Genomic DNA, 62,749 nt, shown 5'->3' with positions numbered 1-62,749 from the left:
ATTTTAATATAAAATATTTTTATTTTCATCTTAACTTTAAAAAAAATATTTTTTAAATAGAAAATATATATTTTATTTTTATCTTAATTTTAAAATATTATAAGAATAAAATATAAATATTTAAGTTAATGTAATAATAAATTATATTTTTAAGTTAATATATGACTAAAATATATTTTTTGTTAAGAATTAATTATATTTAATGAGTTTTTTTTAATAATTTGGGATAAGTATAAGGTAATATATGTCCGTAGATAACTCTCCAACTATTTGACATTAAACGCTCACACCCTTGGCATTTCTAGTGCTCGAACCTGGGAACTTAAAATGTTATCTAATTTGGTTACAATTTAATATTCTATAAACGTATCGAATCTTTTTATATAAGTTGCGTTATCTAAAATATTATATTTTTTTATGATATAAGTAACAGTTTAAGTTCTAATCTAAATAGCCTCAATGTTAAGTTGAAACCAATTTAGAAATTTAAATAACATTTTAAGTTGTAATTATAAATTTCACTAATTTTTTATCGACGTGAATAACATCTTACGTTAATAACCGGTAATAAAAATACTTAAATTATCAATTAAAAATAATGTAAATTTGATAATTTTTTCGATGGTACCAATTTAAAAAAAGTTAATAATGTTTTCGGTTGGTTGTAAATTAAAGTGGCTGCATCTTAGACTGGCCCTTAAAAAAAAACTAATTTAAATGTTAAACAGTCGCACCTAAAAAGAAATGTCAATACTCAACACTTAAAAAGCTCGCTTTCAAACGCGTAAAGCCACCGCCATGGACGTGTAATGAAAAGAGGTTTGGTTTACTCTAATGGGAGAGTTCAAATAACGGGTGGGATTAACATGATTGATAATCGGTGCAACAGCAGCCGTTGGATTTATGATACGAGTAAAAAGGCACTGCCAATGTCACCGCCATAATGGACGGAGTCAGACTGCTCACATCGTGAATCCTACTTTCCTTATCGCCGCATCAAAACTGGGTATTTTGATTTGGTACAGAGATGAAAATAATATATATATATATATATAATGAAATTTGTATTAAAATGTCTTAATTTTAATAATTAACTCTTAGGAGGGTTAAATATGTAATTTTATTTATAATACGTATTTAGTGATCATTAAGGTTGTGCATATCCAAGATTTTTGAAATTCAAAAATCCAGATCAATAAAGTTCTAATTCATATTCGATCCCAAAAAATTAATATTAAATTTTTCGATCTAATATTCAGATATACGGATGTCAACATCAAATTTTACTTGACAAATTTTTCATATTTATTTATAATTTTGTGATTTTATGCAACATTTATATTTCTAATATATATATATATATATATATTCACCATCTTAATGTTTATTCGATTGAGTTTAATGATTATTCACTTATCAAAATTTTGAATAATTCAAAATTAAACGATTATCAAAATTATTAATAATTTTTAAAATATCTTATTCAAATTATCTTAAGATCAAAAAATAAATTAAACATCTAAGTTTTCAGATTTAAGGGTAAATTACGTGTATAATGCCCAAATTATCAATTTTAATATGTTATAGTACCTAAATTTTCAAAAAAATCAAAATCATATCTAAAATTTAGTTTTTTTTCATTTTAGTACACTCCGCTGTTAAAAATTTTAGTTTTTGTTTTATTCTAGTATCTTTTCAAAAACTTAATGTTAAGTTTTGGAATAAAAAATGAAAATTTAGGTACTTAAATAGATCAAAATTGATAATTTAAGTACTAAACGCGTAAAGTTTTCAATGACGGGATACTAAAATAAAATGAAATCTAAATATTACGTATGATTTTGAAAATAAAAATAAAAATTTAAGTACTATAACGGATCAAAATTGATAATTTAAGTACTAAATGCATAGTTTACCCTAGATTTAATCTTCCCTAGTGATCCCAGTAGTCGTTTTTTCCATGCCTCAATTATCAATTATAAGCTTCCTAGTAGGCGAGACTACAGACCAACATATTAATTTACCGATGGTTTCACATAATTTAACAGAAAACTGATTAACATTTTAGCAATTCTCAATTATAAGCTTACTACAAATCAAACAGTAGAGGTATACATATCGTCATCATAAACGAACTTTTCGTTGTTTTATCATTAGCTTTATGAAATTCATAGGCCAATCCTCCATGGCTAGTCACATCGATTCTGGCCATCTCCTTGTCAGCCAATATCCTCAAAAGCCCCAGCTTATGCAGTACCAAAAACAATGCCCCCATGGTGGCGCTCACCCACCTCACCACCACCAAAATCTGGATCAATTGCCCCTCCAACAACCGTGCTCCGCCTCCCATGAACAGTCCATGCGGTTACATTCCAATGACCAGTGAGCAAACCTTTGCCGAAGAGTGTTGTCAAAGCGAACAAACATCCCGCAATCATCATCGTTACGGAGGTTCTTCCGGTGACGCTCCATTGTCCATAGAAATAACCGGTTTGTGCGCAAGTTTTGAAGATGGTGATGAATGAACCTGGATTGAAACCATACCAGCTGAACCATAGCAAAAATGTTCCTAGTACGACCAATGTACAACTATGTCCACCTAAACACACAGGCTTGCCATCGCTGTTGAATCGACCCATGCGAGGACCTTCAATCCATGCACCCCATAAGCCGGCAAAGCTGCTGACCATGTGAACAACTCTGGAACCGACAAAATCGATCACCCCAGACATTGGGAAGCATGACATTCATGGTGTTCTTAGCACGTACAGAACAGGCACACAGCATGGCAAAATCGAACTGCATGGAGAACACAAGATATGCTGAGTAAAGAAGGTAGGTGTATCAATGGCATACGTTTCGGCAACAACTTGTTTGAAACAGCATCGAAGCCATTGCAAATGTATTCAGCAGCAGCGGTGGCGTTGGCGGTAGTGCCGGAAAAAGGACAAAGATCGGCGGCAGAGCAGGTAAAACTAGTCATGACTCATATAGAGCCTAGAGTCTCCCCATTCCTTCAGACTCGAAGATTCGAAAGAGATTGAGAGACAAAAATAACAAAATTTTGTTAGTTTCCTTATATGTAGGATGTTTGATAATAACATCGAATTTTAAATATTTAAGAGAAAATTCCTAAATTCTATGAAAATCTGAAATTTCAGACATTGTTCATGGTTTTGTTTTACATTTGCTTCTTGTTATTTTCATAAAAGGAAATAAACCTCATTTTTTTCAGAAGACAAATACAGAGGAAATTTAGTAAAATTGTTGAAAATTGGGTAACGAAAAACGACCCATTTCTGTACAATTGCACACCATAAAAGCTTCTATTATAATGCAGTCACCATATCAATCCTATAAAACAACTACCATCTCTAATTCTCTCTTCTGTTTTGTAGACCGCGGAATGAGTACCAGCTTTACTTCTCTAGAATGCACAAGCTACGCTAATCAGTTATGCACGAGTTAGACGATCCCAAGATGTTTTGGATGTCGACATCAAAAAAAATCATACCAGTATCATAAGACATATGATTGGCAGAAAGTGAGGAGAGTTCTGCAAGAGACTCTTCAGGAAAGGACTGGTCATTGAAAAGGAAGCTCTCCAGCTCGTTGAAAACTGATTTATCTCCTTCATTTACCTCCTCGGATGCTTCTTTCTCGTTTGTGAAGCTTTGAATCTGTGAACAACCAACGGAAGGTTGCTGGTTGCATTCACCGGTGTTGTTGACCCAGTTCAAGTCGTAATCAGAAACATGATTCATTGCCTGTTGATTTTGATTCTGAAGGTGATTGGTATCTTGGTTCAAGCTTGACTGAGGAACAGGCTGACCGAACGCCGAGGACCGGGAGGATGCTGAATTGTTAGTGACACTGCCCATACCAGGCTTCTGGTGAGTATTTGCCCCTAAAGTTGAACCAGAACAAAGATTTGGCCAGCAAATTGGGTTTGGGTTCCTTTCACTTGATACTGTAAGCAAAGAGGGATTCTGTTGATGCTGTAAAGCAATACTAGAAGTAATGTTTTCTGATGGAACATATGCAGTGCGGTTCATTGTTGACACAGCTTCCATCCTTTTAGACAGTGTGTTGGAAGAGACAAATTGGGGGCCCAAGTTACGAATCCTGGTACCTCGATCCCTTCGAATTACGGTATTATGCACCCCATGTAACTGATGTGAAACTGGATGTGGATGCATTGTCCTATTTAAAACACGTTGACTACCCACACTAGGGTTGTATGGAACCCTACATCTGGAAGATGAACGAGCACGAATTAATGATGGCTGTTGGATGTGAGTTTGAGGCATCTGGTTCCGAGCAGCTTGAGTCAAAATTAGCCTAGAAACTTGATTCTGCAGTGTGAACTGTGTATCGTCGCATGGAGCTTGGTTAAGTCGGGGAATTGCAGTAGAGTGAGAAATGACAGGAGCTTTTGTAACTGGTATGGGAAATTTTCGGGCATGCCTGGAAGTCTTTCGCATATTCTTCCACCTCTCCTCTTTATCCGTGGCATGACAATGATCAGTGGTACGGGTACCTGAGCCCCAATAACTACATGGTGCTTTTAAGTCGCAAACAAAGCAATGACACTGCAATTTCAAATGGGCATTCAATGTTTTCATTAGAAATGCATGCTAAATTCAAGAGCATCAATCTTTGAAACAGTGCAGCAATCGACCATCACAAATGAATAAAATTTCAAGTCACTTTTCAAAAAATTAAGATATTTACCAATTCACAATATTGTTCATGTGAGGTTGAACTGAAAGGAAACCTAGCACAATCATGCCGTGGATGGGGGTAATCTCTGCATGCAATCTGCAACAATATCAAAGAGAAATGAGAGAGCTATCGTGAATACAGTGCCTATGAGACGGGAGATAACAGTCTTCAATGCATAAAGCAAAAGGTAACGGAGCACGTTAAACATTAATAATATTTAGCATGTTACCCTAAGATCACCTCAGCTCCCAGATGGCCCATGATAGAAAATTCTGAGCCTATTGTCTACTTTCAATCTTTTGACATTTCAGCAGCAAGATAGGACCATTTTGTCCACACTGCTACAACAAAATTATCAACCAAACAGATAACATCACCCTGTTAAGATCAGATGAGAACAAAGATACGTCTTTCTGGTTCTCAAACCGGGCATTTCCCCTACAGCAACTCAACCCTGTAACATTCACTTCCAGGAAAATGACCAACCTTTACGACTCGTTTTCCCCCATAGATTAGTGATCTAAGCTCATTTTAACAGCACCAGATGATAACGCCTCACTTCTGCATTCCGGTTGGCATATACAGCACAACATACTGATTAACCCATAAAGGTGTTTAGGATGTTAAAACTTGAAAAGAGTAAATAAATGCATAACAAATCTCCACACTACATGAACAAGCAAAGTTGCTGGAGCTAGAACACAAACTACAAAAATGTAGAACCGCAACGGAAAACTCGAAAAAATCAAGAAATATAACAACAAAAAAACAACAATTTTAATCAACTTAACATGCAATGCTACCCGGAAATCTAAATAACAATTCATAAACCAACCCTAAACTCAAGACCAAGTCACCAAACAAAGCCTTTCTTCTCACTGAAAGCACATAAAGATATCAGCATCGTTAAATCTATAAATTAGTAAGAGAATCAATAATTTCGGTTTATTCATCCCTTGGAAGAAAAACAATAAAAAATTTAACTAGTAACAGCTGGAACGAGCATAGAAACCACTAGTCTATTTTCAGCAGCAAACACCGAAAAAAATAACAATCAGCATACTCAGGCAGAAGCAGAAGCACTACAAATTAAAGAGATAGATATTTACCTGCCCTTTTTGGCCGACAATAAGACACTCATCGGAATCTTCATGGAGATCATTAACATCCGACAAGGCCTTATCTGGGTCACCTTCCAAAACGACACAATCACCATCGTCCTCATCAGCGACCTTCCTGGCCACTGAATTCGGTGATTTTGATTTCTTGGTGGGGTTGACTTCCCCGACCACCAACACTTCATCGGGATCGTCGAACACCTTATCAACGGTTTCCAGAACTTCCGATAACCAGTTGTAATCGTCCCACTTCGGCTCCTTCCAAACCGATATCGTCTCATCGTAGTCAGAGCTTAAGTCAAAACTAATAGGAGACGCCTCCATCATAACAAAGAGTAAAAATTTAGGTTCTTATTTTGTCAAAAGAAATAAAGCAAGAACAACCTTCTTCTATTCACAGGAATTGCTGGACTTCTTGCAATCTGAATAAAAAAGAAAGACAGGTGAAATCAAAAGGAAAAGAAGCACTTGAAAACATGAAGAATTCAGAATGATTTGCGATTCCTTTTTTTATATATATATAAAATGAAACTAAAATGAGACAAGGGCAGAGGAACGTAGGGTTTAGGAATTGAACTTAAGAACTTTTAGGTAATTAATGTAGAGAAAATAGGGTTTCTTTAAGTATTGATAAAATTTTCTTGCCATTTCCATTTTAGGGTGAAATTTTGGGCGAAATTGAAATTGAAATTGATATTGAAGCAGGGAAGAAGGTGAACTGAAAAGTTCAGTAAATTGGACGTGGATTTATATGGGATACCCTAATGCGGAAAAAGAAAATAAAGTTAGGGGTATAGTTGAGATTTCAATGCCATAACGTTCATATGACGACCGACAGCGACAACCACATCCTGTTCGTCAGTTATAGGTGCCATCGCGCGATATAATGTCTTATTTCACTAGTGTCATTCGGTCTTGAATTTATTTATTTATTTTAAAATTTTGTGTACTCTCTTACCAAAAACAATTTTATAATATTACAAGTACTAAAAGTTTGAAAGGATGTTTGTTTACTTCAGAATAATTAAGTGTTGAATGATTTAAATTTGTGTACTCTCTTACCAAAAACAATTTCATAATATTACATGTACTAAAAGTTTGAAAGGATGTTTGTTTACTTCAGAATGATTAAACGTTGAATGATTTAAATGTTGAATGATTCAGAAGCTCTGTATGAATTAACTCTGAATATGACATGTTGTTTGATAATGGCTCTGAATCATTCAGAATGTACTATAATGAATCATTCAGTACTGTTTTGCTGAATCAGTCAGCACTGAATTATTCAGAGGTGCAAAACAAACGCGCTGAATACTGAACGGTTCAACATTCAACGCTGAATAATTCTATTCAGAGCCAAACAAACAACACCTAAGTTTAAAAATGGATAAAAATTTAAAACTTAATTTAAAAAATTCAAATTTAAAAAACTATTTTTTCGTGAAGAAAAGTGATCTTGATAGGTTCATACTAAAAATTATATTTAAACTCTCATTTTGAGTTCGGACCAAGTGATTTTCGTGGTAAAATAATTGTTATTATTCTTGAGGATCTGAGTTCAAACATCATAGATGTCAAGGGTGTGAATGTTCAATGTTAAAAGTAGGGATGAACATAGCTCGGGTCGGATTTTCAATCCACCCGACCTGACCTGAAATAATGTATTTATTAAAAAAATTATTTTTATTCAATAAAAATATAATTTAATTGAATATATATATGGGTATTATTGTAATTATCCCTAAATATATAAAGTAAAATTATAATTTTTTTTGTTCGGGTCGGGTATTTTTCACCCTAAACTCAAACCCGACCCGACCTAACTCGAACTCAATTTTTTTTAAAAAAATCATCAGGTCGAGTCAGAACCAGACGGGTTTAGGTCCCTTACCCATCCCTTATTGAAAGATCTTTGAACATAAATTATCTTGTACTTATCACAAATTAATAAATAATTAAAAAACTCTCGTTTTTACCCTTACTACTATCGGATGAATTATCAGGGGAGGACACACCTAATCCTTAAGGGGAGGGGTGAAGTACATTTCTATTATTCAGGAAAAAAATATGAAATTTAATTGAATATCTTAAAAATTAAAAAATAAAATATTAAAATTTTGAATTTATTCTTAATTTTTTTGAATTTTTCACTGAGAATAAAACGCTTCAACAAAATAGATTAAAAGTGTGTAAGAAAAAAATAGATTAAGTGGTGGTAAAATAAAAGTTTAAAGATTATTTTTCATAAATAAAATTAAAAGTGAAAATGGAAATTAAAGTATAATTTTATTGTTTAAATGTAAAATTAATATGAAATGGATGGGCCATGAACTATTTGGGGAAACTGTAGAGTTTGGGGTAGTTCTGCGGTGCGGCGTCTAAAAAATAGCTAATATATGGCGTGACCGGTTAAACAATTGACCGGTTAAAATTTATACCGGTTATGTTATATTATTTAACCGGAAATATTATAAAGTACAATAACATACTAGGTAGCACTTATATAATGTAATAGGTAGCGCTTATATTTACCTATTTTATAAGTAAACCGGTATATTTATACCGATAGTATTGCAAATTTACCTATTACATTATATTATATTGAAAGTGTTCATACTTTTTATAAAAAGGATCGATACTTCTTTTAAAGTTATGTAATTTATGTTTCAATTTTTTTAATAGTGTTTCATGTTTTCCACCTATAATATTAATTTAATAATTTCATTTGCACAAAAAATTATTTGATTTTTTGATATTTTATAAAATATTATTTAGAATTTTTAATTTAATAATAATATATATCGTAACGTAAAAATAAATCATTAGACGCCTATAATTACTAAATTAATATCTTAAAACTCACTCAAAAGATAACCTTAAATTAATGTTTTCCACAGTAAAAAAAGTATGGACACTTTTATAAAAAGGATAGACACTTTACAATATAACCACTACCTATTACATTATATAAACGATACCTATTACATTATATAAGCGCTACCTATTACATCATATTTTTACCTATTATATTGAAAGTGTCCATACTTTTTATAAAAATGATCGATACTTCTTTTAAAAGTTATGTAATTTATGTTTCAATTTTTTTAACAGTGTTTCATGTTTTCCACCTACAATATTAATTTAATAATTTCATTTACACAAAAAATTATTTGATTGTTTTGATATTTTATAAAATATTATTTAGAATTTTTAATTTAATAATAATATATATCGTAACGTAAAAAATAAATCATTAGACGCCTATAATTACTAAATTAATATCTTAAAACTCACTCAAAAGATAACCTTAAATTAATGTTTTCCACAGTGAAAAAAGTATGGACACTTTTATAAAAATGATAGACACTTTACAATATAACCACTACCTATTACATTATATAAACGATACCTATTACATTATATAAGCGCTACCTATTACATCATATGTTTACCTATTATATTGAAAGTGTCCATACTTTTTATAAAAAGGATCGATACTTTTTATAAAAAGGATCGATACTTTTTTTAAAAGTTATGTAATTTATGTTTCAATTTTTTTAACAGTGTTTCACGTTTTCCACCTACAATATTAATTTAATAATTTCATTTACACAAAAAATTATTTGATTGTTTTGATATTTTATAAAATAATATTTATAATTTAAATTTAACAACATTAACCAAAGATAATAATAAATATGTAATATATATGTTTATTGTTTTTAATTTAATATTAATATATATCGTAACATAAAAAATAAATCATTAGACGCCTATAATTACTAAATTAATATCTTAAAACTCACTCAAAAGATGTATATACCTAAATATGTAGTTAACAAACATACCTAAATATGTAGTTATTGTACATACCTAAATTTAATGATAATATATACTTGTAGTTATTGTACATACCTAAATATGTACTGCGAATTTAATGTTGTACCCACCCTTTAACTACCACTACCAATGCCACATCCTATTGAAAGCAGCATGACTGAAACATGTTCAAAATGAACCTTTGCTTACATCTCCATCAACTCCTGGAGCACTGAACTTGCACAACAAAATTTTTTCCATGGATAATACTGATGTAGATAATGTTAAGCCAACCGAGGAATGCCATGAAGTACATAATGTTGATGAATCTGACAGATTGGTTGGTCAGCTCTTCTGTTCACGTGATCAAGCTTGGAACTTTTACAAGGGATTCGCACGGGAACATGGGTTTAGTGCACGTAAGGGAACAACACGGCTTGACGTGGAAGGGAATGTGAAGACACAAGAATTTTGTTGTTCCAAAGAAGGGTTTCAAGTATCAAAAGTCAATACTGTTGATCGTCAACGTGCTCATACGCTAGTCACAAGAACAGGATGTAAGGCTAGAGTCGTAGTTACAGCAACAAATACAAACGATCAGTGGGTTATAAGTAAGTCTGATCAGAAACATAATCATGCATTGTGCACATCTACTATGACACCATTTATGCGTTCTAATAGAGCTGTAAGTAAGGCTGATATCGATGAGGCAACAACATTGAAAGAGGTCGGTGTTGGCACGTCACAAGTAATGAACTATTTAACGCAGCAGGCAGGGGGCTATCATAATGTTGGATTTACACATAAAGACCTCTACAATGCACTTCAAAGAGGTAAAGCAAAGGAAATCGTCGATGGGGATGTGAATGCGCTTATTGCCTACTTTGATTATAAGAAACATGATGATCCCGGGTTTTTTATGACATACTCGGAAGACGAATCGGGGGCATTGTATAATCTTATTTGGTCGGATTCTACATCGAGATCGGATTACACATGCTTCGGTGATGTAATTGCGTTCGACACAACGTACAAAGATAATTTGTATGGTCGACCAATTATGCCTATTGTTGGTGTCAATCATCACCATAACACAATTGTGTTTGCCACTGCCATAATCGCTGACGAGACGTCTCAATCTTTCGAGTGGGTGCTACAGAATTTTTTAGAAGCCATGATGAATAAATCACCTATTTCCGTTGTAACCGATGGGGATAGGGCAATGCAGAGGGCTATCAAATCTGTTATCCCTTATGCTAAGCACAAATTATGTTCTTGGCATCTTTCTCGCAATGCACAAGCTAACATTGGTGACCCAAAGTTTACAGCAGCATTCTCAAAATGCATGGCTTCCTGGTGGACAACCAAGGAATTTGATATTCAATGGCGTTCGATTGTTTCAGAATTCAACGTCCAAAAGCATCCATGGGTGATTGAGAAGGGAAATACACGACACTTATGGGCACAAGCATATCTAACCGGTCATTTCTTTGCCAATATTCGCTCAACACAAAGGTGCGAGTCTATGAATGCTTCACTAGCTATTGCACTGAAACACAAGAAGACATATTTAGATGTTGTTCGTGCAATTGAAGATGGAATTAGTAGAATGCGTATGAACGAGTTGAAAGCGGATTACTTAAGTTCCCATACGAAGACCTTCCAGATCACAAAACTGGTCGACCTTGAAAGGCATGCCGCTGCGATTTTTACCCGCGAATCTTTTCGTGTGTTCCAAGATGAACTTATACGGGAGACATTGTACAAAATAGGTGATTTATTCATCATGGCTTCTAAAAAATTCTGTAGCACCCACTCGAAAGATTGATACAAAATATATAAGAACTATAACATTATAGATTGATATGTATGTATGTATGAAAGGACATTATGTAAATTATAATGCATAATTTTTTTGGTGCATAACTTCTTCTATTTTAATGCAGATTAAAATATTAGATTCTTATAATAAGAAACGCATTTGGGTTGAGTCATGTGGATCTCTAGGAGAGTATCCCTTGAAAAATTTCAAATTTGTGGAGCATAAGAAGAATAAGCAATTGAATGGGTATGAGATGTTATCACAAATAGAAAGCTTAATTTATGCAGTATTCATCATAATTGACATGTGTGGTTTTCAAATTTTGTAACAGATATGATTGCGGCATGTATGTGATGATGTGGATGGAATCGATCGGTTCTACAGGGGCAACTGGTGATTTTGTAAGTGGATAGAAAAAATCGTTTGTGGTAAAATTGTTAAAAGTCGTAGATTGAATGTTGTAGTTGACAATACTTAACGTTCTGACAATTTGAATATAGGTTGTTGGAGACTGGGATCGATCGCGAATATTAAACGATCTCGTAAGCCACAATCAAAATGAACGAAGACAGGAGATAACAAAAGCTGCAATATTACATAAGAATAACAAAAGGATGCAATGATGTAAATGTAGGGTTAATTTTGTATAAGATTTATAATTTTGTATACGATTTATATTTTTGTATGTGAATATAATTATGAATGAGATGAGAAAAGTTAGCAGTATGTTGTTGTACATGTTTCTTATACACATTAAGGGTCATGTTGATACTTTGAAGTAAAAGGTAAATTTACAATATGGCCAACAGGGTGCACCCATAAAGTGTCGATCCATATATAAAAAGTATCAATCCCAAAAACATCGAAAACCAAAAGTATAATGTAATATGTAATTTTTCAATCTAACCGGTACAAGTCTACCGGTTTTATGAGAGAATATGTCTAAATAATGTGTCGACACTAATATAGTTTGTGTCGATATTTTTTGTCCATAATGAATGTAAAACAGGGTGCACCCATAAAGTGTCGATCCATATATAAAAAATGTCGATCCCAAAATCATCGAACCCAAAAGTATAATGTAATATGTAATTTTTCAATCTAACCGGTACAATTATACCGGTTTTATGAGAGAATATGTCTAAATAATGTGTCGACACTAATATAGTTTGTGTCGATATTTTTTTTCCAGAATGAATGGAAAACAGGGTGCACCCATAAAGTGTCGATCCATATATAAAAAGTGTCGATCCCAAAATCATCGAACCCAAAAGTATAATGTAATATGTAATTTTTCAATCTAACCGGTACAATTATACCGGTTTTATGAGAGAATATGTCTAAATAATGTGTCGACACTAATATAGTTTGTGTCGATATTTTTTTCCAGAATGAATGGAAAACAGAGTGCACTCATAAAATGTCGATCCATATATGTTGCATCTTGTCGACACTTCCTACATTTTTTAACAATATATAATGTTATAGTTCTTATATATTTTGTATCAACGTATTTACAAGTTTAATGAATACCTTATTTTCATGTGCTTTCCTCCGTTCTTTGTATTCTTTACTATCATTCCTTGACTGTGTGATGTAAGGTTCCTTTTCAGCATCACTCATTGAATTCCATTTGGACCTCACATCTTTTTTCACCTAATATTAAACATAAACGTTTCTTATTCAATACATTAACACTAAATACTAATACTACTCAATGTCAATTTCATTTTACATACCGAACCGCTCTGTGTGCCATCTCCCTTCATCCTTTTGCATTCGGCCATACTGTTAACATTTAAAATTTGTAATCAATTTAAAGTTTATCGATACTTTAATCCAATTACCATTTCAACAATAATAACAAAAGGACATTGATACTTACTAGAAGTACATATATCCACCCTTTGGTTGCTTTCGAGTCTCGGCCTCAATTTCAAAGTCATCTGCTCCACCAACAATTTTCCAACCCATTGACTCCATTTTTCCTTCATATATCAGTTTACGCAAATCAAATTATTTTGTTACACACTTTATTCAATATACAAATATAGATAACTACTCTTGTGGTAAAAACGGTTTTCTTCAAAAGAATTTGAATGGCCACACCAAAATGTGTCGGCACATTTATACAACCTATAATATCATTTTCTACCTATAATTGAATAAAAGTATCGACATTTATATTTTTCCTTGAATATCTATTTCTACCTGCAATCGGTCCCAAATGCTTCCTTACTCCAAAACCCCAAACAACACATAAAAAACCCTATCGCGATTACTGTAATAATAAAAAATTAGGGTTTCGACAACATACTTTTCGATTCGACTGCAGCAACAAATAAAACAAACTTCGCTTTAGAAACGCCTTCTGAAATGCAGCAACAATTACGCTTCGATTTCAAAAACTCGTCCGTTCTATCTTTTTCAGAGGATATTTAGCTATGGCCTTTATATTTCATCGGATATGTTATTTATATTTAATCGATACAAATACAAAAGTGTCGATACTTTTATGTCAGGTGTCGATACTTTCGAAAGGATAATTACCTATTTCTTTGAAAGTGTCGATAATTTATTACACGTACTTACGAAAGTATCGACACTTTCAATATATCCGGTATCATTTTACCGGTTTTATCATTTTGATACCGGTTTTATCATTTTACCTGTTATATCGTTGTGGATCGATATTTTTTTTAAAGTATCGACACATTATAGGCGCTATAACTGCTTCTCTTTTAAATTCACAAAGTGTCGATCCTTATATAAAGTATCGACACTTTTAAATTTATCGGTTTATCATTTTGTTACGGTTTTATCATATTTTTACCTGGTATATCGTTTTGGATCGATACATTTTTTAAAAGTATCGACACTTTATAGGATTTAAAACTGCTTTTAAAGTTATGTAATTTATGTTTTAATTTATTTAATAGTGTTTCATGTTTTCCACCTACAATATTAATTTAATAATTTAATTTACACAAAATATTATTTGATTTTTTTGATATTTTATAAAATATTATTTAGAATTTAAATTTAACAATATTAACCAAATATAATAATAAATATGTTTTCAACAGTGAAATAAGTATGGACACTTTTATAAAAATGATATATATTTTTTTGAAAGTTATGTAATTTATGTTTCAATTTTTTTAATAGTGTTTCATGTTTTTCACCTACAATATTAATTTAATAATTTCATTTACACAAAAAATTATTTGATTGTTTTGATATTTTATAAAATATTATTTAGATTTTAAATTTAACAATATTAACTAAAGATAATAATAAATATATTTTCACAGTGAAATAAGTATGGACACTTTTATAAAAAGGATAGATAATTTACAATATAACAAGTAAAAATATGACAAAACCAGATTCATTATGACAAAACCGGTAAAATTTACTTGATATGTTAAAAGTATGGACACTTTTATAAAAAGGATAGATACTTACCGATAACCAAAGTTTACCGGTTACCAAATTTTTTAATAGTTTTTCATATTTTCTACCTAAAACATTATTAGTTGTCAACATAATAGGTACCGCTAAACCGAATTTATTAAATACATTTTAATATATCTGATAATGATGTATATTAACTGTATATTAACCCGCCTTTCCTGAGACATTCCCAGAGTTTGGCGGTGGACCCAAACATTAAAATTGTAATAATAAAATGAGTGGTAGTTATGGTTTATGAAGGGGCAAATATTCGCAAGAATAAAACTTCTTTAATTTGGAATCACTGAAAATGACTTGATGTCAGTGCCCACTCTTATTGCTAACATCAGCATCGCCAATTCTCCGTGGATAATTCTAAGGTTTCGTGATTAATTTAGATTAACTCGAGTTGTATATCTGATTATGATATACGAGTTTAAAAAATATTTTTATATATATAATTACTCGAATTTAATATTTATTTGAATGATGTCAAGTAATTTATCGTTCGAATTAGTTTTCGTTTTTAATAAAATATATATACAATCTTAGTGAACTTGTTGAAAATATTCCAAATAACCTAACTTTATTTCCCATCTATGTTTTGCCAAAAAGAAAGACGGGTTTTAGTCGAGGAGGTTTGGCTTCATTAGCGTAGTTGCTACTACAACATTAGAAAATTATCAAATCGAGTAAAGGATAGGCATAATATTTTATATTACAAGATGAATTTGTACAATTTTAAGGGAGAATAAATTTATAAATTTTAGGAGAGCGAAAACATATTTTTATTTAAAATACAAAGAAAATATCTCAAATATATAAGAATTTAAAACTTTGAAGAGAGTGATTGCTCCCACACGCTCCCCCATCGATCTATGATTGGAACGAATATATTTAAAGGCTTATTGTTTAATAACATAAAAGACATCGATTGAGAAAGTCATACGTGTAGACATTAATTTTTTCATAAATATAATAATAATTATTATTAATATAATATATATTACTATTATTATTTATTATTAAATAAATATATATTACAAATTACATCAGAGGCCCAATAATCCCGAAGCCCAACAATGGAACCTTAAACTAGATTAGGGTTTGTGCCTCATTCCAACAGCCGCCATTGATCACAGCCGTCCAGATCCAACGGCCCAAAAGGGTTTGTATCATTCATGCTAGGGTTTCTAACCCCTAACGCCATCGCCGCTCTAAGAGCTTCCAGAACGACCACGCTGCCGCCTCTGATGCCAGCTGTTCCAACCAGCCATTGCCGACACTCAACCACCTTCCACCGCCTCGCCAGAATACTCCAAAAACGCCACGACGCCTTCCACACGTCAAAGCTATAGGGTGAGTCACCACATAGTTCGATGACTCACCGAACTTTACCTTTGTGACCGGTCCAAGGTGAGCCTCGGGGATGGCTATAAAGCTATTGAACCTACAAGAATGAGAGAGGAGAGGGACGACAGAGAGCCACGACAACCACGGAAAGGGACAGAGAGCAGAATGAACCAACAACCAACCAAATAATACCAATAGCAAATCGAAAGCAAAGAAAAAAGAGAGAAGAAGACTTACCACCGAGGAAGAACAACCGCTGGATCTTCCACACGTCTCCAAAACCTTCGAAATATCGAAGGTATTATTGTAGATCTACTCTAAGTAGGAGTGTTTTAAGAAAAACTAAGGCTGGATTCGGCCTGTGGAGGATTAGAGCTTCATTTTGAGTGCATTTGTAATTTTCCAACCACCTTGAGCGGTGGCGATCGACGCCGGAAACGGTGGCCGGCCGGACCTTGGGCTCCCTCCGGACGGAGGTTGTTAGAGAGAGATGAGAGAATTTTTTTCTCTCTTTCCGATAGAGAGAGAATGAAAATAGAGAAATGAAAGAGAGTTGGCTTGGGAGGCCGGTTTTAGGGTATTTATACCCTCATCAAAACGACGTCGTTTTGATGAGGGGCCTGGGCGTAATTTCATTAATTGTCAAACCATACACGCAATACCCACAGTTTTGTAATTATTAATTTTAGTCACTAAATCAAGTTTCTGGACATTATGATTTAGTCTTCGAATTTTATTTTATTTTAGTCATTTCCAGTACAATTATATATCTTTAGGGTAAATAACATATTTAGTCCCTTAGATTTTAATAATTTATATTTTAATCACTGGTTAATTAATTAGGGTTAATTACACTATTAATAATTATTTTTTATGATGCTTCAAATAAGGGCCACTAATTTATATATTTTATATTTTAATCCCTAACAGTTGGATATTTTTCATTTAATATATTTTGCATTTTAATATTATTACTTTTAATTTCTTTCATTTTGATTATTATTATTTTATTTTGTTATTATATATGTTTAAATTATTATTTTCATTATTATTATTATCTTAAGTCATATAAATATGTATACATAATATTTATTTATTTATTCTATTTGTTTGTTTTCTATTAAAATTCTATTTATAAATTTAATTTTATAAATTAATTTTATCATATTTAATATATATTTATTTTTCAATATTAAGAAAGGCCAGCCTTAAAGCAACTAGATATTCATTTTCTGATATTTTTAAATAAATATTTTATTTTTATAAATTATATATATTAATCTATTTTTAGATAAATGTTTTATCAATATATATTTATTTTTTAAATATTAGGAAAGGGTAGTCTTAAAGCAACTGGATGTCAATTTTCTGATATTTTTTTAATAAATATTTTACTTTTATAAATTATAATATTAATCAAATTTTTTATTAGATAAATGTTTTATTAATATTTATTTTTTAATATTAAGAAATGAGCTGTCTTAAAGTACCTAGAATCCCTTTTCTGATATTTCTAAATAAATAAATATCTTATTTAAAAATATAATTTATTTTCTTAAAATTATAAATTTGAAATAACAGGATTATGAATTAAATATATTTTTGAATTTTAAATTTCTAATAATAGAGACAATTTATAATTAATAAGTACCAATTTTGGGCGTTGTGGGGGTGCTAATCCTTCCCTAAACGTAATCGATCACGAATCCTTTTTTATTATTAAAAAGAATGAATTTTTGGTTAAAACGCAGACCAGTTTAACGCAGACCAGTTTATCTTTTAACTGATGTTTTCTTAAAAACTTTTTAAAAAGATAATTTTTAGGTATTCGACCTACTTAACCCAAAAGGCCGATGGCGACTCCCAAATTTTTTTAAAACCATTTATTCACATTATTTTCTCACCAAGTAAATAATTTTGTGCCCGGGCGAAAACCGGTTACGACAATACGATTAAGAGTTGTTATCTAAATGGATAAGGTTCTATGAATGAGATTCATTGTAGAAAAGAAACCTCGATATAGTATCGTGGTTGGATTATTTTTGAGAGATTATCGAATTAACAAAAATTAAGAAATTTTGATACATCATAGCATTAATTTACAAGTTTCATTATTTATCTTAAATTTGATTATCTACTTTGTTTTACGTGTTAAATATCATTTACTGACACGAACCAAATTATCTTAGTGGTTAGAAGAATTATTGTTATCACTAAAGGTTTCGAGTTCGAACACCAGCAACTGCAACAGAGATAATTGAACATTGTCTCGAGCATGCATCGAAATAATGCTTATTAAACAAAAAATAATTTGATTTCCACAAGAAATGTGATTGTCTCAAGCATACATCAAAATAAGGGTTATTGAACAACAATGAAACGAGAAAAGTCGATGCTTATAATATTTATAATTTAAACGTTTACTTGATCTCAAATAACGTCTTATCTAATAATATTTACTCTAACGCTATAAAATCATCACGAATTTTCTTTTAAAATAACGTTATGTTGTTTTTAAATAAAAATAAACATCACAAAATTTATTTTTAATATAATATCAAAAGATGCTCCTAAACATATAATTAAATAGCTATTTTAATCATTTTTGGAAGTATTTTTTATGCATGCATCGAGGCTCATGATCGAGATAGATTGTTAATCACAAGTGCAAAGTCATGGTAATTCAAGTTTCAACTAAATAAAATCGTATAAGATTTTGCAAGCAAGGGTCTTCAAGCCTTCTTAAAGAATTAAGAATTTCGGCAACACAATCATATATTTTAAGAATGAAGCCCAAAAATTATCAATTCGAGACAAGAAGTTAACGTTGTGTTGTAAAAATAGAAAATGAATAGATTTACGACGACTTTTTGAATGAGATCTAGATGTTTTTGGTCAACATGTCTTTTAGAAATATAATCGACTGTCTCTTAGTTTTTCAACGTTTTTTAAAAACGCACCAAACAATGTTAGGAACTCAATATATGCTCATTTCAACGAAGACATCACGTGCAAGAAATTAAGAAGGATTAATAGTCAAAATATGACCACCCAAATCTTTGTCTTTCTTAGATTAAGTAATTAGGATTAGACTACACTAGGACTTGATCATACCTTACCTATATAGGGATCTCGTCCGCCCCTTTGTCTTGAATTGTTCTTGAATTCATCTTTCTATCATCTGTACATATTATTTATTTGGCTGTTTTTCTAATATTTTCCTTTTTTTTGGTATAAATAAAAAGTATTTTCATCCTATTCAAGTGTTTAGAGTCTTGTAGGGAGATTATACTTGACGAATCGATCTTTTGCAATGGTCATATCAACTTCAGTTCTTAACGTTTCATTTTAAGATAAAAAGTGTTTGATATTTTATAAATAGTTATTTTAGCTTCTTTTTAATATATATTTTGGCCCTTAATGTTTTATTTTAGGATAAAAAACCTCTCTATTTTAGAGTGTTGATCGTTTGCTGACTAATGATTTTCATCCACAAAAAATCTTTTTACCCAGAAATGATACATAGAGAATTAAATTACGAGTGAAAAAATATTTTTAACTTTTACATCAATACTTATGAGCACCACATTAGGGGTGTTAACAAATCAATGGTTAATGATAAAAAAATAATGTAAAACTTTTAATATTAAAATGAAAATATCTTAAAATTTAATAATGGATTGATACCTAAATGAAATTATAGTGACTAATGAAAGCATTTAGCCTTAAGTTTATTTAACAATGTTGCCATATAACTCAGTAAGTTGTAGCTTTTCGGAATCTTTCTCGTTGAAACTAAAAATCAACGGATGAATAAAAACACAGTTGTCGAGTAAAATGGACGGCTATGGCCTATGAGCATGTGCCACATCTGATGGTTTTCATGTTTCACCGCTTCAATCACGCTCCTAAAAACACAACGAGAGGCGCTGCATTCTTTTTCATTAATCAAATATGATTATAAAGATTCTTAATTATTTAATAACGAATACTTGTATAAATATAAACTCAAAACTTCCGTACACAATTATTGTGAGTGTTTTACTATTTCATTGGTGACTTATACATGAATGCCCATCATTCAAACTTAATATTAGAAATTGATTTGAGTAGAGTTGGCTTAATCTCCTCTAATGTGTAACCTCTCCTTTCTCTTTTTATGTATAAACTTAACTCCCTTCTATCTTTAGCATTCCCCTTCCCCTCTTGAAGGAACTAAAACTTTGCTAATCAGACAACCGAAATCATAGTAATAATAATAAAACAGGTAAGGCAGACATCTCTCCTGTTTCTCTCCCAACATGTTTGATGTTATATTGCTTATTTATTTCATGTTTCATTTGCATTAACTGGGTTTCAATCCAATCAACTTTTCCCTTGCAAAAAATGTTCTGTTTTGATTCTCATTTCATTTGAAGAACTTGTATATGTTGGGCACTTTTAACTGATTGGTTTGTTCCAAGTATTTGTAATTAAAATTGTATACTATATGAAAGAAAGATGCAACTCTATTTTATTGGATTTTTGAAGCATATAGATGGAAGGTTTCATGGTCTGGGTAGTTAGAGAATCTGAGGAGTGAGGATTAATAGCTAATGAAAAGGCGCACCCGTTTCATATCTTTTGTGTCATGTATAAAAAGCTTTGCTTTAAGAGGGTTGTATCTTGCAGATTCTGCAGAATTAATGAAAAAGTTCGAATCTTTTAGTGGTAACGGTTGACAAATTAATGGTTTGGGTTTGATTGGTGAAACGAGCAATGTAAGATGAGATAAAAAAAAAAGGAAGTTTTTACAAAATGCAAACCAAGAAAGAAGCTGAAGGACATGAAGAGCGGTCAAGATCCTCCATTTGGGAAATAGTCCCTGGTTTTGAGCATGAGGTTGTGAATGAGGATAGGGAAACACAGAATCGAGCGCAGTCGAAAAGCACCGGTCCATCATGGCTGCCACCATCAGGGCATAGGCGCACTCGGAGTGAATTTCCGACCGTAGGAATCTTGCGTGACAATAGTTTCCAGTGCTTGAAAACTCAGATACAGAAGGCTTGGCGATGGGGTGGCAATTCAAGGGACGAGAGGTACCAGCCAAGCTTCAATCCTGAGGTTTTGGCAAATCAGAAACGCCAGTGGTACCAACTCCACTCCAAATCTTTGGTATTTAAACCAACTCTTGTCTTATTTCCAGATTTTAGGTGACCAGTCATTTTGTGTATTCTTTTTACTGTTATTTTGTGGTACCAACTCTTGTTCTTTTTACTTCCTTTCTTTGTTTGCTTAGTATACTTGTACAGGAAATCATAACACTATAGGAAATCATGATTATGATTAGGTATCCTGGTCAACGTATGGGAAATCATAACAAATAGCTTATGTTTGAGATTCTTTTGGCCTTACTATCAGGTCAAGCTTCATCATTTATTGCTAATAGTTTTTAGTTGGATATTCTGTAACTATATATAGCTAATGTCTTAAATTCTATTGCCTTTTTTCAAGAAGGTTGTTGACCTTTACTTTTTGCTCTTTCTTTGCTCAAAGTGCTATTTTTAATTTCACATAAATTTAAGATTGTTGTATGATTGAAAATAGACTACTGAGATTAATAGTAAGAAATGATAAATATTTACTGAAAAAACAAATAGTTAATCTCACCCTTCTATTTTCACTCATCCAACAATCATAAATCTATGTAAAACTAAAAAAAAATTACACCGTGTAAGTAGATCATGAACCTATATATATTATATATATATTCCTTTTGGAATTCAGAATTGTAATCTTGAGTATGTTGTTTCAGGATCATATTAAATACAAGCACCCCAAATCAATATTTGAGCACTTCATTATTGTTGGGATTAATCCAAATGCTAATTTTGGGGTCATAGAGGAAGACCTTGTTAAAAGGAAGAAGTGGGAGATGGAAATGAAAAAATCTGGAACCGTAGATCTCAAGGTGATTCAGCATCAGGGAACTCCACCTCCAACATTTGAGCCTCAGGTTTACTATTTAAATACACCTTTTATATTTTCAACACTATGTTACCCTGCTCCGTAGTTTTCTTCAAGTTTGCATGACAAACTGTGCAATTTAACAATTAGTGTTTCTCCTTGCAAATAAAGGCAGTGCCATTACAGAAGAAAGAACTTAGTTTGTCTCTGTGTTGTCTTTTCTTAAGTTTCTACATGGACCCTTTTCAGAGAATGTATTTGCTTCACTTGATTCTGTTAATAAAATGTTATCAAAAGAAAACCATTTTAGAGTAAATGCGTTTGGATCAATGGTAATATACTTCTTTCTTTCTGTTTTCCCTGAATAACAGATGCTTTTTAAATACCCACCCGGGAAGAGGTTATCTATGCGTATGAAGGACTTAACCAATTTTTGTTTTCCTGGAGGTGTTAAGGTTTGATCTGTTACTTTTCTTTGATTTATAGTAAGCATAATTCAAACTTTATTGCTTTCTTTTGGTTCATATAGTGCAATTACTAAGTTTATCATTCAATTGTTCGGTATTTTCCTCTCTTTGTTTCATTAGTGCCTTCCTCTTCAATTTGCCTGTTTTAAGGGGAAAATGGTTATTATAGGTACACGTTTGACCTTTTGATGACATTTTAATTTGTAGTTTATGATTAATTAGTTTTGACCATTTTGTTCCATATTCTTTTTTTGGGAGCATTTCAGCCCCCAATGTTTCAATTTTTGATCGAAATACCCCTGTTGGAAGGAAACTGTTAGTTAACTAATGGTCAACACATGTTTTGATGATATTTTACATTTACTTAATTACTGACGTGACACATGCCACTTATATTTCAGAGGCCTTTCGAGCAGTTTTATACTTTCCCTTGTGTTAGATGTTTTTTTCAATTCTGTTAATATGTTGCAGCCTTCAGGTATATGATTGTGATATTTCTTGTAACTTTTGTCAATGTAATACATTTCTTTTTTCCTTTTTTGGGTATCAAAATTTATGGACTTACAACATTTAGTTTTTTTTTTATGAATTAGGGAGAGTTGCTGGAAAGAACTCCATTTAGTGATCTAAATGAGCTTCTTTATGGACAGGTATAGGAAATTAACATATTTTTATTATCCCATGCTAAAGGATTCCTATGTTGTCTTGTTGGTTCAATATAACATGGCAGAGAAAAGGAGATAAAAGAAACGAAGTTAAATAATTTTCCTTATTCAGTTATATGGTAAAGCAGGGCAAGAAAGATATAGTTTCGACCGCCAACATCAAAACCATTCCATGTGTTGAGACTAATTTAATATTTTTAAAACTTTGCATGTGTAGATGAAGGCACTCCTATCCTATGAGTCTGCTTACCTCTATTTTATCTTAATCAATGAACACTTTCTTCTCAATTACCAAAGTCCAAAAGGTGTTGCTCCAACTGTGCAGACGATGACAGTCGTTTTAGGGTTAGGCCAATTAACTCGGATGTTTTGTTTTGAGTTGAGAGGTATTCTAAGAGTCTTTAGTCATATATCTGCCATTCTTTCTGAATTGGTGTCCTTAAATGTATAGAGCTTTAGTGTAACTGTTGGCCTGAAGAGAAAAGTAACAATTTTAGCTGTACACTCTTTGCAGGAGCATTTGAACACAGACGATTGCGCTTTTATTTTTTCACTTAAGGTACATTTCATATTTGTTCCAACATAACTTTCATTTTCTGAGCAATCATAATAACCATTTTAAGTGTTTATAACCTGTGAAAATGACTGGAACCCAACAATGGATCAAGAATATGTCTGTTTTTTTTCTTGTAGAATAAGGCATTTATATGACTTAACAGGAAATGATGGGTTGTGAAACATTTTGTGCTTCCTTGATCAGGTGGCAGGCAATGCTACGGTTTATGGTGTTTGCTTAAATGTACCGGAACTTGTACATAGGCAACCTGGTATTTTAGTTGGTACATCACCTCCTACATCTTCTGGAGTAAGCAGCCGGTTTATGGCATCTGCACCTCGCTGCTATTGTTTGCTCACTAGAGTGCCATTCTTTGAGTTACACTATGAGATGTTAAACAGGTTTCAAGTTTTTTCTTTTTCCCCAAATGATCCCCCAGAATTCTTTGTCACTGTAATTTGAGGTCGATGTTAGGCTAAATTATTAAAATAATGTCTTAATCATTTTTTTAATCAAAATAGCACTCACAATCTTTAATTCCTAAAATGAAATTCATTTCTGTTACATAAGATGAAGGTGAATGTACGTGACAACACCTTTTGAAAGGTTTTTCTTCAAGATAACGCTTTCGCTTACGTGACAGTGCTTTTTGAAAAGCTCTTCCTTAAGAAAGTGCGTTTGCTTACATGGCAGCCTAGGAGAAATGCTGATGTCATTCAAGATGAAGTCAGTTAAGCAAAGGCTCTTCCTTGAGGAAGAACAAAAGGCGCTGCCATGTAGGTGTGTCTTCATCCTATGTGACAGAAATGGGTGTCGTTTGGGAAATAAATTCCTTTTGGTGTTATTTTTGATACATAAAAGAATAGAAGGGTACTATTTTAATAATTTAGCTTAGATGTTAACTACGCCTATAGTATTGTTGATACTCGAATTCCCAATGTTTTACTTGCCTGCAGTATCATCGCACAGGAGCGCCTGAATCGAATAACAGAATTTGTTAATGAAATGTTCCCATCTGCCACCAAACTAGATGAACAAATGAATGATAATACCGAGTCTCTAAACAGGGAGTATGTTAATGATTGGATGGCTTCTTCAATACCTGTTAACAATCCTGTAGCTCATAATCTCGTTGCCGGTGGAGCAACCATCGATGAGGAGGTTTCATCTGTTTCACTAAAGATAAGTTCGCCGCCGACATCGGATAGTGTAGCAGCAAGTGAAGTTTCAGATTTGGACCATGTTAGGGAAATGGATAAGGATGGTAGGAAGAATGTGCTGTATTTTGATGATAATATGTCTGAAGCCTCAGGATATCGTTCCGATGCCTCGGAAAGAATATATGGCCACTATGAAAGTGGACAAGCTTCTCCTGAGATTGGAGCATGTATTGGCATGAAGAGCCGTAATTTCAACAGAATTGGGAGTTCTCCATCCATATTCAGGTGGTAAGTTATGATTAAATTGATTGTTAATTTTATATTATAATAAATAGAACTCCATTACAAAAACTAGATGAGATTCTCATGTGAGAAAGCATTGTAAGTTAGGGTTATAAATGAGACTAGACAGATCGCGAGTTATTTGATTTTATATAGATTAAAGGTCGGTCAACATTTGAATCGAATGGAGTTTACTCAAATTTTTAACGAGCCGAAGCGAGCTACTTGATACTTAAAATGAAAAGCTCGCGAGTCGAAAAATAATATATGGCTTTCATGTACTTAAATTTCAAGTTCGAGCTCGAGTTTGAACTTCAATCGAGCTAAGTTTGAGAATATTTGAGCTTGAGTCGAATTTCAATTTTTGATTTCGAGTCGAGTTTGAAAATTGTAAGCTCGCGAGCTTTCAAGTTAAGTCGAGTTTTAATTTTTTATTTCATGTTCAATTCAAGCTCAATTTTAAATTTTCGAGTTGAATCAATCTCTATTACTCAAACTCGACTAGTTTACAAGCCTACCGTAAGGTATCTGCTTCCTATACGAGTGTATCTATTGTTATTTTGGATTTTTCTTTTTCCTTTTGGTTGTTTCCTATCACAATTCAGTAATTATATTGTTATCTTTGGCAGTCCAGCTAGAAGCCTGGCATCAGAGGATGAGGACGAGGATCTTTTCCCAAATCCCGAGAAAGATTTTCAAGATGACTTCATATTGGAGTGGGCTAGGGTTAGTTTTCTATTGCTTTCTAATTTTTTTTCCACATATCATTGTTATTAGTTGGATTTCCATTTGATGTTTGCTAATCTGATCACTTTGATAGGAAAACAAAAATGATATCCTACGGATCGTTTGTGCTTATCATGCTTTATCTCTTCCGCCACGAGGAAAAGAAGTAATTTTTCAGCCTCTTGAGCATTTACAGGCTATTGAGTATGTGAGACCTTCAGTTTCTTCCCTTGGACTGGATGAAAGCTTTATATATTCATGTGAACCTGCTGAGGTATTTCATTTGTTACACTATTTTTAATCAATGCTGCTTCGTAACATATATATTCACCTACATATCACTCGACTTGGTGAAAGGTTGGTGCAAAGTTCGCAGCAGCAGAGGAAGCTTTTGCATTTTCTTTATGGACGACGGCAACAATTTGTCGAGTTCTCTCTCTCGATAGTGTAATGTTCTATGACGCATACCTCTTAACTTCGTATAGTCTTTCGTTTGCTAATACTATTGATAATGATTTTGCTAATTGAATTGCCAATAGGCATATGACAGGAGCTCTGATACTATGTAGAAATTAAGGAATTAGGAATAGAGATCAAAGTGATACTCTGAATTTTTTGATTGATTAGAAGGGATATACAAGACTGATTTATTTTTGGTAGATATGTTTTCACCTTTTGATCATTCTTTCAGATTTTGGCGATGATAAATGGAGTGTTATTGGAGAAACAGGTCATAGTAATTTGCCCTAATCTGGTAAGAAGATCGTACTGCACTTAGTTGTTTTCTATGACCAAATATATAGATTATATCCTGGCTTTGAAACTAGTTTGCATCAATGCAGGGTGTCCTATCGGCTGCGGTGTTATCTATGGTTCCTTTGATTCGTCCGTTTCAATGGCAGAGTTTATTTCTTCCGGTAATCTCCTGCTGCTCTTTCTGAAATTCTAGTTGGCATATATCTTTCTGGATGTTGCTCAAATCTTCATATCATCAATAAGCTGTTGAAGATGGTTTCTGTTCCCGTATCCGTATCAGTGCAACATAGTTAATCTTAACATCCATGTCAGTGCATTTAGTAGTCCTTCTAGATATCAATCATACTTTCAATAATCTATTATCATCCTTTGTTTCACTTTTTGAAACTCTATTTGTACTCAGGTGCTACCAATGAGGATGTTTGAATTTCTTGATGCCCCGGTTCCTTTTCTTGTGAGTCATAGTGTGCTTATGGATGTTCCTTTACATTTATACATGATTTATATTGCGCATTCACGAACAGAAAAATATTCTATTTCAGATTTTTTAAGTAGGTTAAAGCTCTGAATGAACATACAAATTATTATCTGCAAATGATGTTACAGTAGCATATATTTAGTGTAAGTAATAGAATGCCCTGATTTTTTTTCTTTCGTTATATAGGTTGGCTTACAACACAAACCCATGGATTTGCAAATGAAACATCTAATCTTGTTCAAGTTAATTTGCTCAAGAACCAGGTATTTATGATTTCTAGACAGATTGCATGTCTGGTTCGAGATTTATAGTTCCCGATTAAAAATTAAATATATTGTGTTTTCGAGTTGTTCGCGAACTTTTCAATTCGGATATCAAGTAGTTCGTTTTGGCTCGTTAAGAACTTGAGTCGAGTTCGAGTCCATTCAATTCGAGTGTTGACCGAGTCAAACTCGAATAACTTGCGATATGTCTCGTCTCATTTACACCCGTATGCTTCACCCTTGGAGTATTCTTAGTTCATCTTTCAGTTGTTGTTCAGGTGAAATCATGTCAGTTGCCTACACTTCCTCGGCATAGAGAGCTTGTATTGGAATTAGGGCCGATACATTCCAAACTCTCATTAGAAGGTTCATTTGCTAAAAGACATCCTACATATAGGTGCAATGAAGTGCAGGTGTTTACCGATAATTTTATCGGTACTTTTTTATTTGCATGTTTTGCAGCAACTGATGTGAGTTCTATCTATTCAGGCTCAAGCTGCAACAGAATTTTTGGCAGTTATGCAACGATACTTCGAATCGCTTTGTGTGAACCTGAGATCTCATACGATTACTAGTGTACAATCAGACCATGACAGGGTTGACACTTTTGTTCTTATAATTTATGTTCTAACAAATTGCTGCACAACTGGTGGATCTTTATCATCTTCTTCTTATGTGTTCTATTAACTTCCAGGTTTCCTTACTACTTAAAGATAGCTTTATTGACTCTTTTCCTACCAAGGACCGGCCGTTTATTAAGGTAATTTATGTTCTCTATTTAATTGGCTGACATAATTTTTTTAGAGGCTTAATTACAAAACAAGGGTTTAAATTGTACTCTTTATTAATTTTAGGTGTCTAAAGTATTTTTCGGTCAAAGTATGTCTAATGTTTCCAATGTTATTTTTTTAAGTGTCTACGCGTAACGGCCATTAAAAACCCTTATTTAACGAATGTTGCATTTATATTCTTTTGAAAATTTTATTTTTTTAAAAAAATAAAAAAAAATTTAAAATTTTTTTTAAAAAAAAACTAATATCTTAATCCCATAGTTCAGTAGCATGGTGAATACCCTCTAAAATTAATAAAAGACATAGTTTGGACACTTATTTTTATATTAACCTTCTTTTTTAAAAAGAAAATACAATGCATTCATACCAATGTTAGTGTGATTTAGCCCCTTGTCCATTGAATAGGCAGAATTACTCAACACACACTCAATAGGATGAGGTTTTGTTACATAAATCCTGGTACATATGCTCCTTTAGCCGAGCCTCAATTGTTTACTCATTGCTGTTGTTTAAAATGATCCGTTGTGCATGGTAATTGCCGAGCCTTGACTGCTTACTCATCTTGTTGTTCTCTCGTTCGCAGCTGTTCGTAGACACTCAACTATTCAGCGTTCTATCAGATGCTCGACTGTCGAGCTTCGAACACGAAACATAGTCCGATTAACAGATACGCTGCATCAGGATAAGCTTCCCAGATGCAGAACTCCAGGTATAAAGTACTGTGACCTTAAGCCATTTGTGAACCGTAAAGGACGCGGTGGCATAAAAAATGTTAACTAACTTGGCAGCTTAAATGCTCAGGGAAATCGAACTTGAATTTTTATTACATTTACTTAAAAATTCGAATCTTTTAACTCTTAACATAAAATTTTATGTTCTGTCCCGAGTAAGAAGAAAGGAAGTACTCTTAGCATGTTGTTATGCTGGAAAGTGTTGTTCATACAACATATCCAGAAACAGTGCTTAGTGAAGACTGAAGAGGAATCGTATAGGTGCAGAATTTGACTTTAAGGAGAAGGAATCCTTATAAAAGAGACATGCATGTAATAATAGTGTAAATCCTGCCTTAATACATTGGTTGATGTGTGCGGCGAGTGCAAGAACAAGACAAACTCTGTTTTGTATGAGTTTGGACCGAAGTGAAATTCACGAGAGTAAAAGTGAACGGTGCAGAATGGAGTGGATTAACTAATTTTGTATTTTTATGTTTCAGTGTGTCTGTTGAAGTAGCCCCCAAAGACCTTAATCTACATGGTCCCAGATTGCAAGGCAGAGGGAGACCCATTTTCATACTGTCAATTTTACATGCTCAAATGAAAATGTGTTAGTCAAAGTGTGGAGACCCCATCACGGATAGACGTGGGGTACTGAGATACACTCATATCTTTTGGAATTTTAAAATTTTGTATAATCTAAATAATAAATTTCATATATATATATACATTTTAATTTTATACCATTTAAGCTTTTAATATGTATTTCTAACATAAAATTTTACCATCCTCCTTGAATTGTAGTGTTTTTGTTTTTGCCAAAGTACATAAATGGTCCCCTTATTATAAGGTTCTACTTTGTTGAGTCCATGACTTTTAAAAGTTACAAAATGATTCTTCAACTATATGAAACTGCTTTGTTGAGTATTGACTATTAAAGTTACAAAATGATCCCTCGAGTGTAGGGCATTGTTTTGTTGAGTCCCTTGACTATTAAAAGTTATAGAATGACCGCTCGATTATTCATATGTTCCAAACTCGTTTTTTTCGTTAAAAAATTAATGATAGTTTGAGTTGGACGTTGGCTTGTTGATTGAGATATGATAAATTTTGGTCCCAAAATTTAAAAAAGATATTATATCCTAATAAGCATGTTAACGTATAACTCAGGGGATCGTCAATTTTTAATAGTGAGAAAACTCAATAATAGTATCTATAACCGAGTCAACAACTGTGTATTTTACCCTTGTGTTTTTTTAATGGAGTCTATGGAGAGAATGTTGGAGCGACAAAGCCTTTAAAAAGGGTTGTTTTCGTAGGTGTTATGGCCACTTGCGGCATTGATTGGATGACGTGGGAACAGCTCTGGGAATTGAAGTGTGGAAAGGTGGAATATTAATGCAAACAAACGGGATGGCTTGAGTTTAAGATCAGAAGAGTGGGTTGGTGGTATTTGGCGATTCTAATTATTGAGATGACCAAAATCTATGGATAATATACGCACGTGTTTTTTATACAAATATAGAACGCGAACAGCCTGTTATTAGAAGTGCTGCTAAAATGGAAGGCCATGCATTAGCATTACCAAATTTCACCCCACAATTTAATAAGTGGACCCTTCTTCTTGTGATTTTATAATTATGTGTACTTTTGATGTGCGGCGGTTAAAAAATAGTTAAAAAACAGCGTGATCGGTTAAATAAGTGATCGGTTAAAATTTAGATCGGTTATGTTATATCATTTAATTGGAAATATTATCAAGTAAAATAATAAATTAGATAACGCTTATATAATGTAATAGATAGCGTTATATAATAAAAATAGGGTAATTACTGAAACATTATCAAGCACAATAACATATTAGGTAGCGTTTATATAATGTAATAGTAACACTTTATAATAAAATATGTTAATTACTGTAAATATTATCAAGTACAATAACATATTAGGTAGCGCTTATATAATGTAATAGGTAGCGCTTATATTGACTTATTCTATCATAAAACAGGTATATTTATACCGGTAACATTACAAATTTACCTATTACATTATAATTATCGGTTTCGATGTTTTTGGGATCGATACAATTTTAAATGTATCGACACTTTATGCGTGCACCTCGTTGGGCATTCATTCTGGAAAAAAGTATCGGCACAAACTTAAAATGTGTCGATACATTATGTAGAACTATTTTCTCATAAAACCGGTATATTTCTACTGGTACATTGTAAATTTACTTATTACATTGTAATTATCAGTTTGGATTTTTTGGGATCGATACTTTTAATAAATGTATCGACACTTTATGTGTGCACCTCGTTGGACATTCATTATGGAAAAAAGTATTGACACAAACTTAAAATGTGTCGATACATTATGTAGACCTATTTTCTCATAAAACCGATAAATTTCTACCGAGTACATTGTAAATTTACCTATTACATTGTAATTATGGTTTCGATTTTTAGGATCGATATTTTTAATAAATGTATCAACACTTTATGCGTGCACCTCGTTTGGCATTCATTATGGACAAAATGTATCGACACTTTTTAAATTTGTGTCGATACATTATGTAGACATATTCTTTCATAAAACCGGTATATTTATACTGGTTACATTATAAATTTACCTATTACATTATAATTATTAGTTTCGATATAACATATGTGTCGATACTTTTAGAAAATGTATCGACACATATGTTTAACTATTATCTCATTATAATATAATTAATGATATATTATTCTTATTATAATAAATAATAAATATAATTTATAATAATTTTATTTTAATAAAATATAATAATCATAATTTTTTATTTATAAAATTATAGATATAATATTTTAATAATAATATAGACATAAATAATATTAAATAAATTATTCTAATATTTTTAAAATAATATTATTATTTTGTTAATAAATAATATTATTTTATTGTATTTGATGTTTATAATTATATTGTAATTATGATTATTTTTTATCACTTCATTATGATTATTTTTTAAAATTATATTCTAATTATATATATATATTTTATTTTATTATTTGAAAGCTAATATCGAAATAGAAATAACGTGTCCTTTTTTTCATTAGTTATATTGTGGCAACTTACAAACTAAAAAATTAAAATTAATTTGTATAATTTGTGTTTACTAATTTTATCATTAAAAAGTCCATTTTTATAAGTTTTATTATTGTTGGGTATAACAAAACCGGTAAAAATTACCTAAAACATTATTATTTCTACCTAAAACATCAATATTTTTTAACATTTTCGGTAAAATATCTAACAATAACAAAACCGGTAAAAAAATAACAAAACCGATAGCGCTTTACCTTTTTTGTTAAAATAATGATGTTTTCGGTAATTTTTACCTGTTTTGTTATTGTTGTATACCAGTTACATTGTAAATTTATCTATTATATTATAATTATAACATATGTGTCGATACTTTTAGAAAATGTATCGACATATATGTTTAACTATTCTCTCATTATAATATAATTAATGATGTGTTATTCTTATTATAAAAAATAAAAATATAATTTATAATAATTTTATTTTAATAAAATATAATAATCATAATTTTTTTTATAAAATTATAGATATAATATTTTAATAATAATATTTACATAAATAATATTAAATAAATTAGTATAATATTTTAAAAATAATATTATTATTTTGTTAATAAATAATATTGTTTTATTGTATTTAATGTTTATAGACGCTATTACAGTTTTTTTTTAAATTTTAAAAGTGTCGATACTTATTTAAATGGAATCGATACTTTCAACATATCCGATAGGTAGTTTAATATAATAGGTAACGCCTATTTTTTTTATCGTTTACATTATTATACTTGATAATGTTTCTAGTAAATAACCGGTTATGTTATCATTGGTAATATTTTAGGCGTTTACCTAATATATTGTAATAATAAATTAAATAATTAACCTATTTTATTATATAAGCGCTACCTATTACATTATATAAGCGGTACCTAATATGTTATTGTGCTTGATAATGTTTTCAGTAATTAACCTATTTTATTATATAAGTGCTACCTATTACATTATATAAGCGCTACATAATATGTTGTTGTGTTTGATAATGTTTTCAGTAATTAACCTATTTTATTATATAAGCGTTACCTATTACATTATATAAGCGCTACCTATTACATTATATAAGCGCTACCTATTACTTCATATTTTTACCTGTCATATTTTTACCGGTAAAATTTACTTGATATGTTGAAAGTATAGATACTTTTTATAAAAATGTATCGATACTTTGTTGAAAGTTATGTAATTTATGTTTCAAAAATTTTTAATAGTGCTTCATGTTTTCCACCTACAATATTAATTTAATAATTTCATATACACAAAAAAATTATTTAATTGTTTTGATATTTTATAAAATATTATCTAGAATTTAAATTTAACAATTTTAACTAAAGATAATAATAAATATGTAATATCTATGTTTATTATTTTTAATTTAATAATAATATATGCCGTAACATAAAAATAAACCATTAGACGTGTATAATTACTAAATTAATATCTTAAAACTCACTAAAAAAATAACCTTAAATTAATGTTTTCCACAGTTAAATAAATATGAACACTTATATATATGTATCGATACTTACCGATAACCAAAGTTTACCGGTTACCAATTTTTTTAATAGTTTTTCATGTTTTCTACCTAAAACATTATTAGTCTGTCAACATAATAGGTAGCGCTAAACTGAATTTATTAAATATCTTTTAATATATCCGGTAATGTCGTATATTAACCTGTCTTCCCTGAGACATTTCCGTTAATTGGAAACAGAACATCTAACAAAATGCGCTTGAACTAATTAAATCTCAAAAGATACATATATGTTAATTATGAAATTAAAACATTGTTTTTTTCTCTTTTAATAAAATTGAAATGCCTAAGCATTAAGCAAGGGTTGAGAAGAGGCTCAAAATGTAGGTGGTGGTACTTTGAAGTGCATCCATTTTGGAAGTATGTGTATGTTATGTCCGTAATAGGGTACGAGTACCAATGTGCAGTCCGACAAGCAAGATCAATGCACCTTTTCCGCGGAAGAAATATTAATTTTAAGCCACGGAAACAGAATTCGTTACTTGAAGTAAACAATTTCTCTAAATAATTTTTTAGGTCATTATTTCGAGATTCGTTAAAAATATTCTCTTTTTTTATAATAATTTTCTTCTCTTATAGGTAGAAATAAAATTAGAACTATAATCTGTAAAAAGCCAAAAAAAAAATATTTAGAATTCATTAAGTGACTTTAGTGGTTAAGCATACAATTGTTCTCTTTAGATATGTTTTTCTCATGTGCGTTGTCAATGATTAAAAATAATTCTAAATAAATATGAAATGTAATCACCAAAATTATTTAAAAAATCATCTAACTATAATCCATCTTTTTTAAGAATTATTTCTATTTATTTCGATAAAAGAGTAACTACTTTTATAAAATATCCCACGCTTTTATAAAAATAACATATATTTCATCAATATGCTTATGTTATTTATTCAAAATTAATGTAATTATTATCGGATAGTGAAGGTATCTGCGATTTTCGCATGCCGGAAGACAAGCTGGCCGTGCTTATTACAGAGGCCTGTGGGTTGGGTGCAGTTTTTATTATTATTGTGTCTGTCGACTGAACATTGGGTACAGTTTTTATTGCACCATAATAATAAAAACTTAACATGGTCCCCGTGGTACAGCTTGCATGGTAATCCTAATCCATGTCCAACTTTTACTTCCTCTACCGACTTTAGAAATAAGTTTCAGTCAGATCGGATTAAATCTCTTGCCGATTTGAATTTAACGCAAGTATTATATTCATTCAAACCGATTTAAGTTTAGAGGAGTTTCATCTAAATTAAAATGAGAAAAAAATTCACATTCAACCTGAAATATATATATATATATATATATATATATTATTAGGTAAAATAGAGATATAATTAAAAATGCATATAAATGTAAGTATTATTATAACTATGTGTAAACATATAAAAAGTTATTATATTATTATGTAAGGTTGAATTAATTTTTTATGTTAAACTCGGATTTTATCCAATCATATCCTTAATAAACATGTTTCAACCTAATTTAAATATATATATATTTTTTATAAAAGTTAAATATTATAAAATCAAATTAAATCAAAATCCTCGGCGTTCGGTTCGACTTGGTACACAAAGGCATTGTATTCTTCCATTAATAACACTGTTAATTGATAGTTGTTGATTTTTTTTAAGTACACGTTCTTCTTAGAACAATCTTACTAGGATCGGATTTGCATTAAAATGTCACATGTTTAAGACTAATTAACGTACACTAATAATATTATTAATTAAATTTTTATATGGACAAATAAAAAAATATTTAAAAAAAAGGTGCTTAGAGATCTCAAGTTTAAAATGTCGCATGTTAAATATTGATTTTTTACCTATACGTTTAGAGCACGTTAAATATTGAAAATAACCTTAAATTCTTTTATAAGTAAAAAATCCAAGGTTGTTTCTAAATGTATCAAGTTAAATATTGAAAATTTCAATCTGATTTTTAAATTTCTTCTTATTTTACTTGACTATAGTGGTGAAAATTGTACATATCAATTCTTCTCAATAATTAAAGGGATGATTATTATCGAAGATCTCAAGTTTGAGCATATCGTATGACAATACTATTTGAGTATTTATTATCAAATGATTGAAATTCTTCCGAATAGAGACGAGGAAAACTCGAAGCATGTACCAAGAGAACAACCCTAATAAGCTTGAAGATAAAGTTGAATGCAACTTCAAATGGTAAGACATTATATTTACTTCAACTGGGTGAGGACCACACGATGGTAATACTTTATGAGTTTTCAGTGGGCACAAATCGACTAAAATAACCCTATGAACTTACCGACCAAAATGGAACGTGGTGCAATTTGTCATTTAAATGAGAAAAAAAAACCCAAACTGGGTGAGGACAACCGTACGGACACGCCCTCACGTTTCATATTTCAAACTGTGGACCATTTATTTGACTATTGCTACTTCTTCTTTCATTACATCAAATAAAATAATACTATAAAACTGCACCATAAATACCAAGCTTTTTTATTTTAAGAAAAACCCCTTAAAAGAGTTTTGATATGCTTATCAAATTTATCTATATACACTAATATTTATAAAATTAAAGCAATTAATAGTTTAAGACTGTCGCACGTAAGACTTTCCAATGTCACAATATAAATTATATATAACTTTGTTCATTTATTATTGTAAAAAGGTAGAGAACAACACTAGTAATTGTTATAAATATATAGAAGAAAATAATAGTAATAAAACTATAAAATAAAAAAGTATTTATAATATCTTAAACTGTTTCATTGTCTAGAACCTATTTCAACCAAATTCCTACTTTTAGTTAAAAATTAAAAAAATATATATAATTTTGTACGAATTAAATAGATCAAAATGTATGTTTCAACTCGAGAGTCTCTACGTCCACTACATATATTCGTTTTTTTTTCCTTCTAATTTTATTTCCTCATCAAATAGAGAACACCATAAATTTTATCAATCAAATTATAATAGAATTCGAATTATAATAATGTTTAGGGTTAACTACATCGCTATCAGTCGTAGTCCGTTTTAGTATATAAACTTTTATTTTTTCAAAATCATACATAATATTTAGATTTTGTTTCATTTTAGTACCCGTCATTAAAAACTTAATAGACGGACTCGCCGACCATCGCGTCTACAATCATTGGTCGTTGCATCCTTCGATTGATGAAGCTCAAACTTTATAGTCCGCACCTTTTCGACCCTTTTAACACGATTCTACTCCCGTTTCACCGAGAAACGCCTCAAAACTCCCAAAATCAACGATAAACTCTTCAATTTCTACATCATCTGATCTTGATGGTCCACCGTCCGATGGGCCTGAAACTAGACTATATTGGTCGACTCGTCTTTCTCTCGTGGTCCACCTTTCAAATTGGTCGTGACCATCTGTCCACCAGAGCTATACCACCTAATCCGTTAAGTTTTTAAGGTCATGATATTAAAATAAAACAAAAATTAATGTTAGGTATGATTTTGAAAAAAAAAACATTAAAATGGATCAAAATTGATAAATTAAGGTACTAAACACACAATTTACCCTAACTTTTATATAATATCAAAAAGAATTGTAAAACAACCAATAATAATCACAAAATTTTTATAATAGTATGAGAGAGAGAGAGAGAGAGAGATGGACTTATTATTACTATTGATGATGAGAAAATTTAAAAAAAATGTTATTAGAGAAAGATTTCTTTGATTTAACTAAAAGTTATGAGGAAATAAATAGACAAAAGCACACTTTCACTGTCAAATGTTGTTGTCAATGTTATCTTATTACAGATCTAGAACGTGGCTATCAATTATACTTTTATAAATTTATTATTCCTAAACGATTTCCAACATAAAAGCCATTCACATCCCATGATACACATGTAAATCATCACTGCATGTATTTTTTTCATTATAAATAAATGCCCTCTAATTTTTCCTAAATAAATTTAAAAATTACATAATAATTTTGATTAAAATATAATATGATAATAAATGTTGAGTATATATATATAATTTTAATTATTTTAATCTAATTATATTTTTAATTTTTTGATTACTGCTTATGAAATATATAATTGCGTAATCGTGATTCACCCCTTTTGGTTTGAATAAAAAAATCATAGTATCGAAAACCGATTGTTGGCATGTGACGAAATATTCTTCCTCTATAAAAAGGTACAACAAATGATAATATAGATGAGATGGTTTCATAAACATATCATCCCGTCTCGATCATGCTTGAGAGATTATATTAAGAATCGTTAGTTCAAAGGTCAGTCGTGAGTTATAATGATTACTCACAGGTTAAACAAGATGACTGTGAAATTGATTATGATAAATAACGTAAATTTATTTAAAAAAATTATGTCTATTAATCGTGACTTTACAATATTTAACTCTTTGGGATCCTTCCATAAAGACGTTCCTTGATATCTTTTTAGAGTTTTGGGATATCCCGTATTCAAGGTACTCTAAGGTCCTCCTATTGTTGTCAGACACAAGACTAATAAGTACATATGATTTTTAACGGGGCATAACATTTATTCATTCGAAGAAATACATTTATATAATTTTTTTTAATAATTATTTATATATGTAAAACGAAAACATAAAAACAATTCTACATATATAATAATTTTAGTAATCTGTAAAAATCCAACCATTTCATTTATATAATTATATAAAATTAAAATTTATATACCATATTATATATTTTTACCAAGATTTATATGTAAATTTAATACTCATATTTATAGTTATCTCAACTTTTATCCCTAGAAGTCAACATGAAAAAGAAACAACACTCGAACAGGCTATCATAGCTTTACAGGTCGATCCCATTACTAGTCTTCAATTTCTTTATTAATTTTTACTATAAAAATAAGAAAATAAAAGCTTAAATGTTTTTTCATTTTTAATTATATTTATGAAATTAATTATCTCATTGTTTTTAAAAAAACATTTTAAATATTATCATTATTTAATTTCTTTTATCTTAATTAAATATGACATCATAAGATAAGATCATATTATCATTAAAAAATACTACATCAATACTTTTGTTAACATTTTAGCGATAGATGACCAAAAGAAACTAAAATCAAACGTTAGATATAATTTAAAAAAATAATTAAATAATCAAAACAAAATAAACAACTGAGTACTAAACATGTAATTTAGCTATTAAATTTCTATCCCTCAAAACTGCAACGTCAGTAAACTTAACTAACCATAATCAGTATAATTAGTAAATATTTTGATTAAAAAGATTTAATTGATCTTGATTTTCTTAAATAAAAATTCAATTAATCAATAATTAAAATCCATTGTTCGATTTTTAGTATAATTAGAAGAATAAATTTTATGTTCAAATAATAGTGGTGTAATTAGTGAGAAGATGAATCAAATTCATTATTCATAGGATGAAATCCACATCACATGGCACCACCTCAAACAACTGTAAAGTGAAAACAAACAAAACATTGAAAAAGCAGTGCACCTTTATTTCTCAGAACTCAACATTGAACAACAACGAAAGACCTAAAATCTAATCCTCTCTTTCCATATAAAGGTACTATGTGGGCTGTTTGGGATCCCTCAACGTATTGAAGATCTTTTAACATTCTTCCTTACACAAAACAGAGACCCAAACACTACACTCTTTCCTCTATTTCTCTCGTATAAATCTGTAGATATAATTTGACAGCTTTGTTTTTTTTCTCTCTAGATTGTACACGTTTAAGATCATTCACTTGGAGTTTCGATTGCTGATGTATGAGTGGTGCTCCCTTTGTCTATCTGTATTTTCATGAGAAGAAGAAGAAGAAGAGAATACCCGGTCAGTTTTATTAGAATTTTTGTTTCTGATTTGGGTTTCGTTCAATTGGATTTTTGATATCCTTTATTTGTTCACTCGTGTTATGTGAAGATGACATGTAGAGATAAGAAAGAGAAACAGAGCAGAAATGGAATAAAAACAATCGTTTTTTTGTTTTTGTTTTCGTTGTTTCGTCAGTTTTATGTCTTCGTTTTGCGTGTAAATAAAAATCTGTTTGTTTTCATGTGCAACGTATCTGCAAATTCTGCCTCCAAATAACCCTGTTTTTTTTGTCGTTTGCTTTCTTTGTCATTGTTTCAGATGGTGAGATGCCCCTTCACCCGATTTAACCACTCTTCTTGTTTAATTCATCAACAAAGCCACCGACTCAGCTCGTTTCTCAGGCCTATATCCGTCACAAAGAAACCCTCACTTTTTTAAACAATGGGCTTCTTTAGTCTATTACTCAATTGCATCACAGCTTCTTCTTTATCATCTGCTGGAGAATCACCACGTTTCTCCCTTTTGAGGACAATTAAAGGTTTACCTATATTGGAACTATCCTCCATTTGCATCAATTTAACACTTGTCCTTGTGTTTCTTCTCATAATATCTGCAAGGCAGATTTCTCTTTGTGCTGGTAGAATTCGATTCCATAAGGATGATCCTGTTGCAAATTCTAGCCCAATTAGGAGAAGCATTACTGTTGATGGAGAAGTTCAGCAGGTTATAGTAGGTGCTGGGTTTAAATTGTCCATATTTTGTTGTTTCTATGTGCTTCTGGTGCAAGTCGTGGTGCTAGGAGTTGATGGATTTGGTTTGATAAGAGGCGCCACTGATGGGAAAGCTGTGGATTGGTCTAAACTTGCCTTGCCTGCTGCTAATGGTTTAGCTTGGCTCGTATTGAGTTTTTCAGCTCTACGTTGTAAATCTAAGGTGTCTGAGAGATTCCCAATGTTGCTAAGGGTATGGTGGTTTGTTTCGTTTTTGATTGGGTTGTGTACCTTGTATGTTGATGGGAAATCGTTCTTAGTTGATGGTTCAAACTACTTTTCTTCTCATGTACTGGCCAATTTCGCCGTAACCCCGGCACTTGCATTTCTTTGTTTTGTTGCAATTAGAGGTGAGACTGGTATACAAGTTTGTAGAAATTCTGACCTTTCGGAGCCATTGCTTCTTGAAGAAGAGGCAGGGTGTCTTAAAGTTACTCCTTATAGTAATGCTGGGCTCTTTAGCTTGGCCACACTTTCTTGGCTAAATCCACTTCTTTCACTTGGTGCTAAACGACCGCTTGAGCTTAAGGACATTCCTCTTCTTGCACCAAAAGATCGAACCAAGAGCAATTATAAGGTTTTGAATTTTAATTGGGAAAAATTGAAGGCTGAAAGCCAGTCAGAGCAACCTTCTTTGGCTTGGGCACTTTGGAAGTCATTCTGGAAGGAAGCAGCTTGTAATGGTGTATTTGCTCTGTTGAACACTCTTGTTTCCTATGTCGGCCCATACATGATTAGTTACTTTGTTGATTATTTGGGAGGGCGGGAGACTTTCCCATCATGAAGGTTATGTTCTGGCTGGAATCTTTTTTGCGGCGAAGCTCGTAGAGACATTGACAACCCGACAGTGGTATCTCGGGGTAGACATTTTGGGTATGCATGTGAGATCAGCTCTAACGGCAATGGTATACCGCAAGGGGCTGAAGCTGTCAAGCTTAGCTAAACAAAATCATACCAGTGGAGAAATTGTTAATTACATGGCAGTTGATGTTCAAAGAGTGGGAGACTATTCTTGGTATCTGCATGACATTTGGATGCTTCCACTGCAAATAATTCTTGCTCTAGCGATCCTATATAAAAATGTTGGAATTGCTTCCATTGCCACATTGATTGCAACCATTATATCCATTGTTGCTACTGTTCCTCTTGCAAAGGTCCAAGAAGATTATCAAGACAAGTTAATGGCTGCCAAAGATGAAAGAATGAGGAAGACTTCTGAGTGTCTAAGGAACATGAGGATTCTGAAATTACAAGCATGGGAGGATAGGTACCGAGTGGGATTGGAGGAGATGAGAGGAGTGGAATTCATGTGGCTACGGAAAGCCCTCTATTCTCAGGCCTTTGTTACATTCATTTTTTTGGAGCTCCCCTATATTTGTTGCAGCTGTTACATTTGCAACATCAATATTGTTGGGAGGTCAACTCACAGCAGGCAGTGTTCTTTCTGCACTGGCCACTTTCAGAATCCTTCAAGAACCACTCAGAAATTTTCCAGACCTGGTGTCTATGATGGCGCAGACAAAGGTTTCAATTGATCGAATTTCTGGTTTCCTGCAGGAGGAAGAACTGCAGGAAGATGCCACCATTGTTCTGCCCCGAGGCATGTCAAAGGTGGCCATAGAGATTAAGGATGGTGAATTTTGTTGGGACCCCTCTTCTTCAAGGCCCACCTTATCTGGAATACAAATGAAAGTAGAAAATGGAATGCGTGTGGCAGTTTGTGGCACAGTTGGATCTGGGAAATCAAGCTTTCTCTCATGCATTCTAGGGGAGATTCCTAAGATATCTGGGGAAGTAAGTGTAGTTCATAGAAACAAATTTCTACCTCAAATTTGGTTCTTTGTTAGTTTTATGATATTTTCCCCATTAATGGAAAAGCTTTTTGAACTGTTACCCTTTTACTTTGATGTTTGAACAGGTTCGAGTGTGTGGTACAGCTGCCTATGTCTCTCAGTCGGCTTGGATACAGTCTGGAAATATTGAAGAGAACGTTCTTTTTGGTAGTCCAATGGATAAAGCAAAATACAAGAGTGTTATTAATGCTTGTACCTTGAAGAAGGATTTTGAACTCTTTTCACATGGAGATCAGACCATAATTGGAGATAGGGGTATAAATCTGAGTGGCGGACAGAAACAACGCGTGCAGCTTGCAAGGGCTCTTTATCAAAATGCTGATATTTATTTACTTGATGACCCCTTCAGTGCCGTTGATGCACACACTAGCTCAGAACTGTTCAAGGTTTAACTCAAATCAGTATACTGGTATTGCTATTCATATCAATAGAATTTGGCTGAATAAATCTTTCTTTTTTCAAACTGCAGGAATACATAATGACAGCACTGGCAAGTAAGACTGTTGTTTTTGTGACCCATCAAGTTGAATTTCTACCTACTGCAGATTTGATACTGGTATGTAATGGTTTCTATATGTGTATATATATTTATATTCTGCTAGTAGTCCAGCATTGCTATGATGCATGCTTCAAGTATACTACTTTCTAATGGGGTGAATGTATGACGCATACTAAAATTCATGTCCCATCACATCATTTTCTTATATTTCTTCTATGATCTGAAGACAGTTTTTTAGCTGAACATTTAGATAGTGGATTGCATTGTTGAGGCGTTCTTTTTCATTCAGCATTGCCTTTTCTTTTTTGGAGAAAAAAGATATATTATTTTTTTTCCAAACTAATCTTTGTTCAAGGCTATGTGCCTCCCCTCAACTGCCCAACACAATACCCCTCTCTTTATCTACTATCTTGTGCAGTATTGTTGGTTGTTGAATGTGATCGACTGATCTGAAGTAGGTGGGCTGGATTAAAATGGTCTAATTAATGAATTAGATGGTAATGACACGCTACAAGCAACACCATACGGGATAACGATACAATGTCTTCAATACTATGACAAAGTCAGTACTGATGGAATATTAGGAAACATGGTGCAACTTAATGCATGACAATGGACCAAATAAATAGTGAAGTATAAGTTTTACTTTTGACATCTGAAAATTAGCATGTGAGACTAATTTTTTCTTCACATGGAGATAAAACATAAAGGTGGTGGAGATGAGCTGTTATTTGCAAATATAGTTCTTTGCCTTCTTGGGTGTATGTTTGTGCAATACAAGTGCTTGGTGTCATGTTTTCCTGGGTCTAGCATAAGAGCTGTAATATATATACATTTATTTTTGCTATAGGTGGTGATATGATGAGAGTGATTTCAAATACTTATTCTCCGATGTCATCAATCATATGTGCAGGTTCTTAAGGAAGGTCGTATCATACAGGCAGGAAAATATGATGAACTTCTACAGGCTGGCACTGATTTTGAAACTCTTGTCTCCGCTCACCATGAAGCAATTGAATCCATGGATATTCCAACTCACTCATCAGAAGACTCGGATGAAAATTTGCAACTTGATGGGAAAAAAATATTAAAAAAGAAAAGTGATTTGGCTGGAAATAGTATTGACAATTTAGCAAAGGAAGTGCAAGATGGTGCATCAGCTTCAGACACAAAAGCAATTAGAGAGAAAAAGAAAGCAAAACGGAGAAAAAATCAGCTTGTTCAAGAAGAGGAAAGGGTAAAAGGAAGAGTCAGCATGAAGGTGTACTTGTCATATATGGCGGCTGCATATAAAGGCCTTTTGGTACCCCTTATTGTTCTTGCGCAAACATTATTCCAGTTCCTTCAAATTGCTAGTAATTGGTGGATGGCATGGGCAAACCCCCAGACCGATGGAGATCAAGCTAAAGTCACACCTATGGTCCTCCTTGTTGTTTATATGGCCCTTGCTTTTGGGAGCTCTTGGTTTATATTTATGAGGGCTGTTCTGGTAGCCACATTTGGTCTTGCAGCTGCACAAAAATTGTTTATCAATATGCTTAGAAGTGTGTTTCGAGCCCCAATGTCTTTTTTCGATTCAACTCCAGCTGGGCGGATCTTAAATCGTGTAAGTACTTTTTGATATATATTTCCACCTGACAATCTATGCTTAAAATTGCAAAGTCTTCCTTTTGGCTCTGTGAAATCCACTTTCTTTTATTCAGATTATGTGATGACCATGATTTGTAAACTCACAGGTGTCTATTGATCAAAGTGTTGTGGATCTTGATATTCCTTTTAGGCTCGGTGGGTTTGCTTCAACAACAATACAACTTGTCGGAATTGTTGGTGTGATGACAAAAGTTACTTGGCAAGTTCTGCTGTTTGTTATTCCAATGGCTGTTGCTTGCTTGTGGATGCAGGTAGTTATTTTTCCTCAAAATTTTGTTGTTGGATTCCATTCTCTCATAGGTTCTGAGAGAAATGGAAGCACATTAGTCGTAGTTTGTTTCTTTAAGTTTATTCCAGTTTTCTTATTCTTGCTGGGAGTGAACCAGGTTGCTCTTCACCAGCTTTTAAATTAACAATTTTATTCTTGTTCAAACTTTGTCTGCATCCAAGTGAACAATATCGACATCATGCAATAAATTGAAAAAGTTAAAAGTGAAGGTCAACTTGACCGATTAAAGAATAGGGCCAACAGGACATAGGTAGCATAGTTCAAGGGCCAAATTTGTATTTAAGCCTTTATTTTAAGATTCTTGCAGTTGGAGTTGAAAAAGTTCTGCCCATACCACTGCATCGATTTCATTAATCTACGTTAGACCCTTCTGATTTTTGTTGATGAATTCAATATACACTTCATAATTTCTGAACTGTTGTGTAGTTTCTCTGGAAACACATGTTTCTTCTGATGAATTGCTCACATATTGCTGGTTGCAGAAATACTACATGGCTTCATCGAGAGAACTGGTCCGTATTGTTAGCATTCAGAAATCTCCAGTTATTAATCTGTTTGGTGAATCAATTGCTGGAGCGGCCACGATTAGAGGTTTTGGGCAAGAGAAAAGGTTCATGAAGAGAAATCTTTATCTTCTTGATTGTTTCTCCCGCCCATTCTTTTGCAGTCTTGCTGCTATTGAGTGGCTCTGCCTGAGGATGGAATTACTTTCGACCTTTGTATTTGCTTTTTGCATGATCTTGCTTGTGAGTTTCCCACAAGGAAGTATTGATCCGAGTAAGTTAATCTTTTGCATTACTATTGATTTATCTGCTTTTTTGTAAGACATTTGAGTTATTGCATATGCCCTAACTGATAACTCTTGCTTCTTCTAAACAGGTATGGCAGGGCTTGCTGTGACATATGGCCTAAACTTGAATGCACGGTTATCACGGTGGATACTTAGTTTTTGCAAGCTCGAGAATAAAATTATTTCCATAGAGAGGATTTATCAGTACAGCCAAATTCCAAGTGAAGCTTCTTCTGTTATTGAAAACTCCCGCCCTCCGTCTTTGTGGCCGGAACATGGAACAATTGAATTGCATGATTTAAAGGTATCGTCTAGTTGTTTTCCACCACACCAGGCACTACTTATTTTTCCATGAAACATTAGAGAGTCACATATACCTTACTGTTTCTATGTTAAGATCTTTCACATTACTAGCAACATCATGTGGAAACTGTGCAACGTATGAATAGCATGCGAATGGACTTAGCTGGAAAATTTTGATTCTGTTTATCATTCTCTTCACACCCATGAAAAAAAGAATGATTTTATGTTTTAGCGATGTCAGAGAAAAAGGATGGAATGTTATCTGTTAGAATATTACTGGAACCGCATGCTGACATTTCCTTTTCTTTTACATATTCTATCTTTCAAAGGTTCGCTATGCTGAAAATCTTCCTGTGGTGCTTTATGGAGTAACCTGTGCATTTCCTGGTGGCAAAAAGATAGGAATTGTTGGGCGTACTGGAAGTGGTAAATCTACTTTGATCCAAGCATTATTTCGATTGATTGAGCCAGCTGGTGGGAAAATCATTATAGACAACATTGACATTTCCACAATTGGGCTCCATGACCTACGTAGCCGTCTTGGTATCATACCCCAAGACCCTACATTATTTGAAGGAACTATTAGAGACAATCTTGATCCTCTTGAAGAGCATTCAGATCATGAAATTTGGGAGGTAAAAATTTCACTTGCACAGCCTGCTCCCCCCCCCCCAAAAAACACAGTACCAGTATACTTAAGCAGAGAGTTATTCCTAAGATTATTAGTTCCTTGGAAGAGTCGTTACTGATAAATCATACTACGAATTTTAACATGTTAATGCTATGCTAAGTCTTGAAATAAGATCATGTTCAAATGACAAGAGCTGAATTTTTCTTCTCTACAGGCTCTTGATAAGTCTCAGCTCGGAGATATTGTGCGTGAGAAAGACCAAAAGCTTGATGCACCAGGTTTGCACCATCTCTCTTAGACATAATTAACGCATCATCTGAACTGGAAAAAAATGCATAGAGAAAGAAAAGGCAGAAAAGCCCTTTGAAGTTGAATGTGGTTGATAGGTCCTTTTTTCTTTGATGTAAAATGTGCAGTTTTAGAAAATGGAGATAACTGGAGTGTGGGGCAGCGGCAACTTGTTTCCCTCGGCAGGGCTTTGCTCAAACAGGCAAGAATACTCGTGCTTGATGAAGCAACAGCATCAGTTGATACTGCCACCGATAATCTCATACAGAAGATCATCCGAACAGAGTTTATGAACTGCACTGTTTGCACTATTGCACACCGTATTCCAACCGTAATCGACAGTGATTTTGTTTTGGTGTTAAGTGATGGTACTTAAAGCTATGTCTTTAAAATTTCATCTCTAAATTCGGATTGCTTCACTATTATTTTCGTTGAAAGTCTTGGACATTTTCCAAATAAATCGGAAACTTCTTTGCAGGTCGAGTTGCAGAGTTTGATACTCCGGCACATCTCTTGGAGGATAAATCATCTATGTTTCTGAAGTTAGTAACCGAGTATTCCTCTAGATCAAGTGGTATACCGGATTTCTGAAACAGATTACAAGCCCAAAATTCTTCCAGTCGGGCAATTGTGAGCTAAGGGACCATCCAAGAGTGAACCAGCTGCCACTGCTTCTTTCTTGCGGCACTCGGCTAACACAATGACGAAGTGCAAAGGCAAATGTGTGTGCTTGACCAAGCCATTTAACCAAAACCTCAAGTAATTTCAACTTCAAGGTAATTTTCGAGTAAATTCGTCCCCTAAAGTTCATTTATGGTTAGCAGCCTAACATACCTTGTAACTGAAAATAAGCTCGACGGGTAGAGTCTATGGAAGGAGAAAAAATAAGAACAATGGAGGGTTCATATTGGTTTGAAGATGTGCAATAACATAGTGGGTCAGAGAATGTTAGTATGTGGTTGGGAGAAACTTGTAGAGTTGAAGGAAGTAGTTAGATCCCACTCTTTCTACTGCCAAAAATGTTGTAGACTGAACAACATTAAATTTTGCTTGTTCTCTTTAATTTTTCACCACCTTCTGTGGACGCCATGAATTTTGCTTCTTTATGAAACTTGGATTTTATTCATTAACATTTTTTACATTAATTGACAATATTGTAGATTTTCTCTCTCTTCATTTTCCATCGAATTTGAAGTGTGTCCCTCGTTTACTTCAATTCATCTTTCTCAAGTATACAAAAAGTGTCCACTTATATCCGTTTTTTCAGTTTAGTGTCTAACTTTTATTTTATTTCAGTTTGATATTTAACGATACTCAAAATAAATCAATGTCATGATGGATCGTTAAGTTTAGTCATTAATCCATTAAAGTGTCACCTGACATATTTTTTTATATTAGAAAATGATTTCTAAAAATGAAAAATTAATTAAAATGAAAAATTAAACCTTATTCAGTTTTTGTTAGCTTGACCCGACCGCCATTGATGAACCATAATAAAGCTTTAGCTTTTTTTTTTCTGGAAGCTGTTGAGACTTAAATTTGGGTTGATTAAGCTAGTGGGTGCTTCTTATTTTCAAGGAGTTGAACTGGGTTTTTCTGAGAATATTGAATTTGGGTCGCTTTGTTGTTGTTGTTGATCGTTTTGCTATGGAGTTAAACGCGAGGACGGCGGGAATCAAATCTTCTTCTTCATTGACAAGTCGAATATCCTTTCCACTCTCAGCCTAGAAAACTGAAAATCATATCTTCTTTGATTCAAACCCTTCACCTCTTTTCTCTAATTTTTTGTATTATTTTCAATTTATTGGTTACGGAAACAAGCAGTGAAGTATCGAGTGCGCTTCAATATATCAAACATTACTTGATGAACTTTCTCCAATGGGATTGTGCAAGTTTTCCAATGAAAATCAATGGACAACTGAGGCGAAACCTCAAGTTTCTACCTCGAAACCTGAATCTCTCTACTCGCAAACTTCGAGCTGTGGTTCCTCTCTCACCGAAGCTAGTTTTACTTGCCTTGAAGAAGATGATTTCTTCAAAATTTCTCCCGATTTCCCCGGATTCCAGCCAAAGAATGTTAGTGTTTTCAAATTTGAGTCGATACCTCAAATTGTAGATCTCAAGACAACCAAGCCCCTCTCATCCAAACAGCACCGCCGATTCTATACTGGTGGAGAAGGGAAAGAGAGGGAAAGAGACTATAGGTACCAAACTTGAAATAAAACAAAAGTTAGGTATCAAATTGAAACGAAATAATTTCTTATTTTTAAAAATCATTTTTTGATATTAAAAAATATGTCATGTGACATTTTTAATGGTTAACGACCAAATTTAATAGTCCGTCACAACTTGACCCATTTTAAGTAACGGAATGAGATGTTAAGTACCAAATTAAAAAAAATTAATAAATGATATGTTCTAAACTGAAAAAACATTCATATGTTAGTCACTTTTGTATACTTAAGTCTTTTGAAAAATACATTATCTTTTTTCATTTTGTCCGTTAATTTTGTATTTTATTCAATTTGATTATTCGATTGTAACTCTTTGCACATTTCATTCTTCCTACTAATTATGTGACTCATTTATACTCTAATTAATACTTCATTATTAAAATCTCTTTAAAAATAACATTATAATTGTACTGTGTAATTTTAAATGATATTTGATTTATTAAATAACATTAGAAATCTTACTTATACATGCAAACAAATTATATGACGAAAATTGAAATCAATTAGTACTATTATATTATAAAATAATTATGTTTATAAATTTGAATAAATACTAAAACAAATATATCATATTCGAACTAAATTTCATAAATTCAATTTGACTTTATTTTTAAATAAAGTTCGAATGATAAAATGATACATATAAATTCGACTAATTTAATATTTCAGCTCGAAAACAATCAAATACTCATGTCGAAATCATTTTTGGGTGGTTCGAAAATAGTCATAAAAATATTTATGTTTTGAAAAAGGAAGTTGCCATCAATCGTTTTAGGCTAGGTACGACCAAATACCTTTAAATTGGAGAGTCGGTTACGTGTGAAGAGGATAAAAAAAATACATGAAGTTTATTTTTACAAGAATTACCAATACGAATATAGCTTATTTTAAAGAAATATAGTAGACCTCGTTTAAAAGCAATAATTTATGAGGAGACCCACGTTATTTAAAAAGATGTCACCTTTTATATACAATTAAAAAGGTCACAATCCAATTACTTAGGATACTAGCACTTCTTGCAAACATAACAAAATCACATTGCCTCAATTAAAAAAACAATTTTCGTGAAATGTTTTTTTTTTTGAAAATAAGAAATACTGCATGAAAAAAACAGAATTAATTAGCCATATGTTCAAAATAAATTAATAAATAATCAGGATAATTAAGAAAGAAACCAAAGAAATATTTTTAATCTATTTCTAATCATGATCTGACATGGAATTAATTAAGAATTTTGAGTCACATTGATAATCACCCTAAATTTATGGATTAAACTAAATTAAATAAAAAATAGGCCAAGATTTATTAATCAATTTTCAAATTATGAACACAAACAAAATCAATTAAGAAGTTAAAGTCAAATTTATTAATCCATTACAAAATATAAAACAAATTAAAGTGATTTATAAATTTATGTCAAATATCAATTAAGGATCAAATTGAACCTAATCAATTAACCTCTAATTAGGGCCTAATTGAAATTAATCTTGAAACTAAGGTCAAACTAATTAACACATTCTAATTCAGGATCAAATTAAACGAAATAGAAAATAAATGGTCAAAACGGGAAAAAATCATGCAAGTTAGGGCTCAAAAGAATTACACACAAAGGTGAAGGACTGAAAAGTGAGTTTACCCATAAATTACTAAAACAAATGAATTTGAATTCACTCTAGCTCGGGTGAGGGAATTGATGGTCTCCAAAGGCAAAACAGTTTATTTCGATGCTGCCGTAGGGAACTCCTTTCATTTCTTTCAAGTTTTTCATTCCTCTTCGTTTTTGTGCTCTCCCAGTACTCATCACTTGCCGGCCATCGTGCAGTCGTCAGCTGCTGCTGAGGGTAGTCGTTTGTGCTCAAATTCGGATTATTTCGGGTCTAGGTGAATGAATGAATGAATAAATAAGGAAATTGAGTAATGGCTTTGATGTGCATGGATGATGTTGGCTGGTAAAGATATTGCTTTCGAGTTACGTGACAATTTTCACATAGTCGAGTGAGACATAGCTGCCGTGGTGAGCTCCCGAGTGCCATGGTAGAGGAAGGGGGTGATGACGACTCGGTGAGGAAGACTATGGTTGATATGTGTTGAACTAAGATTCAAGTAATGGTTGTTGGGTGAAATTGGCCACTGTGGAGGTACTGCTCAATGTGGTTTAGAGGTTGTCAAACGTGGAAGCTATTTTGGTTTTGAACCACGACCGAGAGGCCATAACCCTTCTCGGTCATCTGTATTTCCTTTGTTAGTTGGTTGTTGTCCTTCCTCCCTTTTCCCTAATTTAGGTGCTAAATCATACATAAGCCAATTCAAGAGATCGGCTCGAATAACCTACGGGTACATATCTCGTTTACCTTGGGCTTAAATGTGTTTAGGTAAAGTGTATTCACTAAATTATATTAAATGATCATTTTGGTTATAAAATAGTTATTATTAAACTTATCAAACTGTTATAAATGATAACTAACTATTATAAAATAATGATGAATTTTGATAAGTTTAAGGACCGTTTTATAATAGTTTGATAAATTTAATAAGTATTTATAATAGTTTGATACATTGTAATGACAATTTTGTAACCTTTAGGGAATTTTAATGACAGTTTTGTAATTGTTGGGAGGTTTAATGGCTATTTTGTAACTTCCAAAACATATGTTTTATAAAATATATTTTATTCTTATTTTAATTTTTAAAAATATATTTTAGTTAAATTCACATATTAAAACTTAAAAATATAGTTTATCTTTTTTATTGTCCTTTAGTTCCAAGGCTTCGTCCTAATTAATATGGACCAACTCGGTTGCACACCTGGCTTTGGTGATTGAGTCTCTCAACAGAGATTTTTTACATATGCAAGAACTCGAATTTGAGACATTGCTTAAGCGATATCAAACTGCTTACTATTTGAACCAATCCATATTGGTAAATATATTTTACCTTAACTTATTAAATATATTTTATTCTTATTTTAATTTAAAAATATATTTTACTCTTATTTTAGTTTAAAAATTATTTTATTTTTATCTTAATTTATGAGATATATATATTTTACTTTTATTTTAATTTAAGATATATTTAACTCTTATTTTAGTTTAAAAATATATTTTACTTTTATTTTAATTTAAGATATATTTTTAAAAGTTAATATAAGAATAATATATATATTTTAAGTTAAAATAAGATTAAAACACAGTTTAAATAAAAATAAAAATATTTAATACATTAAGATGAAAATAATATATATCTTTTAATGTTAAGATGTGAATTTAATTTAGTATGTGAGTTTAAATTAATATATATATAAAATATTAAGAATTTACAAAATAGTACATAATATATATCATATACCTTAGACGAAAAAGGAAAATTAACTAAGTGGTTGAGCCTAGAGGTGTAAACGAGCCGAGTCGAGCTCGAGTATTACTGAGCTCGACTCGACTCAAAAACTCTGAAATGAAGCTCGACTCGACTCGAAAACTCGCGAGCTTAAAATTTTCAAGCTCGACTCGAACTCGAAATCCTGAACTGAAGCTCGTGAGCAGCTCGAAAAGGCTCGAAATGAAAAAAAAAATTCTTAAACTTAACTCGATTAAAGCCTCAAACTCAAACTCGAACATGAACCTTAAATACATGAAATCTTATTGTATTTTTTTTTAAAAAATCAATACATAAATATTAATATTATTATTAATTTATTTTTTAAAATAAAATCTTAATATATTATATTTTCGAGCTGCTCACGAGTTTTTCGATTCGAATATCGAGTAGCTCGTTTCAGCTCGTTAAGAACTCGAGTCGAGTCCAAGCTCGAGTCGAGTCCATTTGATCCGAGTATTTATCGAGTCTTGATCGAGTCGATCTCGAATAGCTCACGATCTGTCTCGTCTCATTTACAACCGTAGTTGAGCCCTCTCGTTATCCTTTAGGAGTCTAGGTTTGAACTCCATTTTATGCCATTTGTTATGAGCTTTATTATCTCTCCACCATAGGGTGGTATGCGTCACTCTGTGATTGGTGAAAAGTATATTGAATTAAAAATAAATTAAAATATAATTAATCATCCAATTAGATGATAATATATGGTTTTATCTGATTCGATGATTAAATTTATTAAAATTAAGACTAAATTAATATAATATATAAGTATCAATGACTAGATGTATAATTATACCAAATGTTTTAATTGTTACATTTTTTTGTGTGTTCACAGCTAGTGGTTTAATTGAATACAATTAAATAGTTAAATAATTTGATTGATAAAATTAAAAGATTGGTGATAAAAATAAAAGGACTAAATAATTAAGAGGTCAATAGTATAGTTTACCCTCTAATTTAAACCGCTAATTCCCTAGACCTCGATGCAAATGTAATTCCGGGAATGAAATCTTATTCTAAAAAAATTATACGTCATCAGATTTTACACGTGGCAAGATCTCAGCAGATGCCGACAACAGAGACAACCCTTTGGCCGCACGCCGTTACCTCGGCTCACGTTTTTCAGTTTCCATTGCAAATGGAATGGAATTACGGAATTGGTTTTCCCGAATTCCAGTGTTTGTTTCACGTAATTCGTTTTTCGGAAAATGTTTTCCCGTGTTTGTTTCACGTAATTCGTTTTCCGGAAAACGTTTTCCCGTGTTTGTTTCACGTAATTCGTTTTCCGGAATGTAATTCATTTTCCTAGTAACATGATTTCCTTTGTGTTTTCTGTAAAATGACATACGGATTCATTTTCCGTAAGTCATTTTCCGAACTTTTCACTTCAAAGCAAAAATACTCAAAATAATTTTATTTTATGAATTTAATATTAATAAAATATTTTAATATCATTTTCATCAAAATATTAATTATTAAAATATTTAAAATATATTTATTAATATTTATAATAATATTATATTATATTTTTAATATTATATAAAATAATCAATTATATTATAATAATATAAGATATTTTATTTTATTTTAATAATATATAATAAATTTTTTATATATTTAATAATGAATAATATTATTTATATATTTCAATAATATTTTAGTAAAGATATTTAAAATATACTAATTAATATTTTTAAAATATAATATAGCATTATTACTTTAATAAATAATGTTTAAATAATATTATTTATTATATTTAATATTTGTAATAAATAATTTTTAAAAAACTCTTCAACTAGTAAAAAAATGTTTAAATAACATCTTCCAAACATCATAAAACGTTTTTCAGATGTTTTCCAGAAATGTAATTCATTTTCCAGAAATGTAATTCATTTTTCAGAATTCAAATTCCAGTAATTCATTTTCCAGTAATTCAAATTCCAGTAATTCAAACTCCAGTAATTCATTTTCCGGAAAACCAATTACAGCCAAACAAACAGACCCTAAGCTAAATTTCAACGCCATCATATGCTCTCACGTGCCTCCGACAACCCTTGGCCGCACGATGCTAATTTGCGCAGTCCTCTACGCGTTTTTTAATCTCATCTCCCTCAACTATGGTTGTAAATGAGACCCGACAGATCGCGAGTTACTCGAAATCGACTCGATTAAAGTTCGATAAATATTCGGATCGAATGGACTCGACTCGAGCTCGAGTTCGACTTGAGTTCTTAACGAGCCGAAACGAGCTACTCGATATTCGACTCAAAAAGCTCGTGAGCTGCTCGAAAATATAATATATTAAGATTTTATTTTTTAAAATAAATTAATATTAATATTAATATTTATGTATTGATTTTTTTAAACAATACAATAAGATTTTATGTATTTAAGGTTTATGTTCGAGTTCGAGTTTGAGGCTTCAATCGAGTTAAGTTTAAGATTTTTTTTGTTATTTCGAGCCTTTTCGAGCTGCTCACGAGCTTCAGTTCATGATTTCGATTTCTAGTCGAGCTTGAAAATTTTAAGCTCGCGAGTTTTAGAGTCGAGCTCCATTTCAGAGTTATAGAGTCGAGTCGAGCTCAGCAATACTCGAACTCGACTCGACTCGTTTACACCCCTACCCTGAACAACTGAGTCATTGTTTTTTTAATAACATAAAGAGTATATTATATATTTAATCATCTATTTATTCCTATAATTTTATTTTGATTATTCTTTTAAATTATATTAAAATTTTATATTTTAATTTTATTTTAATCATTCATTTTTAAAATATTAATATATTATCATATGATAAATATCATATTATTATTAAAAAATTACAACGTCAATAACTTTATTTATTTTAACAAATGGATAAAACAAAATAAAATTTAACAATAAATATTATTGTTAAATATATATATATATTTTAAATTACTTAGTGTCGGAATCGTCTTTCGGTTGGACTCGAAATTGGGCTTTGACTTAGGAAAATGTGTGGGAGTCGCCACTGATCTTTTATTTTAAAACAAATAAGTAGATCAGATACCTTGTTCCTTACATGATCTGTATCTTACCAGTGATATGTCAGATTCGGGAGTCGGTTACAGTCAAGGAAGGGTTAGCACCCTTAAACTGCCCTTTCGGTACTAGCAATTTCCAATTGTTTTAATTAAGAAAATTGTAATTTTAAACTAAAAGGTAAAATTTGATCCTAAATTACTTACCTCTGATTAATTAAAGATGTACCTTTTTATTTCTCTGCAAACTTACTACAAAAAGCTTCGAACTTGTTTGGTGTTTCTCTTAATTTCGTACCTATTTCCTAGTGATATTGTGTGTAAATCTATGGTAATATCCTCCTATCCTCGTAGTTTAATTACATCCCATTTATAGGGTTCGAAAAACCTATTTTTAGACTACAGTTTTAACTCATAACCGCACTAAATTACTGCTTTATTTGTTGGTGATGATCTTTGCGGAGAACGGTTCGGAGTGGGTGGCGTGCTACCGTGAAACTCGGACATGGGGCTGACTCCATGCGACGCTGTTGAGCTGCTTGGGAGAGATGCGGCACTGATGAGGCTTGAAGAGATTAGCGTTTCCAAACAGATGTCTTAGGTTGCTTGCTTGTGGGCTTGTTGTACTGGGCCACTTGAGTTATAAATGGGTTGGGTGTATTTCATTTGTAACGGGCCTGTATACAAACATAAAAGGATAAAAAAATATAAGTATGTATATTATATAATATAACGACATTATTTAAAACGAATGAAATTTGGTGTCTTCAGCTGCCCCTCTTTGCTCATTATCGTGTAACGGTAATAGAGCAAAGATTACAAGACACAAATTTTGTCCATATCGAATGTCCTCTGTCGTAGAGTTGAAATCCGATATTAAGACTGGTTTGTCAATTTAAATCACAAAATGACTCTCTCGTCGTGAGGTCGAGTTGAGCTGGAAGCTTCTAAGAACGATATTCTTCGTCGTGAAGTTGAAATCGAACTCAAAGCTCTTGGCGAGTGGCCTCTGAATCGTCTTCTGGCTCAAGATACTTCGTCGTGAAGGTGAAACTTGACCTGAAGACTTTGGTGTTTCTGTGTTATAGACGACTCATTCGTCGTTAAGTTGGGTCAATCTATTTGGAATTGTATGTGGCCCCTTTGTCGTGAGGTTGAGCCTGGGTATTGGATGTCCTTCGTCGCGAAGTTGAAATCCAATGTAAGTTACTATGTTCCGAGGCCAATATCCTTCGCTGTGAAGTTAAAATTGACTATGAAACTGGAAAGTTTATTGACATACACTCCTTCTTTGAGTTGGATGTCCTTCGTCGTGAAGTTGAAATCCAAGCTAGAGACGGATGATGCTCGTGTGAACGATTCCCTTTGTCGTGAAGTTGAAACCATGGGTGACACATTCGTGGCGAAGTTGAGCCTGGTAATTGGATATCATTCGTCTTAAAGTTGAAATCCAAGTAAGTTGTATTGTCCTGAGTCCAATATCCTCCGCCGTGAAGTTGAAATTGGCTCTGGAACTAGGAAATTATTTGTTGATAGTCAACCGCCCGTTCGCTATGAAGTTGAGCTTGTGTTGTCTCGAGTCCAATATCCTTAACTGTGAAGTTGAAATTGACTCTAAATGAAACTGAAAAGTTGATTGTTGACAACCAGTCGCCCCTTCTTTGTGAAGTTGAGCTTGTGTTGTATTGAGTCCAATATCCTTCGTTGTGAAGTTGAAATTAGCTCTGAAATTGGGAAGCCCCTTCGTCGTGAAGTTGAGCCTCAAATGACACGATATTCTCCGTCGTGGAGTTGAAATCATGGATGCGTATGATATTCTCCGTTGTGGAGTTGAAATCGCGGATGGCCCATTCGTCGTGAATTTGAGCCTTGACTTGAATATCCTTCGTCGTGAAGTTAAAATCCAAGTATTGTATGTTGCGGGTGGACATGATTCCCTTCGTCGTGAAGTTGAAACCGTGGATGACCCATTCGTTGTAAAGTTTAACTACGAGTCAGATATCCTTCATCGTCAAGTTGAAATCTACTCTCGAGCAAATTGTGTCGTTTTGGTCCAATATCCTTCGCTGTGAAGTTGAAATTGTCTCTAGATAAAAACCTGCAGAGAGATGCATATATGCGATGATATGGATGCAATGCTCTTAGGAATGCCTAAAATGCATATGCAACATATGTTATTCTGGGCTCTGGAGAAATCTTGATCTCCGGTTACCTGTCGTGTTGACTCTTGATTTTGGAATCTAGAAGTTCTGATTCCCGACCTTGAATTCTTCAAATGTGTTTGTGATGTTCTTTGTTTCTTGATTTGGGAAATGATTTCTCGACCATCTCAAGTATGTGCCTGAGCCTTGATCGGCTTCCGAGCACTTGTACTTTTCAATGAATCTTTGTACAGTAATATACGATTATCTTTAGCAGAAGTAAACAAATCACTAGGTTTAAATTCAATTAAAGATGCTCAAAAGAATTGGTTTAGAGAAAAGATTGTCTTTATTCATAAGGGGAAAAAGAACAAATAATACATGACAAACATTTTGGAAAATGAATACACGATGAAGTGTGAATGAATGTCTTAGATCTCGATAATGCGGGCACTTCTGAGCTGAAAAGCTGTCAGGTGACTTTGAATGCAGCCTTTGTCAAGGAATCTTTGAAAACGCGACAACATTCTGGAGAATGCAACATTTATCTGACTTGTTGAGTTTGTAGAGGATTCAGATGTCGGGATGTTTCCACTGTCAATATCCAAATCGCCCTTTCGGGTTTTCAACTTGGATCTCCTTGGTTGCTAGACGCCCTTTGCTGGTTTTCATCTTGAACCACCTTATTTTTTATTTTCTCTTTTTTTCTTTTGTTATTTTGTTCTCTTTTTCATTTTCAATTTAGGGCGCCATTTTGTTTTTTCACCCAAAACATTTTTTCCCTCTTTTTTTCAACTAATGACGCCCTATCGGGTTTTCATCATAAGCGAAGTATTTCTTATTGCATCGAGTTGATGGGATATGGCAGTTCAGGCCCGTCTATTTCAGCCAGGACTAGGGCTTCTCCGGAGAAGGCCTTTTTCACGACATAAGGTCTTCCCAATTTGGTGTCCATTTTCCTCAAAAATCTTTTTGGACTGGTCAAATTCTTTTTAGCACCAGATCTCCTTCGCGGAATATTCTCGGGCGCACCTTTTTGTCATGTGCTCGAATCATTCGCTTTTGATAGATTTGACCGTGGTGAAATGCTTTCAGTCTCTTTTCATCTATCAGATTAAGCTGATCATATCTGGATTGCACCAATTCTGCATCATCCAATTTGACTTCTGTTAAGACCCGGAGTGACGAAATCTCTACTTCAATGGGTAGCACTGCTTCCATTCCATAAGCTAGTGAAAATGGAGTTGCCCCAGTCGAGGTTCGTAATGAGGTTCGGTAAGCGAACAAAGCGAAAGGAAACTTATCATGCCAGTCTTTGTAAGTTTCAGTTGTTTCTCCACTATCTTCTTAATGATTTTTTTGTTGCTTCTACTTCGTCGTTCACCTTTGGTCTGTAAGCAGTAGAGTTGTGATGCTTATTGTTGAATTGCTCACAAGAAGCATTCATCATTTTGTTGTTCAAGTTCTTAGCATTATCGGTAATGATCCTTTCAGGTAGACCATACCGACATATGATTTCGTTTTTCAAAAACTTGCAAATAGTGGACTGATTGACACTGGCATATGATGCAACCTCTACCCATTTGGTGAAATAATCAATTACCACGAGAATGAAATGGTGACCATTCGAAGCCTTCAGATGGATTTTCCCGATAACGTCCATGCCCCACACAGAGAAAGGCTATGGTGACGTCATTACATGAAGTGGATGAGGTGGAACATTGATTTTATCTCCGTAAATCTGACATTTATGACATATTCTAGCATAGTTGATGCAATCACTTTCCAGTGTGGACCAAAAATATCCACATCTCATTATTTGTCTTGACATCATATGTTCATTTTCATGTACTCCGCAAATTCCGTCATGTACTTCTTCCACTATCATTTTCTCATCTTCAACATCAACGCACCTTAACAGGGCTTGATTATGGCTTTTCTTATACAAGACCTCCCCGTCAAGGACGTATCCAGCTGCCATCCTTCTAATGGTTCTTTTATCCGTTTCGGTGGCTTCTTCTGGATAACTTCGATGCTTGATGTATTGCAAAATGTTGTGGTACCAAGGCTTAGTGTCTTTCACTTCTTCAATTTGGTAACAATGAGTCGGGTACTCATACGACTGCATGTTAATTGGCATCATTTCAGAATCCCCGTCAACCTTGAATGCGGCTGCCAAGGTAGCTAAAGCATCAGCCATTTGGTTATCTTCTCTTGGCACACAGTAGAAGGTGACTTCATCAAACTCTTCGAGCAGATCCAATACTAGTTTCCGATACTCTACCAGCTTTACATCCTTGGTTTCCCATTCTCCACGGAGCTAATAGATTATTAATGTCGAATCTCCGTATATCCGCAAGATCTTTATGTTTTGCCTCAGTGCAACTCGAATTCCCAAGACACATACTTTATACTCTGCCATATTATTGGTGCAATCAAAGTTTAATCTGCTGATAAATGGGTAGTGATTCCCTTCTGGAGAGATTATGATTACCCTGATGCCATGTCCTAATACATTTGATGCACTATCGAAATGCATTCTCCAAGAACTGTCTGTCGAAGTACTTGATTCTTCTACTTGCCATCAAGTCTTCGTCTGGAAAATCAAAGTCCAATGGCTCGTAATTCTCATGTTTCTACTTGCCAAGAACTCCGATATGACACTTCCTTTGATTGCTTTCTAGCTCACGTACTTTATGTCAAATTCAGACAAGAGCATATGCCATCGGGCTAACCTTCCATATAGTGCAAATACACCTATCATGTACTTTAAAGGATCTAACTTGGAAATCACCCAAGTAGTGTGATACAACATGTATTGTCGGAGTCTTTTTGTAGCCCAGACTAGAGCACAACAAACCTTCTCGATAAGAGGATATCTGACCTCGCAATCGGTGAACTTCTTGCTCAGATAATATATGGCTCTTTCCTTTCTTCCAGATTTGTCATGTTGACCCAGTACACACCCTGTTGAGTTCTTGAATATGGATAGATACAAGAACAGAGGTTTTCCCGGGATAGGGGACATCAAGACAGGAGTGCGAGACAAATACTCATTTACTTTTTCGAATGCAATCTGACAGTTTTCATCCCAAGCTCCAGAGTTGTTTTTTCAGAGAAGATGGAAGATTGGATCACACTTTTCGGTTAATTGAGATATGAATTGTGCTATGTAATTCAATCTACCCACAAAACCTCAAATATCCTTCTGTGTTCGTGGGGGAGGCAGATTTTGGATGGCCTTGACTTTATCGGGATCGACCTCGATGCCTTTTCTGCTGACTACGAAGAGCTTTCTCAAATTCTCGACATGTTCATTCTCGATATGTGCCTTGACAATCATGTCGTCGACATAAACTTCGATCTCTTTGTGCATCATGTCATGGAACAAGGTTACTATAGCTCTTTGATATATTGCCCCAGCATTCTTCAGTCCGAAGGGCATGACTTTGTAGCAGAAAGTTCCCCATATTGTGACGAACATGGTCTTCTTCATGTCTTCAGGATGCATCTTGATCTGGATATATCCTGAAAATCCATCCATGAATGAAAAAAAGTGTTCCCAGCTGTATTTTCTACCAACGTGTCAATGTGAGGCAGAGGAAAGTTGTCTTTAGGGCTCACTTGGTTAAGGTCCCGATAATCGACGAACATGCAAACCTTCCCGTCTTTCTTCGGAACTGGCACTATGTTGGCCACCACTCCGGATACTTGGCCACTTGAAGGAAACCGACATCGAATTTCTTCTTGACTTCTTCTTTAATTTTAAGGAGCATCTCAGGTCGCATCCTTCTTAGTTTTGTTGCACAGGTTTGTACTATGGCTTAATTGGCAGTTTATGAACTATCATATATGTGTCTAGTCCCGGTATGTCTTGATACGACTAGGCGAACACATCTCTGTACTCATGAAGTAAGACTATCAAGTTTTGTCTTGCTTCATCCGAGAGAGTTGTGCGATTTTAACCTCCTTTCTGTCATCTTCAGTGCCAGATTGAAAATTTCGATCGCCTCTTCATGTGGCAGTATCGCATTCATCGAATTCCCCAAGACAAATGGCTGATTTAAAATTCACCTTCGGATCGGATTCATCAGTGCCTACATTATCGCCATCTAGGGACCTGAAGAAAGAGAGAAACGTATATGTGTGAGAGGAAAATATCCCACACGGAATAGTCAAGAATTAAATTCGAACGAAAAATGGAAATGAAGTACTGAAATGAAGAAGATATACAATGAATTCAAAAAGAAATGAAATAAAAAAAAAATTGTTGCCATGGAAAGAGAAAAAATGTATCTTTTATTGAACTTAAACAAAATGTTTATTCACCATTACAAAAGATCACCTATTGCCCCGGGTATAGTTCGAATATTACTCTGAAAGACTCTTGTAAACCATATATAGTTCTTCCACCGACCAACTTCTACCCAAGTGGCATAGGGAATATCCCAGATCTGTCGTCGTTGTCAACATCTTCTGTGGTCATGGCATTAATACTCAGATCTTCCAGAGCCGCTTCTAGATCGGACATGGTGGTCTCGAACACATAACCACCTGACTTGAATGTATGGTAAAGAGGCGGGAATGTCATAGGCTTCCATTGAAGTTCATTTCCAGTCAACCTGGCTATCCTTCTGTCCCGATTCTTCTGGACCTCCTTCCTCTTTTCTTGATAACTGGACTGAAAACCGAGCCCAAATTGATCAAGTTTTGAAACAGGAAGGACTGGATTAATATTTCCTTGCAAATATTTCCCAAAGCCTCTCCTGGTCCTGGTATCTCTTCCCAAAGTCTGCACGATCTCTATTCCGGTGCACCTGGAAGGTTGGGGCTTAGGGATCATTCTTCCTTCTGCCACGAATGTGGCATTCACAAACTCTAGGGAGCGGAAAGAACACTCCACCGTTTCCTCATCTACTTCGATGTACGGGGCCTCCGTGGTCACACTTGCCACGATATCTTCCTCAGCATTGATGATTACTAAGATCCCGTCAATAACAAATTTAACTTTTTGGTGCAGGGTGGACGGTACTGTACCTGCTTGATGAATCCATGGCCTCCCCAAAAGACGGTTGTAAGAAAGCATGATATCCATCACTAGGAACTCGACATCATAGGTGGCAGGTCCGATTGTCAATGACACCTCGATTTGCCAATAACCTCTCTCTTGGTCCCATCAAATGCTCGGACCATTTTCTGATAGGCTCTCATATAAGAGGTATCTATTAGCAGCATCTTCAATGTCACCAAAGGCATCACGTTCAAGGCCGAGCCATTGTCAATCAACACACTTGGTAAGGTATACCTCTTGCAATAGGTAGTGATGTGTAATGCCTTAGTTTGGC

The 62,749-nt window shown here is 32.8% G+C and overlaps 3 protein-coding genes and 1 pseudogene across 4 annotated transcripts; 2 read left to right on the top strand and 2 right to left on the bottom strand.

Moving 5' to 3' along the window:
• Positions 1 to 2,095: 2,095 nt before the first annotated feature.
• On the bottom strand, positions 2,096 to 2,732 carry LOC120133202 (ammonium transporter 1 member 4-like). The gene has a single exon (XM_039149838.1). The coding sequence runs from the start codon at positions 2,730 to 2,732 to the stop codon at positions 2,247 to 2,249; it is 486 nt and encodes a 161-aa protein (XP_039005769.1). The 3' UTR covers positions 2,096 to 2,246.
• Positions 2,733 to 3,279: 547 nt separating this feature from the next.
• On the bottom strand, positions 3,280 to 20,657 carry LOC120133186. 2 transcript variants are annotated; one of them, XM_039149832.1, is made up of 4 exons: positions 20,644 to 20,657; positions 5,835 to 6,310; positions 4,735 to 4,821; positions 3,280 to 4,592 (listed from the first exon to the last, which is right to left on the bottom strand). In XM_039149832.1, exons 2-4 carry the CDS (start codon positions 6,168 to 6,170, stop codon positions 3,447 to 3,449), a joined length of 1,569 nt encoding a protein of 522 aa, XP_039005763.1. In that variant the 5' UTR covers positions 6,171 to 6,310; positions 20,644 to 20,657; the 3' UTR covers positions 3,280 to 3,446. The 2 variants fall into 2 exon arrangements, with proteins under 2 accessions (XP_039005763.1, XP_039005762.1); XM_039149831.1 differs by lacking the exon at positions 20,644 to 20,657 and having other exon boundaries at positions 5,835 to 6,360.
• LOC120133201 lies at positions 20,379 to 29,684 on the top strand (annotated as a pseudogene).
• Positions 29,685 to 40,020: 10,336 nt separating this feature from the next.
• On the top strand, positions 40,021 to 47,722 carry LOC120133179 (ABC transporter C family member 5-like). The gene is given in 13 exon segments (XM_039149825.1): positions 40,021 to 41,127; positions 41,129 to 41,704; positions 41,706 to 42,143; positions 42,268 to 42,588; positions 42,672 to 42,758; positions 43,615 to 44,307; positions 44,438 to 44,602; positions 45,123 to 45,417; positions 45,520 to 45,734; positions 46,063 to 46,368; positions 46,579 to 46,642; positions 46,781 to 47,020; positions 47,131 to 47,722. Coding segments are annotated over 13 exon segments (4,620 nt in total). The 3' UTR covers positions 47,244 to 47,722.
• The last annotated feature ends 15,027 nt before the right edge of the window (positions 47,723 to 62,749 follow it).

This window comes from Hibiscus syriacus, unplaced genomic scaffold (genome assembly GCF_006381635.1).
Source record: "Hibiscus syriacus cultivar Baekdansim isolate YM2019G1 unplaced genomic scaffold, ASM638163v2 tig00110577_pilon, whole genome shotgun sequence".
Classification (NCBI taxonomy): Eukaryota; Viridiplantae; Streptophyta; class Magnoliopsida; order Malvales; family Malvaceae; genus Hibiscus; species Hibiscus syriacus.
This window is presented reverse-complemented; position numbering and strand designations above follow the sequence as displayed.

Coding starts and splice junctions, on each gene's coding strand:
- LOC120133202 (XM_039149838.1), bottom strand. CDS start 2,732: ATGTCTGGGGTGATCGATTTTGTCGGTTCCAGAGTTGTTCACATGGTC.
- LOC120133186 (XM_039149832.1), bottom strand. CDS start 6,170: ATGATGGAGGCGTCTCCTATTAGTTTTGACTTAAGCTCTGACTACGAT. Junction 4,822..5,834: donor TTGTCGGCCAAAAAGGGCAG/GTAAATATCTAT, acceptor ATATTGTTGCAG/ATTGCATGCAGAGATTACCC. Junction 4,593..4,734: donor ATGAACAATATTGTGAATTG/GTAAATATCTTA, acceptor TTGAAATTGCAG/TGTCATTGCTTTGTTTGCGA.